At 31.8% G+C, this 72,089-nt stretch overlaps 7 protein-coding genes and 2 long non-coding RNA genes across 12 annotated transcripts; 2 read left to right on the forward strand and 7 right to left on the reverse strand.

The window, feature by feature from the left end:
* Window positions 1-13,481: 13,481 nt before the first annotated feature.
* LOC107959402 (uncharacterized) lies at window positions 13,482-14,260 on the reverse strand. The gene is made up of 2 exons (XM_016895459.2): window positions 13,904-14,260; window positions 13,482-13,810 (listed from the first exon to the last, which is right to left on the reverse strand). Exons 1-2 carry the CDS (start codon window positions 13,968-13,970, stop codon window positions 13,659-13,661), a joined length of 219 nt encoding a protein of 72 aa, XP_016750948.1. The 5' UTR covers window positions 13,971-14,260; the 3' UTR covers window positions 13,482-13,658.
* Window positions 14,261-16,540: 2,280 nt separating this feature from the next.
* Window positions 16,541-18,030, reverse strand: LOC121216248 (uncharacterized). Its single transcript, XR_005912345.1, has 3 exons — window positions 17,985-18,030; window positions 17,470-17,545; window positions 16,541-16,713 (listed from the first exon to the last, which is right to left on the reverse strand). It is a non-coding gene; the product is annotated as an uncharacterized lncRNA (long non-coding RNA).
* A 4,887-nt stretch (window positions 18,031-22,917) lies between these two features.
* On the forward strand, window positions 22,918-25,589 carry LOC107959403 (putative 4-hydroxy-4-methyl-2-oxoglutarate aldolase 2). 3 transcript variants are annotated; one of them, XM_041091714.1, is made up of 3 exons: window positions 22,926-23,173; window positions 24,144-24,258; window positions 24,817-25,589. In XM_041091714.1, the coding sequence occupies exon 3, from the start codon at window positions 24,832-24,834 to the stop codon at window positions 25,330-25,332; it is 501 nt and encodes a 166-aa protein (XP_040947648.1). In that variant the 5' UTR covers window positions 22,926-23,173; window positions 24,144-24,258; window positions 24,817-24,831; the 3' UTR covers window positions 25,333-25,589. The 3 variants fall into 3 exon arrangements, with proteins under 3 accessions (XP_016750949.1, XP_040947648.1, XP_016750950.1); XM_016895461.2 differs by having other exon boundaries at window positions 24,144-24,187; XM_016895460.2 differs by lacking the exon at window positions 24,144-24,258 and having other exon boundaries at window positions 22,918-23,173.
* Window positions 25,590-32,896: 7,307 nt separating this feature from the next.
* LOC107959404 (26S proteasome non-ATPase regulatory subunit 12 homolog A) lies at window positions 32,897-39,129 on the reverse strand. Of its 2 annotated transcripts, XM_016895463.2 has the most exons (13): window positions 39,005-39,129; window positions 38,686-38,742; window positions 38,376-38,573; window positions 35,892-35,999; window positions 35,696-35,800; window positions 35,551-35,607; window positions 35,252-35,448; window positions 34,134-34,233; window positions 33,952-34,064; window positions 33,687-33,840; window positions 33,514-33,591; window positions 33,176-33,419; window positions 32,897-33,086 (listed from the first exon to the last, which is right to left on the reverse strand). In XM_016895463.2, the coding sequence occupies exons 2-12, from the start codon at window positions 38,686-38,688 to the stop codon at window positions 33,201-33,203; spliced, it is 1,332 nt and encodes a 443-aa protein (XP_016750952.1). In that variant the 5' UTR covers window positions 38,689-38,742; window positions 39,005-39,129; the 3' UTR covers window positions 32,897-33,086; window positions 33,176-33,200. The 2 variants fall into 2 exon arrangements, with proteins under 2 accessions (XP_016750952.1, XP_016750951.1); XM_016895462.2 differs by having other exon boundaries at window positions 38,686-39,100.
* Window positions 39,130-41,757: 2,628 nt separating this feature from the next.
* LOC107961394 (NDR1/HIN1-like protein 6) lies at window positions 41,758-42,775 on the forward strand. Its single transcript, XM_016897538.2, has one exon. It carries the CDS (start codon window positions 41,938-41,940, stop codon window positions 42,688-42,690), a length of 753 nt encoding a protein of 250 aa, XP_016753027.2. The 5' UTR covers window positions 41,758-41,937; the 3' UTR covers window positions 42,691-42,775.
* Window positions 42,776-43,864: 1,089 nt separating this feature from the next.
* Window positions 43,865-47,829, reverse strand: LOC107959406 (probable metal-nicotianamine transporter YSL5). The gene is made up of 6 exons (XM_016895464.2): window positions 47,152-47,829; window positions 46,036-46,190; window positions 45,841-45,938; window positions 45,621-45,755; window positions 45,357-45,546; window positions 43,865-45,250 (listed from the first exon to the last, which is right to left on the reverse strand). The coding sequence occupies exons 1-6, from the start codon at window positions 47,543-47,545 to the stop codon at window positions 44,150-44,152; spliced, it is 2,073 nt and encodes a 690-aa protein (XP_016750953.2). The 5' UTR covers window positions 47,546-47,829; the 3' UTR covers window positions 43,865-44,149.
* A 10,608-nt stretch (window positions 47,830-58,437) lies between these two features.
* Window positions 58,438-59,176, reverse strand: LOC107959408 (kunitz trypsin inhibitor 5). The gene has a single exon (XM_016895467.2). It carries the CDS (start codon window positions 59,094-59,096, stop codon window positions 58,500-58,502), a length of 597 nt encoding a protein of 198 aa, XP_016750956.2. The 5' UTR covers window positions 59,097-59,176; the 3' UTR covers window positions 58,438-58,499.
* A 1,671-nt stretch (window positions 59,177-60,847) lies between these two features.
* Window positions 60,848-61,646, reverse strand: LOC107959407 (kunitz trypsin inhibitor 5). The gene has a single exon (XM_016895465.2). The coding sequence runs from the start codon at window positions 61,612-61,614 to the stop codon at window positions 61,018-61,020; it is 597 nt and encodes a 198-aa protein (XP_016750954.1). The 5' UTR covers window positions 61,615-61,646; the 3' UTR covers window positions 60,848-61,017.
* A 9,244-nt stretch (window positions 61,647-70,890) lies between these two features.
* On the reverse strand, window positions 70,891-71,731 carry LOC121216250 (uncharacterized). Its single transcript, XR_005912346.1, has 2 exons — window positions 71,489-71,731; window positions 70,891-71,412 (listed from the first exon to the last, which is right to left on the reverse strand). It is a non-coding gene; the product is annotated as an uncharacterized lncRNA (long non-coding RNA).
* Window positions 71,732-72,089: the final 358 nt, after the last annotated feature.

Genomic DNA, 72,089 nt, shown 5'->3' on the forward strand with positions numbered 1-72,089 from the left:
AGCTTATTTTTCTCAATTAGGTATTTATCATTGTCCCGTTTTTGATGATTTCTATGTTTCCAAGATCGTAATAACTTAATCTAGCTAGCTCGGGGATTAATTTGCAAAATCGTTAAAGTATTAAGGTTTTGCCATTGATGAATATGCTTGAATTATGAAGTTTTATGATAGAAAATGAAAGGTTGTTATTAGATAAACAACTTTTATAAAGAGAATTTTGATAAAATTATCAATTAGGGATTAAATTGAAAAGATGATAAATTTATGGTAAAATTGTGAATTTTATGAAATATATGGGCTGCTATTAATATGTATAAAAATTGACTAGGTTTGAGTAAGGATTAAATTGTATGAAAGTTATTTTCCGAGCCTAAGGACTAAATTGTAATTAATTAAAAGTATAGGGGCAAAATAGTAATTTTGTAAAAAATTTGTGCTGGACTAAATTAAATATGAATTATATTGAATTGAGTTAAATTCATTCGTATAAATCCTAATAGACCTAGTACGGAGTTAGATCGAGGCAAAGGAAAAATATCGGATTAGTCGCATTCGTATCTACATACATTTGTCGAGGTAAGTTCGTGTAATTAATTGTACATTTATATGTGTTAAATTGATTTATTGTTTGTGAATTGTACAATTTCCATAAATAAATACTGATTGCATATCCAACAATTACCGAGTCCTGTTTGAACCTTATGAATTCGTAAGATACAAATGACATGTCATTAGGGTTATCGATTTGGTTCAGATCCTGCATGTGTTGCGGACACACCACCGCTCTTATGAGCTTCCCGATATTTAACTCACATGAGATTTCTAATATTTAGCTCACATAAGCTTCCCGATATTTAGCTCATATAAGCTTTTCGATACTTAGCTCGCATGAGTTTCCCGTTATACAACTTGCTTGAGCTTCCCGTTATTTAGCTCGGAGGAGCTTTCTGTTTACAGCTCGTATGAGCATACATGTACATGAATTGACGGATTACAATTCAGTACACTTCGTGTGTACTACCTATCTATCCAACGATATTCTAAATGGTTCAACGGGCACAGTTCTGTTATGAAATTATAAATGAATTCGATATGAACTATTATCGGTATATACATGAAATTCATGAAATGTGATTACTTGATGAATTCATCCATCTGTGTTGGATCCTTTATGTAATTTACATGGCTAACATGTTGAGGATATGTGTTTAGGCTTTTGGCCAAATTGGTTTGGATATGTTTGTATGCTTACCTTAAATGTGAATAAATAATAAGTTAAATTTCGAATTATACAAACTTACTAAGCTTAAATGCTTACTCTGTGTTATTTTCCGTGTCTTATAGTAATTCGGAAGCTCGTACGGTTTGAAAGCTGGTCAAAGCTATTTCATACTATCCATTGGCTCTTTTGGTATTTTTAGCAAATTAATTTCAGTTATAATGGCATGTATAGGTTAATTTGGCAAATGTTGGCATATAAGGATTTTGTTGAGACTAGTCATTTGAATGACTTGTGTTTGATATATTTTGATGTGTATACATATGTGGCCTTATCATATTCAATGTGTGTTTGGTATGGTTGAATGATGGAAATCTTATAGGTATATTGATAATTGGTTTTAAATAGTATAGTTGATACAATTATGCATATATGCATTTGAATATCAATGTAAATTTGGATATTTGGTTGACATGTTATTAAGTTGTCATTTGAAGTGCTTAAGAACATATTGGTTGTATGTTGTGATAATACATGTTTAAGATTTGATTTTGGCTTGATTTAAATGCCTTGTTATGGCTTGTTGAGATGCAAATTGTTGTGTTTAGGTTGGTACCAAATTGGGTGAGAAATGTGACTTAGAAATGACATATCTTTGTCCACACGGGCAGAAACACGGGCGTGTGTCTCAGCTGTGTGTGGTACACGACCAGGTGACATGGTCGTGTGTCCCTTGTATCTTTAAAATTGTGCAAGTTAGTATGCTTAACACGGCCAAGTCACACGCCCAAGTCCGGGAGTTACACGAGCACGGGCACAGGCTGAGACAAGGTCATGTGTCCCTATTTCGAATGCCCCCATAGCCTGAGACACGGACGTGTCTCATAACTGTGTGTCACACGGCCGTGTGTCCCCTGCAACTTTAAAAATTTTCAATGTTTTTAAAAAATTCTTTGAGTATCCAAACTAGTCCTGACTTGTTTCTAACATGTATTTTGGGCTTCGAGGGCTCATATAAGAGATAATATTTTGATTGGTTTCTGATATTAATATTATATGATATGAAATGTCTATTTATTTGATCTCTAAACTCCGGTAACGCTCCATATGTAACACCCCTTACCCGTATTCAACTCCGGAATAGGGTATGAGGCATTACTAGAACACTTACACATGTAAACGTATTAAACCGAGTTACAAAATTTCATTCAAATTTAAACTCTTCAAATTTTTAACATGCTTTTATAATTCTTTACAACATATCCTCAAAATATTATATTCATAACAAATGGGGCCTACGAGACCCAATACTTACTCACGTAATTCAAAGCTCCATTTCCATTTTATTCAATTCACAATCTTTCATGTTCACAATTCAAATCAATTTCTTAATCCAATATATATATATTTCAATACCACACTCTCATACTATGAAACTTTATTTTCCCATATGAGCTTAAACCATGATCATCACATATCAAAGACAAATGTTCTTGACATTTCCATCACATAGACCGAATTAATCAATGCAACTCAATGATATAATCACCCATATATCATTATTATCACAGATATATATATGTCATGACTAAATTTCTTAAACATTTGATCAATTGCTTTTCAATACCGCAATGGTTCTTTCAGCACCAATACGTATTTACCATTCAATTTAACATTTACCGATTATAATCGGGCATATGACCATTATACACAATTCTTTCATACATTTTATTGTCCTCCTCCTCCTCTCCATTCCACATCCTTTATGTATAAAACATGCTTAAATAGCATTATATATAATTTCACTATTCACTTATATTTAAATTCAAAACTGCCTATTTGAGTCAAAGTCACTAAATCATTTTTATCCAAAGCTCCAAATTAGGATCCGTTAATTTTCCTTGAAACTATACTCACATGTCTTCTTACCATAAAATTTTCAGAATTTTTGACTTGGCCAATTAGTACAATTTATTCTTTAAAGTCACCCCTTTTTCACTGCTCAACATATCTGACCTCTCTTCACTAAAAATGAATTATCTCATTGTACAGAACTCGGATGATATTTACGTTTGTTCCCTTTGAAAATAGGCTCATTAAGGATTCTAAGCATATAAATTATAACTCATAATAATTTTTGTACAATTTTTAATTATTTTTCAAAGTCAAAACAGGGGATTCCGAAATCAATCCGACCTTGCCTCACTAAAATTAAAATATCTCAAAATGTATAACTCTTTTGCTTTCTCTGTTTCTTTTATGTAAAAATAGACTTCTTAAGGTTTCATTTCATATCTTATTCACTCTCTAATTCAATTTCCACAATTTTTAGTGATTTTTCAAAGTCACACTATTGTTACTGTCTAAAACTGTTTTGTTGCTAATTCTACTTTTTCATAATTTCACTTTTTCATTTTTAATTACTATTCAATTCAAAATTCACTTTTCCATTTTCAAGTCAATATTCAATTCAATTCCACACATATATTCATTATTCAATTACACTTAATCGTTACATGATCTCATGTATTTTCACTTAGTCAATTTCCCCGTTGAACACTCGAAATATACACGGATACGTAGAGAATTAGCACATAAGTGCCACACTAATATGTAGCCGAAGCTACCTGATACGGGGTTGCGCGCGGACCAAGATCGAGTTGCCAAGTCACGAGAAACTCCTATGAAAACCTTAAACAATTAGATCTGAAACGAAACAGAAAATTAAAAGATTAAATTTTTGAATTTTCAGATCTGAAATAAAATCCCCAAAACAGTAAAGAATCAAATAGAGAATAGAAATAAGTGTTAATAAGGAATCTTGAAACCCTAGAAGAGATTGCGATTCTGCCCAATTGAACACCAAGATAGTTTTCCCCAAATTTCGGCAATCTAATTTCTCCCAAAAAGAGTATGGATGAATCGGCAAGAACCCTAGAAATTGGGGATTTTTGGGCTGATTCCTTAAGATAGAAAAAGGCTGAAAACACAATAAGAACAGAAAATAGATTAGATAATGATTCAGCACAAGTAGAAATAAAGAAAGAATTGACAGTAAGAAATTAAAAGATAAGTCCTAAGAAGCCTTGAAATCTCGAAAGATCTCACAACTCCCTTCAAACGGCTCTAATCTCCCCTCCAAAGAATATCAATGGCAAGAAGAAGGTTGAAGATGGCTCCCACAATCACAAGATTGTTAAAACAACTTCTAAAGAAAACTCAAGAGAAAAATCTTGGAGAAAACTCAAAGAAAATTCTGCTCTCAACAAATCTGAAATTTTAATAATAATGATAAGTGTTTAACAAGGTGGACAGCCATGCCTTTAAATAGGCCTTATAACTAGTCCTAATCTAATTAGAAAACTAAAATAAAAAAACTCCTAATTATTTTAATATGGAAATTCGGTCAAATGTCATTTTATCTAGGACTCTTGAACTGAATATTGACATAAAATTTAAACTAAGTAAATAAATAAATAAATAAATAAAAATAAAACTTTACAACTTGGGCCACTTTGACAATTTGGCCTGATTTTCAACTAAGTATGGATGGATTTCTTGATTGGGCTGGGAATTTGCTTATTGGGCCTCGCCTTCAAGAATTTGGGCTTTTGTGACTCGTATCATTCCCCCCTTCCTCAAAAAGATTCGTCCTCGAATCTGAAAAATCAAATGAACTCGACTTTCCTCTATCGAACGGGACTAATGGCAATTGAGTCCACTGAGAAGAATAGCCATGAGATAGTAAATAGCAACGGAAATAAGCTTGTAGTCCAATCATAAGCATAATAGAACAGGTATAACGCATGTGAATGGACAGATTCAGATTACCATGCAAACAATCTAATTTACTCACCACTGCCTCATCAAATATTTGAAACAAAGATGGACATGTTTTAAGGCATTCAGTCGTCTCACATTGTTCCCACAAACCATGAATAAATTGCGAGTAATAAATCAAATGGTAAACATAATCGTCACAAGTAGGTATTTGAAAAGATTCACATGGTTCACAGAGTTGCATAATCATACCATGCATTAATCGACGGTCTATAGATTCACTCACACATGCATTATCAAAAACAAGAATCTTTTTATCAACCATCAAAACAGATAGATTATCAATAAATAAAATAGGACAGTCAAGCACGTTTCGATCTAAGTGTTCATCAACACGATCTTTATCACTATCCGAGGAGTACAAAAGTGTTTCAAAGGTTTCAAGCATCTTACCTCGATAAGCAGAAGAATAAGGGTCGATTTTACCTTTTTCATTTAAAACAAACCTTCGCTCATCGGGGGCATAGTGTAGTCGAATCTCCGTTGTTGAGTTAACCTTTGTCAAATGGAACTCAAACTTCATGTACAACCACATAAACTGTTTAAGGCACGAATATAAATTGAAAACAAATTTGGAAAATTTCGTTACCTTATTCTCCAAAATAGATTTGGACAAATTCGAGGATTTTACACAAGGTAAATCAAGAGAATAACAAATCACGCTTCTTTTCGTAATGACTTTATCAACCACAATCGAAGAGTAACAATTAATCGGATCAAAATGAGGGGATCTTTTAAGAACTAAGTCACCAAAAGTTTTATCAATAATTTTCAAATCTGCAATGGACTCGGTTTCTAAAATTTCCTTACCTTGCTTACCTTCGGGATCATGTAGTGTGATTTCATCTTTGCCTAAGTTGATCGTATGAAAGCGTCTTTCATTTGAGAGGTATTGAAGTTGAAAGTTATCTTTCGATCTTTCAGGAACCTGAAAAGTAGCAACACAAGAAAAATTCATATCTTGGTTAGTGGAAACATTCCTCACTAGCCTTTCCTCGTCTTTTTCTTTTGTTTCTTTTTCTAACTCATTTTCTCTTCTTTCTTCAACTTCTTTTTCAAATTTCTTTTCTGTTTCACATTCCTTTTCACTCTCAATCTCTTTTTGCTCTTTTTCATTCTCTTTTTCTTTTTCCTCACTTGTTTTAACAGAATTTCTCAGTTTGATTTGGTCCTCATGGACTTGTTCCGGAGTGAGCGGCACTAAGGTAAGTTTCTTTCCTTGATGCTTGAAAAAATACCTATTGGTACGACCATCATGAGTGACTTTTCGATCCAGTTGCCATGGTTCTCCTAGCAATAAATGGCAGGCTTGAATAGGTACTACGTCGCACACGACTTCGTCTTGATATTTACCGATAGAAAAGGCGATGCGCACTTGTTGAGTGACCTTAAATTGGCTTTCGTTGCTAAGCCCTTATAGTTGATAAGGTCGTGGATGCTTGGTAGTGGTTAAGCAAAGCTTTTCCACCATCGTCGTGCTGGCTACGTTCGAGCAACTTTCACCATCAATAATAACTCTACAAAGCTTACCTTGTACATGGCAGCGAGTATGAAAGAGATGTTCTCGTTGCTGCTCGCTCTTTGGTTTTGCTAAAGAGGGTTGTCCACGATCATGAAGATCATAATCAGTTCTAGGGACACGCCGAGGAGCGCGCCTATGAGCAGGAGGCTGGTTATCCACATCGTCTTTAATTTGATCTCGATATTGAGGCTCTTGATTCAACCGCACCTTATTGATAGTAGCAGTCAACGCTCGAAGTGCAGCAGCCTGTTCGTCCAACTGTTGTTGGAATTTTTTAAATATGTCACTAGTATTATCACCTGTAGACATTTTTTTTAAAACCTGCAAAACACTCAACACTCAAAAATAAAAGTTATCAAACCTCACTGTTAATCACTCAAAAAGAAAAAATCAAATTCTCAATGAGGTCGAATTCAATCTTGTGAGTTCTTTATCAAAGTTTATATCAACCAATTAGAGAGTGGATGAACCGATCTACCAAAGAATCCTAATGTGCACTAGGATGCCAAAAACTGACGAGACACCAATTGATTCGTGTTGCACCGAGGAAGAATTGGGCACACGTTTAAATCCTACTAACACAAAAAACAAGAAGGTGTTAGATATTGTAAAGGGAGAATAAAAAGCAAACAAATGAAAACCTACAGCTAAGAATCAATAAAAATTGTTGAAAACAGAAAACCCGAAAAACTGCGGAGTAACTTGACAACTTCGTTTGAGGTGTTCCCGATATCAAAAAATCACAAAATTAAATCTGGAATGTCTTCAAATATTGAATTTTTGATCTGGAAAATTTGGGCACCAAATTCAACCCGCTGAATATTTTTTTAATTTTTTATTGGATTTCGTCTTTTTTCAATTTTTTGACTTTTTCGACTTATTTTTTTGCGGGAAATATTTTTTTATATTCAATAACAGTGCCAAAAATATGTATGTAAAATTTCAGATCAATCAGAAAACATTTACCCACTCAAATGAATTTTTTTCGAAAATTTTTCTGGGTAACACTGCTGTTTGTAATTTAAAAAATAGAGATCAGTTTAGAAATCAACCAAGAACACCCAAAACGCCCAAAATCTGATACCAAATGATACGGGGTTGCGCGCGGACTAAGATCGAGTTGCCAAGTCACGAGAAATTCCTACGAAAACCTTAAACAATTAGATCTGAAACGAAACAGAAAATTAAAAGATTAAATTTTTGAATTTTCAGATCTGAAATAAAATCCCCAAAACAGTAAATAATCAAATAGAGAATAGAAATAAGTGTTAATAAGGAATCTTGAAACCCTAGAAGAGATTGCGATTCTGCCCAATTGAACACCAAGATAGTTTTCCCCAAATTTCGGCAATCTAATTTCTCCCAAAAAGAGTATGGATGAATCGGCAAGAACCCTAGAAATTGGGGATTTTTGGGCTGATTCCTTAAGATAGAAAAAGGCTGAAAACACAATAAGAACAGAAAATAGATTAGATAATGATTCAGCACAAGTAGAAATAAAGAAAGAATTGACAGTAAGAAATTAAAAGATAAGTCCTAAGAAGCCTTGAAATCTCGAAAGATCTCACAACTCCCTTCAAACGGCTCTAATCTCCCCTCCAAAGAATATCAATGGCAAGAAGAAGGTTGAAGATGGCTCCCACAATCACAAGATTGTTAAAACAACTTCTAAAGAAAACTCAAGAGAAAAATCTTGGAGAAAACTCAAAGAAAATTCTGCTCTCAACAAATCTGAAATTTTAATAATAATGATAAGTGTTTAACAAGGTGGACAGCCATGCCTTTAAATAGGCCTTATAACTAGTCCTAATCTAATTAGAAAACTAAAATAAAAAAACTCCTAATTATTTTAATATGGAAATTCGGTCAAAAGTCATTTTATCTAGGACTCTTGGACTGAATATTGACATAAAAATTTAAACTAAGTAAATAAATAAATAAATAAAAAAAAATAAAAATAAAACTTTACAACTTGGGCCACTTTGACAATTTGGCCTGATTTTCAACTAAGTATGGATGGATTTCTTGATTGGGCTGGGAATTTGCTTATTGGGCCTCGCCTTCAAGAATTTGGGCTTTTGTGACTCGTATCACTACCACTGATCAATAACACTGGAAATGTCCACGGGCATGCTCACACAAGCTGTCAGGTGTCTGCAACACATGCTAGATCACCCAGCACCCGGGACTCACTGTAACATTGTAACACTGATCTCTAGTGACATGTCACTTGTATCCACTTCTATTCCTAAGTTCAACCGGGAATTTACACTTAACACTTTATTTTCAACACTTTATCACTTGAATAATTCATGAACAATTTTCCGTCCACATTCAATATTGATTCACATATCAAATAAAATTCACAATTTATAAAAGTATATTACTATTATTTACACATAACTTACTTTGATGCAACAATATAAAAATTTAGCAATTTAGTCTTGAATCTTTTCTTTTCTCCGGTCAATTTCGATTCCATTTCTTTCTTGATCTATAATAACACATTTGACTTATTTAGTACTCACATTTATCAAAACAGTCCTTGACTCAAACTTTGGAAAAATTACAATTTTGCCCATAAACTTTTGCATATTTACACTTTTTCCCCAAAGCTCGTAAATTAAACTTCATCCCTTATTCTTATGTATTATGACATGCTGAACATTTTTCCCTTCTATGGCAACATCAAATTCCCACTCTAACACTTACTTATGAACATTTAGTATTTTTATCGATTATGTCGTTTTACTCGTTTTTACTCAAAATCGCTTAGCAAAAGTTGCTTAACATAATTTCTAGCTTCATATTCTACCATAAAACATCAAAATAAACACATTTCACATATGGGTATTTTTCCAAATATAAACCCTAGATTAAATTATTGCTAGAATAAGCAAAATCAAGTTACCGGGACTCTAAAAACGTAAAGAACATTAAAAACGGGGCTTAGAATCACTTACTATGGAGCTTATAACCTTGAAAACCCTAACAATGGCTTCCCCCCTTGCTGATTTCTTCCAAATGAAGAAGATAAGCACAATTTGCCATCTTTTTCCCTTTTAATTCATTTTAATTACTAGATTACCAAATTGCCCCTAACTTAAAATTTTCCTATTTCACTTATCTCATGCCCATTTTTGTCTACCAACTTAACCAATGGTCTAATTACCATATAAGTACCTCCAATTTAAAGTTTCATAACAATTGAACACCTCTAACATGTAGAACTCAACTTTTGCACTTTTTACAATTTAGTCCTTTTCACTAAATTGAGTGCCCAAACGTCGAAATTTTTGAATGAAATTTTCACAAAATTATTCCGTGAAATCGTAGACCATAAAAATATAAGAAAAATAAATTTTTCCTTGTCGGATTTGTGATCCTGAAACTACTGTTCCGACTAGGCCTAAAATCGGGCTGTTACACCATAACCCTATTCCAACGATGGATTTGGGTTAGGGGTGTTACACAAGGATTCGTTTGGCCAAAATCACATGTACTATGTCAGTAAATAGTTTATTACTATAAATATTACAAATCGCTTAGTTTTTAATTTTTTTTATTTTCTACTGCACAAAATAACCGTTTTTGAGCCGGGTTTTTTAAGAATTGGTATCAAAATTAGGTTGTGCTATGTTTATAGTATATAAATCGATACCGAAAATTTTCTCTCTTCTTCATGTGAATAATTTTGATAAGATGTGACATTCTTGTAATTATCATCATGTTTAGGGATATGTATGTTAATGAATGTATGATGTTACTTTATTATATATGATAAAGTATTTTTGCGAAAATTGTGTTTCCTAGAAAAATAAATGTAATTATTATTAATTTTTAGGTATGTATAATTAAATCATGGACTATCATCTCCATGCAAGACTTATTTTATTATTTTAAAATAAATTATACGAGCCGAAAACGGACATAAGACTTATATAAACCTATAATTTTTTGTGAAACCCAGAGAACTGAGATGCATCGAGACTGATCGTGGTGACGCAAACCCGACCTAGCCAAACTAGTGAAAGATCGATGATGGTCTGGAAATAGGAGGCTACCAGTGGTTTGACGGTGATGATCGGTAAGGGCTGACGATGACGACTTAGCGGTGGCCGACAATGATATTGGTTGGCAATGGCGATGGCGGTTTGATAATGATGGCGACAGCATGACAACTACGACGAAAAAATCGACATGAACCAGTACCGTAGTGTAAGTTCATGGTGACAAAATAAAATACCCAAAATAAGCTTTAGGGTGAATTTTACAATTGTATTATTTTTCTAGGGAATCATGAAAGCTTTGATTAGGGTTATTTAAATTTTATCCTTTTATATGTGATAGCATGATGATATTTATTTGACTGCGAATGTATGTTCATGCATATGTATTATAAGCATGCCATATAGTTTAGGGAAAGAATGTCACATGTACTTGTCATGCATATATTAATCATTCATGATTAAAACCAGATATTAAAAATCTTGCATGTTCTTAAAAGATTGTGTGAGAGAAGGTCCTTAAACAAGACCTACGACTTTCATCAAAGATCTCTTATGATGATATGACAATTTAATTACTCATTTATGATACATGATGTGATAGGTGTTAAGTTGATGGTTATACATTTAAGATCTTCTAGTACGTATGAATGCCTAAGAAATTAGGTTCATGTACTAATTGTAGGAATTATCATTGTAATCGCTTACAAATGTTTTTAAGGTTTAATATAATACGCATACATCATAATGCATATCGTAAAGTTGTAAAATGTTTTCAAATATTTGTTTAATACAAAAATATTAATGAATTAATGTTTTATTTTTAATTCAAAAATGACACCTACTCCCTTATTAAATATACTCATTGAGAATAAACTGAACTGAAACATCTACAAAAAGTGGAACAAGAATCTCATAATTGTCCTAAGCTGTAATAAACTAAAAATAATCCTTGATAATAAATGTCCTTCGGCACCTCAAGTTAAGGGCTAGAAAACACTGGGAGGGGTTTGATGAGATAGCTTGTTGCTATATACTGACAAGCGTGACCAACACCCTTTATAAGAAACTGGAAAGTTGTAAGACTGTCAAAGCGATTCTAGACAAACTAGAAGGCATGTTTGAAGGTCAAGTTGCCTTCACTAGACAGTCTGCTATTATTAGTTTGATGAATGCCCAGCAATAGCTTGATACTCCGTTTAAAAACCATATGATCACTCTTATGGAATATTTTGCCAAAGCCGTGAATAATAAGGCCAATTTGAATCAAAACATGCAAATTGAGATGGTGTTCAAAAGTTTTTCCAAGAATTTTGTAGGCTTTTAGGTTGCATATAACCTTAAGAACAAGAATATGATGCTTTAACAATTCATGAAAAAATTACAATCCTATGAGTTGATGTTGAATCGCGATCATCCGATTCAAAAAGCAAAAGCAAACTTAGCGGTTACTTCTTCCTCTAAAGATAAAGGAAAGCACGCTAAGAGAAACAATGCTAAGTTTTCTAGGCCACCTTAAGTGGAAATGAAGAAAACCAAGAAGCCTAAAGACTTATCTAAGTGTTTATTTTGCAGTAAGAAAAGGCACATCAAGGCAAACAATAAAGAGTGAAAGGATTAAATGACCACTAAAGGCAAATGTATGAAACTCTTTATGACAAAAACTTATTTAGTGAAAGATTCAATAGACCATTAGGTCATTAATTCTGGCACCACTAATAATGTGTGTTTTTATCTATAGGGGTCTGAGAAAACGAAAGATCTTAAAGATAAAAGTCTATTGCTACGAACCAAAAATAGGACAAGTGTGACAACTGAAGCAATGGGAGACGTACATATTTATTTTGGTAATTTTAAGAAAATTATTTCAAAAGACGTTTTTTGTGTACCAAGTTTAAAAAAAAAACTTAATTTCTATTGCATGTTTATTTAAAGACGGCTTAACCATGACTTTTAATAATATTATTACAATATTTAGAAATCGTAAACTTATCTATAATGGATGGACGTCAAAAAATCTTTATTTTATCAAATCAAATATCTACACATTGCTTGAAATTGAAATTTTGAATAAAAGACTTAAAACTTCTTATTCTAATGAGGTCTACCTTTGACGTTTGAGACTTAGTCATATTTATTAAGAAAGAATCACTAGACTTGTGAAAGAATCACTAGACTTGTGAAAGATGACGCTTTAAGTTTGCTTAAGAAATTTGATCTTCCACAATATGAATCTTGCTGTAAAGGTAAGATGAAAAAGCGCTCTTTTAATTCAAAAAATAATAATTAACGTCTTCAATGCCAAGGTACTAATTGACATCTAACACTAAGACCTTAAAAGCATAAGAATGCACCACAATCAAGTTCCTTGAGACATTAGTAACCCATTTCTATGTAACAGAAGAATCAACTTTTTTTTACCTTAAAAATATATCAACATTTTTTGGAACAATAAGATAAGCCTTTGACCGATCACTATATTGTGGCCAAATTATCAATAGAGCTTGGGTTATTTGATAATGGTTACCTTAAATTGTCTGTTTTTATTTTTCTTGTTTATCTCCTAATATTTTACAAGCTCATACAAAGATGATGATGCAAAATACAAAGCTATAGAAAGGAGTAAATTTGCAAGGAAATGCAGGTAACCTCATAACTGCTAATTTTATTTCTGAAGTAGACTTCAGATACTCTAACATCTGTGAAGCCTGTTATTTCATATATAAATTTCCTCAATGTCATTTATTAACAAATATTGAGATTTTGAACTAAACATTTCGGTGATAGAAATATCTAACACCACCGAAATTTAGCTTGATTTATTTCCTAAAATCTCCACAAAGCAACTTGAAACTAGGAAAACCGATTCAGAGGTAGCCAGTAACTCAATTAATAGACAAAATAATTCGGTTAGGCATTTCAGCAAACACATGGCACACCCTCACAAAGTTCAACAATGCAGAATTTAAAAGAGAAAAAAAAACCCACGAATCCAGTCCCAATTCAGAACTTATATCACAAAATCAATTCAAAACAGAAGAAATAGAAATGAAAATGAAAATCAAACCTATCATTTAACTTCTCTAACAATTCCCTCATTAGACTCTGGTGAGGTGTCAAGTATGACTGAATCAGGAGTAACACCTTCTTGTTGCTGTTGTTGAGCGCTCATTACTTTCTCCATGTCTCTCAGTCTAGTCCTCATTACATTTGTAACCAAAACTGCAAGACAAAAGGGGTTACATTCGTGCAAAGTTTACAAATATTTGAAGAGATAAAGATAGTAATTTTAAGAGAAAGAGAGAGAGAAATAACTGGCAGCGGTGCCGATGGTCCAGACCCAGAGGATCTTTAAACCAGGGCTTGTTTTCTCTCTCGCCATTTTTCACTTTCTGTTTCTGATTTCTCAAATGCTTGAGTTCACTGCCTCCCCAAAAGAAAACAATGTCAAACCACGCTTAATTTGATCGGATTGCAAAATGGTTAATTGACTAATAATTTCTTTGTAAGGGGAAATTGTTCAAATATTGTCATACTATCAAATTTAATCTTAATTTTAACTCTAACAACCATAAGAAAATTTGTTCAATATTTAAAAAATCAAATAAAAGATACATAAAATCTATTATAGAAATTCTAAAAACCCAACTCTCCCTTCTAAGAAAAAAAACCAGATTATTTTCTCACCTATCATATATGGGTAATAAAATTCGATTCGACTTAATAAAATTAAAAAAATTAAATTTAAAATCATTCGAATTAAATTAATCGAGTTAACTCGATTTTATTTTCAAATTTTGGGTTCGAATGAATTAAATTTTCAAATTCGAATAGCTTAAATAATTTGAATAAATTAAATATTAAACTCTTTTACTTCTCTTTCCCAATACCTCAAACATTTTTATTTCTCCCTCAAAATTTTACTTCTCCAAAACCCTAAAATTTTTTTCCTTTCATTCTTATTCAAAACTTTTATTTCCTCCCAAATATTTTACCTCCCAAACCTTCAAAACATTTTTTTTCTTTACTTCCTCCTCAAAACTTTTATTTCTTCAAACCTCTCAAAAACTTTTCCTTTTGCTTTTCCCCAAAATTTTTACCTTCCCTACAATCCCATTTTTTTTTCAAATTTATGTTTACTATTTATACTATTAAATTGTTTAATTATACTGAATCTTTATCAATTTCTGTTAAAATTGAATTATTGATGATACCGTAAAATATTTATATTAATTTTATGTTTATATCAATTTCACATTTTATCTTTAAAATAACTTTTATTAAAAAATTCACTTTTTTACATTTAATATTTTTTTAATTTCAAAATATATGGTGAAAAGAATTTGAAAATAATTGAAACAACTAAGCAAGCAAAGAAGCTATCTCGTATATAAAATATTAATAAATAAATTATGAATGGATGAAAATTAATAGGAAACTTGATTACGGTAGGCAAATTTGATTACGGTGGGTGACAGTGGTTACAATGACCCAAAGTCGTTTTCTTAATTTAACTCGAACAAATACATTAGATTCGATTCGAATTTTATCTCGCTCGACTTGATTCGAGAGAATTTCAAATCGAGTTAGGATGATAAAATAAGAATCATTAACTCTATTAACTCGAAATTTTTTCATTCGAGCGGTATAAGTGAATAAATACGTTTATATTTTATAAATTAAAAATAAATTATATATAATATATTTAATGTAAGTAATATTTAAAAATAATAATATTTTATACATAAAAAATTAAAAATAATATAGAAGAACTATATTACAAATTAAATTATAATATTAAAATAAAATAAAAAAGGTAAAACAACATGCATTGATTATAATAATTCATGATAACTACGAGAGATGTTTACATTAAATTGATTAAACATGTAAGATAGTTACATTAAATTAAAAAACACGGTTAATAATAATGATTAAAAAATACTTTTTTAAAAATAATGATGATGATGTAAAAAAAAGCATAAAAGAGTAATTGTTTTGCACCGAATAAACAATTTACAATTTTTTTAAAAACAACATAATATTATATAATGTCAAATCATTTATAATGATCTTACATATCTCTTTAGTGTTTTTCGGTGCTATTGTCGTTCAAATATTTCCTTTTTAGATACTTTTAATTTATTAATGTTAAAAATTTTCATTCTTTTTACTAATGTTTTTTCTTAAATGTTACTGATGGGTGTCATTTATACATCTAAACTTAAATTTTAATTGATATATACTCTAACACTAATTAAGTGATAATTAAATGATAAAATCAATCTCTATTTATATACTTAGAGTTCGATTCAAGTTATAACTTTATTTTATGAGAAATTATTTGGTCCACACAGGAGTTTTTAGACTCCACAAGTAATGTTAGGGGTTAACAAATGTCTTATAGGATATAGTAAAATATTCAAAAAAAAAACTCATATCAATTTTTTAATACTACGCGTGGAATAAAAAAAGTACACTATCAGTGTACCAAATACTCACCTTATTTTATTACGTAAATAAATATGAAAATAAAAAAAAGTGTAACACCCCTAACCTCAAACCGTCGCAGGAACAGGATTACAAGGCATTACCAGACATATCAAACAATTTACAAATAATTCATAAATAAATAACCAACATATTAAAATAATTCATAAATACATATAAATTTCACTAATTGACTCCATTCATTTTTTTTTTATAAAAATTTCGGTAGCATTTATGCTTATTTTTACATAAAACCCCCTGCAAAATTTCAAAACATGAGCAACCCAATTCCAGTATTTCAACCAAGGCATTTATATAGTTAAATCTTACTTGACATATTGACATAACAACTTAATTAATAAAAATCCTATTATTATTTTTAATTAACACATAAAACTAATTAAGCCATTTCAATTTGATACCAATGCCATAAAGGACTTCTATCATTTCACTAATATAATCATCAAAACACATAATATCTTACTTTACAACAAAACTATATAATATACCAAAATAACCATCATAATTATGATGTACATGCCACTTTCATTTAAGGAAGAAAACATCACCAAAATCTCTATGCAGGAGTCGGGATTGTCCCGGATGCTGAACCGAGACTCTGACCCATTTTCAACCTGCGCACGGAAACAACCGTACACTGAGTATTGTATACTCAGTGGTATTACCATAATTCAAATTATAATAGAAATAAAGAATTATAATTACCAAGCATGTAACTCTCCAATTTCTTAAATATCAATTTATTCATAAACTTTCATTATTTGACAATAACAATACAATATTAAGCTATTCTTCAATCTCAATCACCTATCATAAATTTTAAATTTTCTCATATTCAATACGGCTATCGATCAAATTCATTTGATTTTCTCATTTCAATTATTCACCCTATTAACAATCTGGACTTTGACGGATACATGGATTCCAACCCAAACACACCAGTACGGCACATTGTGCCTAAAACGGTACATAGTACCTGATCAGTATATGACACATAAGTGCCTGTAACGACACACGAGGTGCCTGATACGACACATAAAGTGCCTGATCGGCAAAGCCGATAAATCCCGTACTCTTCTAAATCCTATGGCATGCTAATTATATCCGACTCAGCCCGACTAGTTAATAGGGTATATAAATTTCACAATCTAATTTTCACTTTTATTTTCAAGAATTCATTTTCAATATCAATTATACTTTTTCCATTCACTAATTAAAACACAGTTCAATACCAACACATATTTTCCTTATTCAATTTAATTTTTCCAAATTCAATTCAATAAAGTTACTTACCTTATTATATGCTTACCATACACATAATTTAAATTTAACATCAAATAATAAATAATTTGAATTATAGTAATACAAACCGGAATTCTCTTCGGATTTAATTCTCGACGATTTTTTCTTTTCCTTTTTGGGCCGATGCTTCAGGCTCGATATTAGCTACGGGCAATTAAAATAATTTCACAATCATTAGCACAAAACAATTTAATTGCTGAAATTTTTATCTAACTTTTACTTTAATTCTAATTCAATCCTAACTAACCTATATATTTTTCTTTCTCAATCCATACCTTTTTACTACTTAATTTCCTACCAAACTCACATTTAACTATCTAATTTTTATCATATTTTCATAATTTAGAATTTATTTCAATTTAATCCCTAAAATTCAAAACTTATAGTTTAGTTCACAATTTAATCCTTTTATCAACTCTAACTAGAAACTCTATCAAATAAACCATCAATTCCATCATTTATTCAACATAAACCCTACTCAAAAATCTATTAACTTTCAAATTTTCAACTTAAATCCAAGAGTATTTCACTCTAGGATTCTAAAAACATCAAATTTATGAGAAAATGACTTGATTTAGCTTACCTATTAAACTTCAAGCTTCAAATCCCTAGTTTCCCTTTTATTTTTCTTTACCCTTTCCTTTCTTTCTTTTTTGTCTGTTGTCTGTTTCTTTTTAGCTATTCTGTTTCTCTTTTTCTATTCTTTTATTTCCTTTGTTTTCTTTTTATGCATTAGTTAATAATAAAAATATTTTATTATAATCATATAATAATATTTTATTCACAAATATCTTTTACTTAAATTATAAGAAAATATTTTATTTTATTACAAGTGTTTTTTTATATATTTTACACATGTATTATTTTATCACCACACAACTGTCTTTATCTTATTTGTATCCTATAATATATTATCTTAATTTTAATTAATATAATTTATAATATTTTAATTTAATAATATTTTTATAGTATAAATCAAGAAAAAATCTAAGATTTTTCCATCTATTGCCGCCTAAACTTAAGCATTGGCTTATTTACTTATTTAGTCCCTCTTATTTTATTTTAATCTATAATTAAACTTTCACTTCTATTGTAATTTAATCCTTTTTACTAATTACTCTTAATTAAGCTAAATTCACCTATCTAAAACCTAATTAAACACACAACTAGTCTAGTAAATATTTCTAATAATTATTTTCAAACTTAATTTACTAAGACGAGGCCCAATAATGTATTTTTCCGATGCCCGTGAATTTTTGGGTCGTTACATTTTACTTATAAAAAATAAAAAATAATTCAGAATTTTTTAAAATAATATTTTAACCTTACTTATTAATTATTTTGACTTATTGGTAGTAAGTATGCTTAGACTTCTATTCTAGTTATAACTCAATTTTAGAGTCAATAAAATTATCTCAACTTATTTTTAAATAAAGTTATAACTAATAATTTTAAATTAAATTATAAATGTTTTTAAATGTTAATTTAGTAATATGGTAGAAAATGAAGGACATTCTCATCGGTTCAAATTTTTTTTCAAACTCGTGCTTTTATATATATTATAAATTAAAATATATATTTATAAAAAAAAATTTAAAACAAACCTTTCAGGTGTTGGATCGTCGGTACGCCCCATGGCACAACGAAAAAATATTCCATTGATCATCAACCATGGATTCATATACGATGAACGAATCAAGTTGAAATAATGGTCGAAAATATACCTTTTCAAAACTGAATGAGCGATAAACATCGTTGTTGATAGGGTTTTTTTTAGAGATGTCGAATCCAAGCCGCAACAAAAACATCTCAACCTCTAAGTAATCCACCCAGTCAAAGAACAAACAGTAACAAACTCTTGAACTTTTTCAGAAAGTATGTTAAAATCGACTGTTAGACCTTTTGTTTTATTTTTTTTCTTGGTAACCCTAACACATCAGGAATTCATATTTTTTTATTTTCTTTCTTTGATATCACATATCAAGAAATAAATGAGATTATTCCATTATTTTTAGATAAACAAATGGAAAGTCAAAATAGAATTATATTATTCCCAAAAGAATATAAATTTCAATGTCCTTTTATATTTTGACCGAAATTATTATAATTATTTATATTAATAATTTTGGTAAACTATATTCAATTAATATTTTGTATGAGTCAAATTCATATATTTATTTTATCTATGTTACTTATTTTTGTACAATAAGTTTGTACATATAATGTGTTCAATATTTAACTATCAAATTAAATTAATTCAATAATTAATTTAATTCATTTGACAACTAAATACAATACCAAATGTATTTGAATTCTACTCGCTTCAACTATAGGGTGTGACCCTGTAGGCTCTTGCAACGTTAGTAGTAATATTAGAACATTTCTAATATTACAAGAGATGAGTGGTATCTAGCGATGCATTATTGCTACCCAAATTACAAGAAATCGTGATTCGACATAATCTTTCTGTGATAATCTTTTTCATGTATTATATCATTTTATCCTTAATATCTAGATTGGACACAAGTCATGGAATTGTCACACTTGTCTAGTCCAATCTCATATTTCTTAATATTTTGAGTAGACTACATAAATAAATAAGTGTGCTATCTCATATCAACTTATTCGAGCATGATCATGCATTTTTAGTATCACTCAATCAATAGGCCTAAGATATTACTCTCATTATATAGGAGGGACAAATCCTATCTTAATCAACAATATCCCTCTACATAGATTGCGACATACCCAATATCAGTCTTTATAGTATAACCTGTTATGGTAAACATTTGACTATGTCAAAATATACAACCCACTATGTTGGGACAATGATGATCTCAAGTCTGAGGATCATATACATAGTTATCACTATAAGTAATGTTGTGACTATTACATAATAATCCAAGAAACATACTCATAGCGAGTCAGTCCAATATATTTTCTCTAACACATACTTATGTATAGATTTTGGCATCTTTAAGTCAATGACAACACTTTTTCATCAATTAACTACACATTAGTCTCAATGCATTATCATTGTCTAATCCCATAATAATACTTAACTAATGACCTTTTAAGAATAATCATATTATTCTCAGGACTTCATTATTAACCAATTTATTTATACACAAAGAAAAAGAAACTGAAATAACAATGACAATGCCTTATATTAACAAATAAGTAAAACAAGTATGTGATTACAATCATCTCATGATTGGTCTTTGGACATACTCTAACATCAGGCCCTATCTTCTTATCCACCATCTTCACATTCACTAGCTCCAAAATGTTGATTTTATTTGCTCTCATTTAAAGTCCAGGTTCATAATCAGGGGCAAATCAGAAGGGGCAACCATAAGCTTTGGCCCCATAAGAATGAAAAAAGAAATTACTTAGTCTTTCTAGAAATGATGATATTATAAATTATTGTATGGTAAATTTTAATTTTGGCCCCTAAAATAAAAATAATTCAATTCAGTCCATTTAAAAATGGTGAGATCATATATTAATATAGGAAAAAAAATTACATTTTAACTTCTTAAAATTAAATTTCATCCCCACCTAAAAGATATTCGAATTCATTCCTTCCATAATATTGTTCTCAGACCCAACTCACCAATTGGTTTCTGTCCTCATGACTAATAGGGTAGTGGACCAAGATCGAATTCAAGTTGTTTAGAACGAAGGGATTTAGACATAACTTGGAAATAAGAAACAAAATAGAATTAGAAAATAAGGAAAATGAAAGCAAAAATAAAGAGAAACAGAGAAGAATGGTTCGATTTAGGAGAGGAGAGAGGACTCAACTTGAACTAGGGTTTCTTGAAACAAACAAACCTTCTTGAACAGCAAGGGTGGTTGAACCTATTAGCTAAAACAGAACAATGAAAATAGATTGGTTAATATTCAAGAATGAAGCAAAACAAAGCAACAAAAACAATTGAAACAATCGGTTTGAAGAAAAAATGAAGATCTAATCAAATCTATGCGTTCTTGATGAATATTTTGAGAAGAATCGTGTTGCTTTTAGAGCTCTTGAACTAAAAATCAAACAAATAACAACTAATTAGAAAGGGCCATGTTTTACCTTATTTTTGCTCAATTTGACTCAAAAGGACTTGAACAACCTTCAATCACAATCAAATTGTAGGGAATGCCTGGAACTGACCCGAGATACCTTACCAAAGTTTAAAATGATAAATTATAAAGTGTTTAAATGAAATGTGAATTAAATTGACTTGAGTCCAAATGTAGAATCACTTACTTGAGTTATTGAATTAATTCGAGTAAGGGGGTGTTACAAACTTCACTTGCTTATTTTAAAAAAATTTAAATAATATAATTTTATATTTTTAAAAAAATTATTTGCTAATTAAATGAGAGCTGATCGAATTTATAATAAAAGTCTGTTAGTTTTGAAAATTAATTGAGAAGACAAAATAACATTTTAAAGTAATGGAAATAAAAGAGTGGGAAGCAACCGATAGTAAAATATTAAGTTATTAGATAAAATAAGTTGTCATTTGAATATAAATAAAAATGTCACCTACAAAGAACCATTATTTTAATACTTTATTACCTTTGACATAATGTTTCACAACATAATGGTAAACAATATTCACAATTTTGTAAATATTATTAAAATCAAATAATGTGATGGAAACAAAAAAGAAGAAGAAGCTAAAATGTGATTTTTACATTAATTCTTTATTTGTTATTTTGAATAAAAATGTCTTACTAATGCATATATTTATAGTGCTAAATATTAATTTTAACTAATATATAACTGTAACACTAATTAGGTGATAATTAATCTAAAGTAATAAGTTTATTTTAATATAGATCCAAAGTCTAATTAAATGATAATAATTATTTAATTGATAATGAAAACATTATAAATAAATTTATTTTATTTTATATTATCTATTTTGCAAATTTAAAAAATATGAGAAACATAGTTAATACAAAAAAACAAATAGATATGAGACGTACTATTTCTCGAGTTAAATTTTGTGTTGGATTGAAATATTTTAAATTTATACATTTTAATTCTGATCACATCTATTCTTTTTGACACAATGTCTAAAATTAGACATAACTCTTCCCAACTCATAATAATAAGATAATGCATTTCAACGTACTTGAACCCACGTCTTCTTGTATTGGTAACAATATCTATACCAATCGAGCTAAGACTCAATCGACATATATTTTATTGTTTTTTAAGTAGAACTTTTAAAAGATATCACCAAATTAATTAATTTCACATTAATATATTATCATATTAATTAATATTGTCTTTTTAATATCACATAATAATATTAATAAATTATTATTTTAATGTTAATTTAGTAATATAATTAACAATAAAATGTATTCTAATCAATTTAAAAAAAATTCAAATTCCTGTTTATATATATATATTATTGATTAATTAATATTTTTAAAATTTAAAATTTTATAGAAATTAAAATTTCTGGTCTATTAATTGGAGAAAAAATTGTGGTGTGCTTATTAGCAGAACAATAATGTCTGTCGGGTCACCATCTCCTATCTTGACATTGGCAAGTGGAAATGGAAAATAATAATAATAAACAGGAAAAATGAAACCTTTTTAATAAAATATTATAGGAAAAGAAAACAATCACGCGATCTAGCAGCCATCCTCAGATTCTCTTTCCTACCTTAAAACCATAAACTCTCTTTGTCTCTCTGTTTCTACTTTCACTTTGCATTTTTCTTGATTCCTTCCTTCACGACCTCAATCTCTAGGTACAATGATTTTTTCCCAGTTTTTATTCAATTTTATATCCTTTTTCTTTGTTTCTGTATTCTATTGATTCGATCTTGTTATACAAAACTAATCAATCTTTCGGATTGGGTTACCTGATCTGCTTATCTAGATTAACTGTTTCACTTTTCTTTTTTAGTACGAATAAATTTTGTTCCATAATTGTTTACGAAAAAGCAAAAGATTATGAAAACAAACACTGCAGCTTAAACTAAAGAGGTAGAGATTATAAAGGTTTGATTAAGAATTTGAAGAATCAGGCTATTAAATTGTAATGGGATTTCATATATTTGAGGAATTCGAATTGCTTTCTTATATTTTTTTGATCCAAATATATTGGTTCTTAAGATCTTCCTTTTTGCTGCTTCAGCTTTTTCCCTGCATTCATTGATGAATTTGCTGTGTTTTTTTCTCTGATTCAGTTTTGTGAAAATGTGGGTCGTTTGTTTTTGATTTGTTGGATTTCAATGTTGGAACTTTTGCAATAATCTTTTTACTTGTTATTTTTGGCCAAGATCTTTGAGAACTTTCTGATTGCAATGATAATAGAAGTTGATGTTTAATCAGATTTTGTGTTTCATCCTTTTGTGTACGGCTAATTCTTGGTTGTTCAAAAGTGACTGTATCCTAGGGATAGGGTAAGGAGATTCCAATCCTAGTTCTTCTAAATGTTACCTTTTAAGATAAATCCCCGGGGTCACCCTTAAATGTTTATAGTTTATCTTTGTGATTTTACCTTTCCGAGGTTCCCAATCTAAATTGATTGATTTGATGAAGCTTGAAAGTGATGTTAGGAAAGTTTTCTTTTCCTTTTTTCTTTTCAGATGTGTTGTAGGTGCAACATAGTTTCTAGGCTTTTATCATTTTTTATTTTTTATTTTCTAGCTATTTTTTTCCAGATTCTGGATAAATTGTTGCTTTTATTGATACTACTAGTTTAAATTCTTGTAGTTTTTAGCTAACAATGATGACAAGATCCTGAATTTTGAGAAAATGTGAGTGTAATCTTCATCTCTGAGCCTGAATATTTTTCAATTGTTGTTTTGCCTTGAAGGAGTGCCTACAGGTAAAATCACCATGGAAGCCTTTGTACTAGGAGTCAAATTGCATTTTGCCTCATTTTTTCAAAAAAAAGAAGAGCAAATTATCATTGTACAATAGATCAAAGTGTTGGTCCGTTCTGTTAAAAATTTCATCCATTTCTACTTTTAAAAACTAGTGTAACTAACAGAATAACCAGACAGTTACACTTGGTATGCCATATTTACCTCATGCTAACATAGAGGGATCAGTTTTTAGCAGTAGAAATGGATAAAATTTTTAACAGAAGGACCAATTTACTCTTTAATCTAACATATAAGGACTAATTTGCCCATTTTTTGGTAAAGGGGGCAAAATGCAATCTAATTCTAGTATGGGGGCTTCCATAATACTTCTACCATTTTTTATTTTCTAGCTTTTCTTTCCATAATTTGGATAAATTGTTGCTTTTATTTATAAACTAGTTTTAAATTCTTGTAGTTTTTAGCTAACGATGATGACAGGATCATGAATTTTGAGAAAATGTGATAGTAATCTTTATCTTTGAGCCTGAATAGTTTTGAAATGTTGTTTTTCCTTGAAGGAGTGTTTGTAATAAATGGCTTTGGTGACAACTGCTGAAGTCTGTGATGCAAATCCACAGCTAATTGTGAGCGGTGAACTTCGAGCCCTTCAACCAATATTCCAAATATATGGTCGTCGCCCAGTATTCTCCGGACCTATAGTCACACTTAAAGTGTTTGAGGACAATGTATTGATCCGAGAGTTCCTTGAGGAGAAAGGTAACGGCAGAGTTCTGGTTGTAGATGGGGGTGGTAGTTTAAGGTGTGCCATACTTGGAGGCAACCCTGTAGTTCAAGCTCAAAACAATGGGTGGGCTGGAATAGTGGTTAATGGCTGCGTAAGGGATGTTGATGAGATAAACGGTTGTGACATTGGGGTGAGAGCGCTTCATTCTCATCCAATGAAGGCCAATAAGAAGGGAATTGGGGAGAAACATGTCCCTTTAACCATTGCCGGGACTAGAATCTGTGATGGGGAGTGGCTTTATGCGGACACTGATGGTATCCTCGTCTCCAAAACTGAGTTATCTGTTTGAGTTCCCTTTTCTACCTAAAGACTGAAATCTGCAGGATGCATGGTAAGTTACGTATGCGTTTCAGTCATTCCGTGCCTGAGTTGAGATTTTGAACTTTGGACATAATGTGATGTACTCTATTAATGTGTGACGATGAATGTATGCTGCTGATCTCTTTGTCATATTAGAGTAATGTTATTTTGGTGTCTTTATGAGAAGGAAAAGCTACAGTCTGTAATAATATTTTTGGCAAATGAGAATGGTTAATAATTTGTTTCCATGAGAAGCTATCTGGTTCAAGAACATAGTATTAGGAAACCATATATTGTGTAGCTTTTCAATATAGGCTTAATTGAACAGGAAGTCTTTAAAGGTACCTAAACTATTTTTTTGTCAAACTTCTATCACTGAAGTTGGTCTATGCCGTTAGAGCCGTTAAAAAAAAATTTCAGTCAATCGGATAGCATCATACCACCACTCCATTAAAATATAATTAAAATTTTATTTTATATTAATATTAGATAAAATAATATTATTAATATTATTAATTGTTGTGCTCCTCTACTAAGCATTGTCGGTCTTCCCTGACCTTTTCCATCTTGACTTTCAGTCCTTTCGCTTCACCCTCACTTTCAAATGCTTCTTCGTCTTTTTTGGGTTCCATGCCACATGATTGATACTTCTGGGAGCCATGGGAGTTAATATTAATATAAACAGGCTAAATACTCAAATTAAACACAACCTTTTAGGAGTTGCTCACATCAAGGTCAAACCTATCAAAATGCTAATATAAAGGCCTAACCTTTATAAAAATGTTCAAATAAGGACCTTTAACGCACTTCAACCCAAGCTGAGTAAAAATTAGGTGAAGTCTAACGTATTTTGAATTAAATACATGAAAACTGAATCAAATATTGCTTGAAAATTAAAGAAAATAATGAAAACATAATTTGAGACATGATATACAATATTTGAGGTGCTCGATTTGACAAAAAATAGTTTAGGTACCTAACTCAAACAAAAGCAATAGTGTAAGGGCCCTTTGTTTAATTAAGCCTTGAATATACAAAATAACAAGGCACTAGCTTTAGTAAAATAAGTGAAATACAATATCAAAATACGAAGGTAAATGGTAGGTGCTCACTTTGAAGTGTAAAAGTGTTGCTACTTTAAGTTGCTTGTTTGCTTAAAACTACAAATGCAATGGAAGTGTTAGTGTCACGGACTACACAAAAGAAGCTTGTGACCAAGGCGCACTTTGATCCCTCTCGTTCATTGGGGATCATTTAGCTTGACAGGACTGACCCATTACTTAGAAAAGACTTAAGGCCCATTTAGTTGAATCCTAGTTAAATTGTAAATTGTATTTTTACAGGATAATTATTGTAAATCCTAAAAGATAAATATGTATAGAGTTTAAATCCCTTTGGACTCTCTTATTGTAGATGAGAACTAATCTCAGTCATTGATGTAATTTGATCTGTACCGTTGGATCTAAGGGAGCTCAATATAAATAGAGTCCTCCTTTTCATTTGTATTCATTCTATTCTGGAGTTAAAGAATACTTTTGAGAGCATTTACTCAAGCACTTTGTGTGTTATTCTTTTCTTGTGGTTTTTCTGTTCGTTCGTGACTTTTTTCTCTTTTAAGTTTACTTCTGCTTTGCTTCAGTGCCTTCGAGAATTTCTGCTAGAATTCTCATTTTTTTAGAGTAAGACTGACTTTGGTGGATTTGAACCCAAGAAATTGCCTAAGGTCATGCAGTTTGCCAAACTAAAGTTTTAGTCTCGTGACACTAAATTGTAGTGGCCACTATTAATTGGCACTACAAAAAACTGTGTAAACAAAATAGAGATAACACCAAGGTTTGTTTATGCAGTACGATTTTCCTACATCTACGGAGCCTAGCTCAATGAGTAAATACACTATCTTTAATCCACAATACAACAAATAAACATACTTTATCACTCTCCAAGCATAGAGATCTCACCTTTGTACTTAAAAACTAGAGCATTCACCTTCAAATATTTTCCCTAAGAACTTAGGCAGTAAACACTTTAACAATGTTTATAATAACAGTTTGCACTCTCTCATAAAACAACTCCTCAATGAACAAATTAAAATGCATTCAATAAGCTCTCATTACATAACCTAGACAAGCCTTCAACATATATCATATTTTGCTTTCTAACATAGAATCTAAGGGAAATACAAAGTAACTCATTAAAAATTGCTATTACAATCTCAATAATCAGAGTACAATCAATCGAATATTTTATTTCCAAAATAGCTTCATAGTCTTCATCGATCCTTCATGTTTCAATGGTTGATTTGATTAACTTGAATCCAATCCAATCTCTAAATGAAAAGGATTGTTATTCCATAAATGAACCAAAGCTTCATTAAATTACCAAACCAAATAAGGCAAGTTTTTAACCATCTCAGTGGCAATCTGCAATTGACATTATCGAGTGCCATTAAGGAATTCTTAGCTTATTTTGCCTCAATAATCCCCCGTTTTGGAAATTTGATAAACAAAATCAAACAATATAGGAAGCTAACTACCACAGTCAACAATAACTCCCCTTTAGCACAAATCTCACTCTACTTAGCTCAGCTTAGTACATAATATAGTAATTTTAACTATCAATGCTATGTCTAGAAATTCACACAAATAATCAAATACTAAATTATAACTAAGTAAGCAATAGATAAGGTAAGACAACATATCATCACAGTTCCAAATCAACGCAGCAATCCCACAGCATCCACAATATTAGAATCAGGAAATAAATATCATTATCTCAGTTATGCAGACCAAACCAAATAAGTTCAAAAGAAAAAGAAATCACCAGCACAAGGTTAGACGCATCTCCAATGTCAACAACATCTTCTTCTGGAAACGTAAGCAACTTAATCAATTAGCAAAAAATGTAAGCAGCTTCATCAATCAGCAAAATGACTTATACTTCTCATATAACATGACAATAGCAATAACACAAAACTAGTAGCTTTCATATATCTACTTCTACTCCCAATTATCTATACTCTACCCCATTTTTGTTCAACAAACTTTCCAATCAGAATGCTAAAAATCCTTACTCTAATGGTTAGACCAAGGCAAACCTATGCTTTATGTAAGACAGATCCTTGATGTTCTCGACTTTCAATTAAACAGTTTTCTTCGCTATTCTCATACCAAAAATCACTTCGAGTGTGGGCTCAAACAATCATGAATCAAACACAGAACCAAAATTAATTTTCTTACTTTTAATAGGAAAGTAAATTTCTTTCTCTATATAGAAATCGGTGTTGGATCTAGTGCCCTAAGTGTAGTATATTCGTTTGTATACTTGTAATTTTTTCGAACAGATTGGTTAATAAAATTATTTATAAATTACATTAATATCCTTTGTATACTGTCCTCATGTGGTTTTTGCATGTAAATCAAAATAGAAGCAAATATTAACTCACTAGTTGTCTAATGTTTAATTAATACTAAGCAATATTACGTGGTCGGATTGTAATACGGAATGACATCTTATATTAGTAGACAAACCTAAACATGTCCTTAGTCTAATCGAAAATGAGCAACCTAATTGAAAGACTAATATGTTGTCTATCAAGCCCAATTAGGGAAATACTCAATACAAAACATCTGACCGAAAGGAGATTTTATCGGGAACCAATTCAATTATCCTATTTAGATCCATTAGATCGAAAGATAAGTGGACTAAATTGCAATATTGGTGAATTATAGGCCGAAAGGTATTAATTGAACTAGTTAAAAATTAATTAGTAAACATTACTAAGTCTAGATTAATTACAACCATGGAAATTGATCAACTCCTATTTGTCATTTCTGATTCATTTATTTGCCAATTTATTATTTTTGCAATTAAATCACTTTCAGTAGTAGTTAATTTTATACTCTTAATTTATGTTTAGTTGTACTATACTAAATAGGGTAGTAGCTATTTAGACTTAGTTTTGTATGTTCTTTATTACTATTTAATTCAATTTTAGTCATACCTCATTTGGGTATGATCCTCAGAATACTTTTGTATTTCATTGTAAATCTAAAACTATATTACAATTTGACCTGTATACTTGTATTACACTGTAATTCCATATTTGTTATTTGAATTGTTTCTTGATGCACACACATCGTGGTGCGGACAGCTTCCACTAAGGATTTCAATGGATCATTCTCAATCTGATTTCTTCCATATGAATCTTCATCATCGATCACCATATTAATGGAATCCATCACCTTTTGTGTCTTATTGTTGTAGATTCTATAGGCTTTACTATTTGTGGCAAACCTTAGAAACACACCTTCATCAGACTCAGAATCAAACTTCCATTGATGCTCTCGATCCTTCAAGATAAAACAGGTACTTCCAAAAACATGAAAGTATTTCACACTTGGTTTTCTACCTATTATATGTAACAGCACAATTGAATCCCAATAATAAAATTGGCCACTTTATCGATAAAATTTCTTAACAAAATTTGCACACCATCACCCAAACATATCATAGACTCTAAAATAATTATAAATTAAATATTTCTACTTCGAGTTTTTTTTTTTGGTCTTGAAACTACTGTTCCGACTAGGCCCTATTTTGGGCTGTTACATTATACCCCCATCTACGTCAAGACATGTGGCAAGCCAGAAAATCGCCTAAATAGTAAGCCTTCCACCAGCAAGCCGGGAGGTCAACTAGAAGCTCACCATTCTAGGATGACCATTTAGACATTGGATGGCCTAATCTTCATCGGGAACATGAAGTTTTTGGTTACCAAACATCACATGGGGTCAACTACTTCATCTCATCAAGTCAAAATAAATGATTAGATCTGTCCTGTCACAAACATCCTCGTCCCATTAAAGTCATCCCCTCACACACTTTATAATGATGGCTAGATGGCAAGTCCAACACGTTAATGACATCTTAAACAGGAACCCTACCTATAAATACCTCCAAGAATAATAAGGAGGGGGTCGAGTCTTTAAGAATACTATGCCTACACTCTGTCAATCGCTCTTAGCCTCTACATTCTCTTCACCTTACTCTTCATAACCTCTGGCTCTTTACCCCGACTAGGTGAACCGACCTTCATAAGAACCACTCTACTCTCCTTTATACACAACCCTTATTGTACATTGTATCAATAATTGGTACGGTGAGCATGAAGAACATGGCCTTACAGTCTCAAAGTGGTATCTCCATTGATCAAACCAACTAGATCAACAGCCCAACCAGCCAAATCAACTCCTCCGCCCTACCCAGCAAACCTATCCCACTTGTTTCAGGATTCTCAATTGGCCTGAACACCACTCAGATACCTCTCTCTTCTACCATTGCAGGAACTTTGTTACAGTATATGAGTATTCTCCTCCCACCCTAGAGTAATTAATGAAGGCTCTAAAAGATTATCTAACCAACTTTGTCACTCCTACTGCACCAACAGAAACTACTCTCCTAGTTACCTTGACTTTCCCAGCGACTGCAACACCTCAATCACAGCCTGGTGTACCCATTCCTGGGCCTTTTGACCATATAACCCATTGCCTGCAGGAAGATGTAACCTGCTTCATAGCCACACAATCCCTATCAGTCGTGAATCCGATTCCAGTGGACCAAGGTTCCCACCAGCAAACATCAAGTCCTCAGCCCTATGACTCAGAAACCTAAGAGAAACTGCAACGTTTGGAAGAGTAGTTTACTCAACAAGAGTGCCTCTTTAAAGAGCAACAAAAGCAATAACGTATCCTAGAACAAAGGAATTCCTAAAATAAACAACTCATTATTGAGCAAAGGGCTACACGAAAGGTTCCAGATGAGAGAGTTCGGTTTGCCAAAAAGATGAAGTTCAGTCCACCCTCCGCGGGGAGCAAGAGCACAACAATCTGGAAGACCTTTGTAGGAATAACACTGGCCTCCTGAAAATATCCCAGCATTCCCAAGGTAATCACAATATCTTCATGAAAGAACAACTCAAAACAAAAAATATTTTGAAGGAAGAAATATTTTTTAAATAATTTTAATAATTATTTTATAATTTTCTATATTTTTGAAATTTTTTATTTTTATTTTTGAATTTTTTTACAATTTTTAAGTAATCTTAATATTTTTTTTATAATTTTATAATTTTATAAAATTAAAAAAAAATAAAGTTAATTGCAACATGGCATATATGTGAACTGTGAAATCCGCATCTACCATAAATGCCAACAAAGTTATCATTAACTTTTCCATCTATTTCTAAACAATTTGACAAAAATAGAAAGTTCAAGGGTCAAATGAAGCTAAAAAAGAGGATAGAGACTAAAATGACTTTTTATATAGTTTAAGGACTAAAAAAATAATTATATCAATTTTTAATAGAACTTTAAACATAATATACCAATAATGTTGATTAAAGTGGTAATGACTTGTTGGAAGGGCTTACCTTCTAACACTTCTGACAACAACCTGAGTTTACCCTAAGAAAATAAAGATCTCTTTAATGGTAGTAGAATCTCCTATTTATTTTTAGACTTATCCAAGGCCATATATCTAATTAGTCTTGAACTAGAGTTTTTCAAATTCAATTCAATTTAGCTTGAATTACTATTTAATAATAAAAATATTTTTTTATATTCAATAATAAAGTATAAATTTATTTTTAATAGTTTGTTATTAAAATATAAAAATAATTTTTAATAGTTTAGTATTAAAACAAATTTAAGTCTATCTTTGGCAAGTGTTGATGACTTTAATCAAATAAACTCCTTTAATTTGTTATAAGAGTTTTTTTAAATTTAATTTTTATAATAAATTTGATATGGTTTCTTAGACATTATATAAATGAAAATAGAGATGGATACTTAATTGGATCATGATAAATCACATTATAATTGTTTTACATAATTAATCTCGCACCATAAAGAAAAGAGACTACCCACAAATCTAGATCTCAGCCTGCTTTGCCCAAAAGAAGCCCCAAAATGATAAGCCAAGAGAGGGCTTGCCTAAGAGGAACCTTGCTCGACTTAGAGACCAAGTGACCAATCCAAAATTTTGAGGAAATCTATCTAATACAGATTTAAGTTAAGCATAGTCGGGTCAAGTCCAATCATATCACATCCAACCACTTCCTATCAAGGTTCTCCATGACCTTTATAAAAGGTTTAATATCTTCTTTTTTTTGCCTGAAATTCTCGCTTTGCTCATTTTACTATTTTTTCCATTCGAAAAATGGTATTAAGCGGTTATAAAATCCTATTCCTCTTCTTTTCTTTCAGTAGCGTAGATAGCACCAAAAGATTATCTAAGAAACCTGCCCTTACTTTGATGGCTCATGCTTCTCCCAGGCCATGTATTGTGGAATTCAATAAATTGGTAGGGACTGTTTTGGGAATGAAAGATCATGCGATTGTTGTTTCTGTCCGTAAACAAATGGAATTGTTAGGAATATCCCGTGATGCTTATACTCTCAACTTTGATTGCTCAACTTTGCATCAAAGGTAAATAAAGGCTACCTAAATCCATGTGTGTTTGGACTTTGGACCAATAACTGAAATGAGATGCTCGGGTATGTAATATAATTATTGTATTCTTCAGCTAAATGTTTCCCACCCAGAATTTGAATTGAACTCCACTGGGAAAATACAAGCAAATGCACAACTCCAAAAATGATTGAGCAATACAAATAACCCAACCCAACTTCATTGTTTTCCTCCTGCTAGGTTTTCTATAGTTTCAGTTACAAACACATTCAACCACCTGCATTCACAAACACAGTTCAAAACAAAATGCAATCATTTAAAAGAACTTGTGGCATTTAAAGACATCTAGTATACAGAAATGTGTACCTGCAATCACTGAATATCATCATTTTCACACTTTCAGAGCAGCTTTGTGAACCATGGTTTCTTTGTGTATTTGGTGGCAACTCTTCTCAACAAGATCAAGAAGTTTTTCCAAGTTCACAGCCCATGAGTTGAGAATTTCATTGCTATCCTTTGCTACCTGGAAGCACACTATTCCCATTGGCCGGTCAATCTTCGCTACCAGTGCCTTTGACACAACCATTTCAGATAGATGCTTCTCAGCTTCCTGGATTGAAGTCAGGATGGAAACAGCATTAGTCTCTTTCATTCTGTATTTCAAACAAAAGCCTAGGTAACTACTGAGAAGGAAGCATGCAAACCTCGACAGTGAGACACAACAACTCTGCCAGTCTCTTCAATGTAATCCTTGAGTAGTACCTTGAAACAACAAGGATATTCTGAAAAAGAGCACCAATTTGGTTGCTGGTGAGAAATAGATAAGAAATTAGCTAGTGGACAAAACCATATAACAGGAAGGAGGGTGCCAAATTACATGCTCAATAATTCGCTGTTTCAAATCTTCTGCAGCTTTGTCACCCAAAGAACCTCCAAGCATGTTCTTCTCATTCTCAAATTCATCCTCATAAGAATTCCAAAGGGATGTCCACTGGATGACCTCCATTGTAACCAACTGTTTCAACAGCAACCTACCACGCAAGATTCAACAATTTGTGGTTGAGCATTCGGATTGAAGATCATTTTACAGACCTACATAGAGCTTGGTATTTTCACAAGTACTAAATTCACCAAGGACATACCTAAATTTTGGAATCTCAGAAAGATTCTTATCCTCCAATGTGGAATTAAGAAGGCTTGACTGCATTGGATCATGTGGAGCCAGGATTAAGTACCAACAGATTTTTCTCAAGACCTGCAAGGAATAACATATATGAGAACAGCTCAACAACATGGAAAGGGGATATATTGAGATGTGCTTTACCGGTATCCATTGAGACGGGTTTTCCCTGATGGAAGGAATCTCGTATATTGCCTTATAGCAACGACAAATTTCAAGATAGTCATTGTTATGGAAGTAATACCTGCAGAGAAAAGGAAAACATATTGTAAGATAAATACAACCACATAGCAGCAGAGGAAGTTATTCACAAATTCATTTCACCTCCAACCACTTTGCACTTTGATGGGCTCTACGGTGAAATGAAGACACTGTGATTCTCATTCTTGCACCAAATACAGACAAACTTATATCCTATTACAGTTTGTAAATTTTAAGGATCTATTTTTCAAATAACAATAGGCTTTTTTCCTTGAATTATCTCCAGGTTTAAGTTTCCATGAAAGATAAAAGATTTCTAGCCCAAAAAAAGTAGAAAGAAAATTTTTCATCATCTTGAAAATAAGGATCAACCCTTGCACCAATAAGACATCAGAAATAACAAGCAACAGAAGCAAAACATTCACTATGGTCTTTTGCAGATTTCATCATAGACAGAAATGCCACATTAAGCAATCTAACTTGTGGTCCTTTCTATTATCAGCTCACATCAGTTTTTTTTTTTTTGGGGGGGGGAGGGGGGATTAGATTTTCTCTTCGTGATTCTTACAAGCTTTGGACAAAAGGTGCATGTAACTTAATTGAGCCCCAAGAAAACATTCAATTTATATAAACATAAAATTTTCATTACAATCGAACCACATCCCAATTATTCCAATCACTTGAATGTGTATTTGATAAGACAACTACACAGACTAACCAACTTGAGAACATATTTCCACATAGCATTCTTTTTTCCCAAATCAATATTGGGTTTTGACAACCTTTACCCATCTACCCCCCCCCCCCCCAAAAAAAAAAAGAAGAAAAAGAGTGGAAAAGGAAAAGATACACATCAACAATTAAGTTCTGAGGTTAAGCTCAGAAAGCATAAATATTTGTGTGACTAGGTATTTACATAAAATCTATACCATTCTAACAAGATACAAAAAGTAATCAAGAAACTTTAAACCTTTCAATAATGATTATCAAAATTCAACCAAATTGTTTACAAGAAAATTGACCATGAAAAGTTGATTGTTTGTGAGCAAAGAGGGAAATACCGTATCATCAGTTCATAGTAGATACGCTTCAATTCCAATAGTGAAGGTATATCAGCTGGAGGCTCCTCTACAACATTGTCACCTTCTTTCGGTTTCTTCTTTTCCTTTGAGCTGTCAATATCAAAAACTCTAGGGCTAATCTTCCTTGAAAGAATTTGAGCACGAACATAATCCTGACGATCTAAGCAGAGGCGAACCTGCAAATTTAATTATAAACCATTTGACAGAATTATCATTGCATCTATAAGATAAGATAAGATTAACAAAAAGGGGTGATGATCAAAATAAGATGCCCATACTTGTTCAAGGATGAAGGCGATTTTCTCAGTTTTGGCCATGGCACCAAAAGTTTCCACCTACAGTTCAGACCAATCAAATAGTAAGAAAGGGGGGGATAAATGCAAAGATCCAGGAAGCTATCATCTTACTATAGTGGAAACTTACAGCAACTTCTTGCATTAAATCTGCAGCTTCAGCAATAAGGCCCTGTTCTTCTTTAATCTTTGCAAGTTTCTTGATCAATCTTGCTCTCTCAATTTCAACATAAATCTAGAGAAGGAAAAAGTTTGTTTAGACAAAAAATTACACCAATAGACAGCTTGTATCAGATAACCCAAAAGAACATAACATCAGAACTCACTTTTCCAGCAGACACACTGTTCAGGGTCTTGATTAGCTCTATACGAGTTTCGAGATCTGGTGTTTCATCAATGTACTGCATTGCTTGTTGAACCATTGCAGTTACTGCCTGGATAGTGCAGATAAACAAAGAGCTCATTAACAATAGTAATGCTAATCGATATAACCTCCCAGATGTTGCTCTAATAGTAGGTAGAAAATTTTAGAAGACATTGGAAAACACTTAATCAAATCGAATGAATGTAGCAATATGTCAACATTTCTGGCAAAACTAATTTACAATACTAACAAGGGGCAGGAATTTAAAATGCAGTCACGTGCATTTTTGGTCGAGTTACACTTATCGTGCTTGAAAATGTAACGGGTGCTATTGTGGTAGTAAACTTTTAATTTTGCACAATTTATTTGTATAACAAAATAATTATAACTATAATCATATAATCTTATTTTAGATCATTTTTAAAACAATTTATTGCATTCTATAATTTTTTATTCATAAGGAAAATTAAAATTGTTTATATTAATTATAAAATATTATAGTGAAATATTCATACTCATAATATCAAAATAAATATAATCATAAATATATATTATGATATTTATTTCATTATTAAAAGTAAAATCTAGTTAATATTTATTTATTTTTTAATCTTAAGAAAGGTAAATTATGAAACGTAAAACTCTTTAAATAATTTAACCTTTAGCACATTAATTCATTTGACATTTTTACATAAATTAATATTAATTTAAAATATAATGGTGTCATTTTTAATTATTGTTTAATGTTACAAGGTTGGTCACGCTTCTTGGGCCTTCTTAATCGCTTAACACTTGCCAAGGCTTCAATTGACGCTATATACTTTTTAATATCTTCCCTCGTCTGTTTAACTGAGAATTGTAGCTTCTTTAGATTATTCTTTGCGGCTTTGGGGACAAGATTAATATTAATCACTGCAGGCTGAACAGTGGATGCTTGGGGTGGTTGAGTAGCTTAAGAAGAGCAAAGGGGAAATAGCCTCTGCAACAAGTAGCCACTAGCATTTCATAAAGTGGGGAAATATTGAAGCTTCATAAAGAGGGATGTGGCCTTTATAAGAGAAATCGAGGTTGGTAGCTCAAGAACTGCAAAGGTGAAGAAATGATAATGGTGAAGGCCAAAGAAATAAGTAATTTAGGGAAGCGTAGCCATTAGCAAGCTGGGCAATGTTGACTTATTGAAGAGTGAGCCAAGCCAACAGAAGGATGAATAGTGAGAAGGGCAGGATGTAAAGGCAACATAGATTTCTGGAAACCAGAAAAAATTTAGCTCCATGGTAAGCTGGCAAGATGTGTTGTCTATTAATAGCAACTGAAACTTGAACTGGTCAGCAACTAAATGTTTTTTAGGGCATACAACAATAGTACACTTGTGACAGAGGTAGCATTTATAGTTTGTTGAAACCGATCTTCATTTATTATTCAAATTTACTAACAAATATAACTAGATTGCATGAAAAGTTAGCATCAATTAACTGGAATCTACGGTGGTATTATACTAATATGAACTAATAAGGCTTGAGAATATGAAAATACAAATGGACTAAAAACATCAGAGCTAGTCTATAAGATTCCTTATTAATATTTATCAAAACAAAAGCTTCCTACTACATAACTGTGCAAATAAATAAGCATAAATAAACATTTCATGTCAATAGGTAGAAAATAAAAGAGCACAATCAAGCAAGGAAAGCTAGGAGAAACAAAGAGAGACCAATTAAGAATTAGTAGTCCAATTTACTATTTTCTTTTTATTAACTCTTACTCCTTTCATATCAGTATAGCAGCAGTTGCACATTCAAGCAACAACAGGCTAGGAGGTAAACAAAGAGAGAGAGGTGAGAATGGAACTGTTTCACTAGTTAGGATTATCAGAAACTGATAAACAATTTAGCATTCGATTCACTATCTTCCTTCTTATTAACTCTTTCCCTTTCATCTCAGTATATCACCAGACACGATTCTCATCTTGAATCTATCTGAACTGAGACTTTGAACTTTTTTTCTTTGTTCAATCTTTCTTGAACTTAAACTATACTAGCAAAAATAAGTAAAATTTTACTAGAGTTAATAGGCGAGTTATCTACTCTAAAGAAGGTTCACAAATATGGTTCACAAATATATATAAACGGCCTTCTCTTCATATAATGTATGAATATCAAGTTCCATGCCTAGCTGCTATTCATTATAATAGAAAAGCAACAAAACTATTGTTTAAACACAAAAAACAACAATTTATTTCAGCTAAATATAAGTATGAAATGTGAAGCATTTCAATACACCCGCATCTCAAATAACAATTAGAACCATTAAATGATCATTTAAAGCAACAAAATCACCAAAAATTCAGAAAAGAAAAGAAAAGAAAAAAAGAACCCTAAAAGTTCCCTGAAATAGCCGCCTCCACATAATCAATTTTGGTCAAGAGAAAACGTCAAAAATTAATTACCTGCTTAAGTTGACCTCGTTTCTTGGACAAATTAACGATTTGTTCGTTGAGAGACTTCCAATCTTTAGCTTCAAAGCAAAGCAGCAAAATGTCAGTAACCGCTTTCTTGGTTCCAGCGACATCGCCGGCGAAGCGCATCTGCTTCTCAACATTAAGCAACTGGTCGATCGCCGCCTCCAAATTTCCGTTTTTAACCTCCTGTAAGATCTCCCAAATGAAAAAGGAAAATTGGTGAGAATTTGGAGTAGAAAAAAATGGAGATTTCAGATCTGAAGAGAAAAGAAGGGACGATTAATAACGGAAGGTTTACCATAGCTTCAGGCTTCAGATGACAAAACCCAGCGGCAAGAAAATGAAAATCCAAACTCTGTTTTTGCTTTAGTTGAGGAAATAACAAGAAAAGCAGATTTTAAATCCGAACCGGACAACCATGTCAAAACGGGTTCTAATTTTTTCTATTTGGTACATATGGAATACAAGGTTTTTTCGCTAATTTTTATAACTATGCTGAAAAAAAGAGAAGAAAATAGGCAGAAATTTTTAAAATTTATCTATTTATATTAATTTTGAAGAGAGAATAAAAATCGACAATTATTCCAACTATAATTTTTCCAACCGTTAAAAGATACTAATAATCAACCTCAATGTGCGCACGAATATGAAGACGATGAGGAGTCACCAACCCAAATAGTGCGACGGAATTTAGGCGTGCTCGACGCTCACCCGATTGTGGCATACATTCGGGACACCAATGATTATGTTATTTTTAATTTTCCCAAGTTGTATAAATTATTTTTCATCCCAAATGTACACTTATTTACAATATACAAAATAAATTATTAACTTAGTTTGTTTTGTAATAATATACAAAAATTTTTGTACTTAAATAACACTATAATAATTACAACTTAGCAAGTAAATACCTCTAAAATAGTAACAAAATTAATAATAAAATAAGAGTTATATATCCAAATAAAAAAATAGTAGCAATATAATAACAACAAAATGGCAGCAAACAACAGTGAAGAATTTTAAGCAAATTCGGGTCGGATAGGGCCCAAAAGATCTTACCCGAGCCCCGACTCGTTTAGAAAACGAGCATTATTTTTTGTTCAAACCCATTTTTCACATCTATATTTTTGCTCAAACCCTCTCACATTAGGTCTACTCCCATTAAAAGCTCTAACATAAGTCTGACATGATTTATTTTTGACAAGTGAACCAATCATTAAATACCACATAACATAATTTACCACATCATAAATGTTGTATATTACTTCAAATGATTAAAATATAATTTGCCCAATACTAATTTTTAACTAAAATAAAAGAAAAATAATAATTAAATAGTTGAAAAAATACATAAATCTGAACTCATCTCTTTCCTCAAATTTTAACTTAGAATTAAAAAAAAACATAAAAAAACTTTGATAGAAGAAGAAACCCCATTTAGAGAAATCGATAAACTGTCTAAAAAGAAAATATTTAATCTTTTTGAGTCTTAAATTTGACCTATTGAAGAGGGAAGTTCTGAAAGTCGCACAGAAAGAAGTTAGAGAAATCTTTATAGTTATGAAATATTTGAAGATTCATGCTTTGAATTGATTGTTTGAAGGGAAAATGGAAACCCCATCAAAGATCTCACTTAAAGAATGGATCTCAAAGTCAATTCCACTCATCAAAGATCTCACTCTACTTTCCCTCGATGTTCATGCTTCTCGAGGAACGTGACAAAGCTTGTTGCTTAGAAGAAAGGTTCAACTTTATTTTGGTACTCCTCTCCTTTGTGAAGAGAGAGTAGAAACAATGACACCGTTAATGGTGACAACATCAACAGAGGAGATGTAAGAGGAGGAGGAGCTCTCAAAAGAAGAGGGAACGTTGAGCCAATTGCCATCAATTTCCTTCAAAGAGGAGGTGGTTGATGTCTCAATTTTTAGGGTTAAACATTTTTTTTAAGAAAATGGTTAAATTCATTGGGGGATTAAAATGATAATTTTTTTTATTTTACTTAAATTTAAAAATTTAGAAATAATTCTATGTTAGATTTCCTTATATTTCCATTTGAGTTTTTAATAGAATAATTGTTAGAGTAACTTCTATGTTGTTCTATATCTCCATGAATCTAGGAACTTTTGATTGCATTGTATTATTTGGTCTACGTACCAGAATTGATAACATTCGAGATTATGTAATATTATACGCAAAAGATTTTTTTTTGGTTCTCTTGGCTTTATGTCTCTTATCTTTAAGAGGTCTTCCTCCATTAACAAATCTTTTCAAAAAACTCTAATTATTCTGGTGTGGATGGCAAATAGACTTATATTTATTGGTTCCATAGTACTCCTTACAAGCATTGTTTCTACCTATTATTATCTAAAAACAATCAAATTATTAATGACTAGACGAAACCAAGAAATAACCTCTCACGTGCGAGATTATAGAAGATTCCTTTTAAGATCAAATAATTCTATCGAAATGAATATAATTATATATATATATATGATAGTCTCTACTATAATAAACTATGTAAAGTAAATACCTATTTAAAATAACTTTTTTATGGTTAAATGATTATCGGTGTAGTTTACCGGCAATAATTCATCAAATACAAATCGGACAAATGATAGGGATGAAGTTTTTTTTTTTCTATATGTTTATGATCTACCATGATTGGATCCCCATCAAATGTGGGGCCTCAACTACCAACATATAAATGGCTTGTAATGCAACTTTTGACTTTTGTACAGTTTGAAAAGAGGGCATTGAAGAAAATAAAGGTAAAAATATCTCACACATCCCTCCCAATTTTAATATTAAGCAAATTGTTTTTTTTTAACTTGAAATAATTTAATCCCGTCAATTTTGAAAGTAAGTAACTAAAGACATTTAATTATGACATCAATATTTTCTGCTAATTTTATATCATTTTGATTGGTATAATAACAAATTCAATTCTCGATGTTTATATATTTGTGTAAATATTGACAGAATATGTAATGTTAGGTGCTACATTTGCTAAATCAAGACTAAGTTGATAGAATTTATAAATATTGCGAGTTAAATTTACTAAATCAAGACTAAATTGACAGAATGTGTAAACTTTAAAGGCAAAATTTGTTAAAAAAACATAACAAAAAACATTAATATTGTAATTAATTGTCCTTAGTTGCTCACTTTTAAAATTCAGAGGGATTAAATTGCTCTGATTTTTCAGAGGGACTAATTTGCTCCATAGCAAAATTGAGAGGGAGCAGAGAGTTATTTTTTCCTAAAATAAATGTTTTGGAAAAGTAATGGGTGCTTTCTCTGAACTTAGCTGAACGAACCTCGTATGAGTTCCTTTGTAACATGTTATTAGGTTAAGCAGGTTACCCTCCTCCATTGACGGACAAATTATCATATGACAAGACAAGTACTTGTCTAGATTGAAAGGGAAGTCAACTAAGGAACCTAACTCAAGCTGTAGCTAATATATTATGATGCATGGATTTACCATATTAATAGAGTTGAAACCTGATTGAAGAAGGAAGCAGGAAATTAGAAATCTAATAGTTATATTATGACAGATCACCAGCAGAGGATTCATCCTGTGGTGGACGTCGAAGCACCAGCTCCGTCGACGCCTTTGGTGCCTCATGGATCGGCTACATCGGAGAAAGGCAGCCCGATTCAACAGCGTCCACTACAACGAACCATTCCGGTGAGGCCGCCACCACCACCACCAAGGAAGCGAAGCTGTTGTTGCAAGTGCATATGTTGGACAGTTAGTCTCATTGTCGTCCTCCTCATAATCCTGGGTGCCACTATCGGCATTCTCTACCTTGTCTTCCGCCCCCAACTCCCCAAATACTCCATTGATAGCCTGAGAATAAGTGATTTGAGGCTCAACTTCGATATGACCTTGTATGCGAAATTCGACGTTAAGATCACGGCCAATAACCCCAACAAGAAAATCGGGATATACTACGAGAAAGGAGGGCGATTAAGCGTGTGGTATACAAACTCAAAGCTCTGTGAAGGGTCATTGCCAAAGTTCTACCAAGGTCACCAAAACATAACAAAGTTGGACGTGGTGTTAACCGGACAAACCCAGTCAGGAAGCACTTTGATGTCGGCCTTGCAAGAGCAGCAGCAAACAGGACAGATACCGTTGGATCTTAAGGTTCATGCACCTGTCGCAGTTAAACTAGGCAAGTTAAAGATGAGAAAGGTCAAGATCTTGGGAGAATGCAAATTGGTTGTTGATAGTTTATCTGCTAACAACATCATTAGCATTAAAGCCAGTAACTGCAAATTCAGATTGAAGCTTTAAATTATTCTCTTTATTTTTATTTTATTATTTTTTTTAAAGTTTACTTTGTATGTACTTACTGTTATGGAGCTTCCCAGTTTTCTGATGAGGTCTTTGTGCATGCCCTCCCTTTTTTTTTTTCTTAGTTTGTTTAATTTGGGTCAAAAATTGATTTTGCACTATCTTGATATACCATTCAAGTTGTTATCTGAAATTCATCTCTTCATGGATGTTTTTATGAAATAAATTTCTTGTGAGAATCATCATCATCATCATCATCATCCAGTTAGAGCTATGCATAAAAGAAAATTAACTTAAAGGAAAAATTTAAGTGGTAAAGCAGATTGCTTTTCTATTTTAGTGTAGTAGGTCAACAACTTGATTTCCCATTGAAAAACCAGCAGCAGAAATCGATTGGTGACGTGATGCAAGTCTGCCTATTAAAGTATATTTATTATACATTTTGTTGTTATAAAAGAAGAGTTCATTCTAACATATATACCAGCCATATCTGCTTTTACAATCTGAAGCATAAAGCTCAACATCTGAAAATAAACAACAAACTCTAGAGTTGAAATTATTAAGCAAACTATGATGGCTGCCCTATCTTGCTAGTGCATCTACGCAAAAGTTTCCTTCTCTAAAAACCTGGATTAGTCGACTACTTCGGAAGTTCTCCAATAAAATCCTCCCATCAATTACCAAGGTATGGAGAGATACGTTTGAACAATCACAATTTTCAATGAGACTTATGACAGAATTTGTAGAAAAACCAGCCATCTTCCTTCCGAGTCCCGATTAATAGCACCAGCACCAGTGTAAAAAAGAGTACACCACCGGTGTATCAAATATTCACCCAAATTTCTTTTACTTTTAAATTTTGTATTGTTGATTATGTCACAGTTGGCTAACTAGCAAGGTACTTTCATTCTTTGGGTAGATTTGTTGTTTATGACCATTCACTAATCTCTCAAAATTTCGTCATCTTGAATACACACCTCTCTAGACTTGAAATCAAAACAGCAACTTTGGTTTTATTTGATGTAGCATACACTATTTTAAAACATTGAACTGAAGATATGTATCAAATTTGATATTAATTATATATATTAATGTAATTAAGTTTTTGTTTGGGTATTATTCTCATATAAAAAATACTTATAAGGTGTAGTTAAGAAGAGAAAGAAACACGAAATTGAAAGAAGTTAATTTAAGGAACAAGTAGAGAAGGTCTAAAACAAAGATAAACCAACAACTAGAATGATGCTAAAAAAGAACAATAAACAACTAGAGGAACTTTGATTCTCTATTCAACGCCTCACCTATAATCATTTGATAGTGATCAAACGTCATTTCGTCTTCATCTTGCTATCTCAACCTCTACCGCTCGCTCTCACTCCCTTGCGTGTTGTCGACACCAATGAGAAGAAGAAGGAAGCTATACTTCCTTGATTGACGAATGAGTTTCTTCAAACTTGATTTATGATCCTAAGAAGGTATCAACCTTTGCATTTGTAGCCCTTGAAAGAAATTTCATGCAAATAGGTGGTTTAACCCCTGCAAGAGCAAGTATTGAACTCGGCAATGTCCATATACCGTCCCCACAGATGAGACCAGAGGCGACTGCCGGTGCGAATGCATCTGCCTTTGCCTTGTTTAGCTTTTCCCACACGAATAAGATCAAACTTCCTATGCACATATCAATGGCAAAGTATGGTCCGATATAGAAAGGTATTGCCATTGCCATTGGAAGTGGAATGAAGGATCCCCATTTCTTACCCATCATATCCTTCATTAAGTTTATCAAGATGGCTGCACCAAAGAACCCATAACAAAGTAGGAGACAGTTTTTTGGTAGAGCAGAGAAGCCCTGAACCCCCAATATCGCCATGTTGCGATAAACGATGGCGAAAGGAGCAGGATATTGACTGTCAGGGACACCAAAGTCATCGAATGCCTTGTAGAATAGCCAGAAGACACAAGGTGAAACGATGCAGCCCATGGCAGTGCCAATCACTTGGCTAACGAACATGGCTCTAGGAGAAGCCAGGGTGAGGTAACCAGTCTTAAAATCCTGCATTAGGTCGGAGGCTGTTGAAACAATGTTCATCATCACACCACACGCCGCGAGGCCTGCAAGGACTCCTCCATGTGAACCTGCCCAAGCTCCAATCGTAAAGATTGCTAGCTTACCGTAGGTGGAAGCGAGGGACCAATCAGTGAGTCCACATCCATATGCATTACAGAAAGCCAGTGTCGGTGCAAACACGTAGATGACCAATATGTAATACCATTTGAGATCGTGAAAGACGTGTGGAAGAGCGATGGTAGAGATGATAGCAATTGTGACATAACCTGCAATAGAAAACCATACAGGAATCTGATCTTTTAGAAATATTTCGGTCCGGCGCTGGTCATCATAGGATATCTTCTTTGAGGTATCAGAAGTACTAGGCCGGTTTGCAACGGGGAGAGATTGCTTGCATCGGACTTGCCGAAACAAGCCTGTAAGGGTTCTGCTAAACACCTTGAAGAAGTTGTACAGCCCATCACCTAGAATCATGGCAATTGCAATAAATACCTATATTCAGCCAAAAAAACCAAAAAGTCATCGAGTGTCAAATGTTAATGGGGAGGACAATGGTGGCAGAAAACTACATATATTGATGAACTTACAGGAAACCAACCTTGTAACCTTGTAGGCCATGCATATTGCTGGCGGGAATACCTGCAGGATACCAATCACCTTTTCTTGTTTCAATGAGAGGCCACATTAGACCCCATGAAAGTATTCCTCCTAGAAGCACCGATATGTTAATTATGTAGGGACAGATCATCCCTACTCCAACATACGTTGTTGAGAAATCAAAGTAAAACCTGATGAACATTAGCAAAGGAAGGCTTAGCACTCTTTACCAAACTATCAGTATAAATTAACTGATCTTACTCACTTGTTCTTATATGCTTTAATCCCAAATGTAGGGAAGTTAACAAATCCACAATCTTCCCCTGCAGTGAAAAACCATTGAAAGAAACCCCACAAGAAGCTGAAAGAAAAGAACTTGCCCAATGCTCTTACTTGCTTCCTACAAGTTTGAAAAGCATGAGACAGTTTAGGTTAGCTACAATTAGTTTATAAATTTAATTAGGAAAACAAAGAGAGTGAATTACTTTGCTAGCTTGGCCCCTTGAGGAGTGTGGAAGCTATTGATAAGATGTGCAGTTGCAGTACCACTTGGATATGTCAACTTGAAGTCTATGACCATTATCTGAGAAATGGAGGAGAATAGAACAATCCTGATTTATGTTGAAATTTGTCTATATGTATGTGTATAGTAGGGAGGGATAGAGCAAAGCAGAGTGTACCTTCCGAAGAGGGAGCACAGAGAAAAGACCAAGAAAGCTAACAACAAAGAGGAAGCCAATAATCCATCCAAGTGATGGATTCTTGAAACTACCGTTGTCATCTGATTGCTTGGCTATGCGTTCACTCATTCCAAACAGGTAACTCCCGAATCCTCCTGTTCGTATTTTCACCACATCAGTCTATTTTACCTAATATCAATTACTCCTAAACATACTATAAAATTATTATTATATTTTTCATTAGTTTTAAATTATCTATTATTCAAACTATTATTTATCATAAATATCAATTATTTACTAATTCTTAGATAATTTAAAATTTTTATTGTATAAAAAATTTATCATTATCTACTTTTACTACAATATTCTTCTTAATTAGTATCTAAATAAATTTCACAATAAATTTTAATTTCACTACTAAAGTTGGGTTTTCAGGTGATTCAACTCTATAGAATGATATTTTCTTCTGTTCAGGTTTTTATTAGAAAAAAATTAATTTCGATCCATGCAATTTTTAGAATAATTTGTCGTGTCTCTAAATATTTAGTAAAATATCCATTTTCTGACTTATAAACAGTGACAGATCTTGAGACTAAGTTTTTGAGGGGCCTAGTAAAATTTTAAAATATTTTAGGAGTTTAATGATAATTTTTTTAAGAAAATTAGGGTCTGATTGAAATTTTTGTGAGATTAATGAGAATTTTCAAAAACAAATAGGAGAGCTTAATTAAAATTTCAAAAGAATTCAAAGGTATAATAAGAATTTTCAAAAATTTGAGGGTTCTAATTAAAATTTTCTAAATTTTTTTCTAAAAAAAAATCTAGATTTCCCAAAATTTTGGGTGCCAAGTCCCCAACCCAAAAGGATCCGCTCTTGCTTATAAGTATATATATATAGAGAGAGAGAGAGAGAGTTAGGCTGCTTTCATTCATTGTTTGCAAGATAATTTTGATTCTATCCTATTAGACTTAAAAAGTTGTAAATTGTCCTCTGCCTAACCTATACAACAGCTAAAATAATAGTAAAAGAAAATTTATTTCTTAGTTGGGAGGAGGAGTTACGTTCTACAAAATCCTAAACACAACATATTTACTACATAGAAAATATATACGCACCGCTGAAGGCGATACCGGAGGAGGCAACCACACAGGTCTGAATAACAGTGTTTTCCTGCCTGGTGAAAGGCTGTTTGAGAAGACCAGATTTTTGGAGTATCTTGGTCCATGTCTTGACAAAGAAGAACCCCAACAAGCCAGCCGAGACATTGAGGGAAGGGATAATCCCGGTCGTTAAGTTGAGCTTCATCACTATGAAACTGAACATTATGCTTAACAAAAAGCTGACACCAAAGGCCCTAATCGTCAGCTGGTTCTTCCACAATGGCACTTCCTGGCTCTGAAAGATCTCTTCCACCGACTTCTCACCACCTCCCTTCACCTCCTTCTTACCATTCTTCTCATATTCTCCTTCTTCTGCGTTGATTCCATTATTTACCCTTTCTTCATCCATTTCCTCTACTTCAGGATCCAAAACCAATCTCTACCCTCTTCTTAAATGGAGACAGAGTTTTATAGGCAAAAATAGGGTTGGACGTAGGAATATACTAGTGAAAATGGAGGCGGTTGCTTTCACTTTATCACATACAGAGCGTGAAGCTTATTATTCAAACTGGAAATTTTGGTTGGTTTTGGACTCAAAGTTTCAACATTTTGGCTCCCACAGCCAATAGTTGTATATATTTGTTTTTTGGGAGTTAATGTGGTGACTTTGCTTATAGTCTTACGCATTTGATTGGTAGGAGTTTCATAGTCACCAAAATCTTTATTAATGAGGTTGTCAAACATGTGAGTGTGAAAGGGTAATCAACTAACTCTACACTTGGTTTGCCCGCAATTTGAGTAACACTACAAGTTGGTCTAACTTAAGTGTCCGACGGCGTGTAAGTAGGGTTTAAAGGAATCAATTGACTTCTCATATGAGTTGGGATCATTATCTTTTTTTTTTTTTACATATATATTTTCCAATATAAAGTTGTGATTATTTTATATCATTCACAAACTTCTATAAAATGCACATTTACGGTTCATTTTGTTTTGGCAAATTGAGTCTTTTTACAATAATTTGATCATTTCTAATGTGTATTTTTAGTCTATATGCTAACTCTTTTTTCTATTTACTATTTCAAATAATTTGACCCACCTTATTTTTAAAACATGTGATGACATGATATATACGTCTTGGCATTTCTTTGTCCAACAGTGAAGTAGTTTTTATATTCTACAAGTAGGATTAAGGGGTTGACAAGTGTGTCATATTAGTGTACTAAATGCTCTCCCATTTCACAAACATTTTATATTACCCTGTTTCTTTTTAAAACATTGATGGTCTGAACTAACTATTGTAATGTTAGTTTGGAGAGTGAATGTGGCAATGTACATATTTTAAGTTGGTAATTTTGATTTACAAAATTATGTTATATGTAATTATATTTTGAATTTAGGCATCGAATTTCTGTAAACATAAAACTAGATAAATAATGGGAAGAGTCATGTTTTGAGGGACACTTTCCAAATGGACTATGCATGAGGATTACCATTAGACTAATTGGTTAAGGAGTTTTTGAATGAGCTTGATTTGTAAATCAACCCTAGATGTATAAAATTTGAAATACAGTAGGATAATGTAGATAAATTAATGAAGATTGAAGTTGCCTTCCTATGCCTGTATAAAGGGGAGGGTACTTCTTTTGTTGATCACTGATTTTGAAAGCTAAACTTGTTTGATTGGGGAATATTTTGTTGGCCAATTCACTCTGTTGTTGGAGTGATTGTTCTCTTATTAAGTGAGGATGTTGGTGGGAGAGTGAGTGTAAATAATTGTATAATAATAAAGCTATAAACTTATTTTTTTGAGAGTTTAGATAGATTTAACTTAAACAGCTTGTTATATTGGGAAATTTTTTTATGAACCTTTTTTTATGAGCAACACTCTTCAAACGTAAGATTATATTTGAACTACATAAATAATCGTGGTCTCGTTCTTGTGCTTTTACTTTATTGTTCAACTCTGTAACTTTTAACTATCTAAACAATTGTTCCAACTTCTATTTCAACAACTAACTTGAATAAGTAGTCTACAATTATTTTTGTGAGAGTTTTGGTAGATTGGACTTAAATAATTTGTAGAATTGGGGAACTTTTTATATCTAAACTACGTAAATAATCTTGGTCTCATTCTTGTGTACTTTTGTTTCGGCAACTAACTTAAACTACTACAAACTAGTGTGTTTTCAATTAATATCATATCCTAACTCCAAACATACTTTGTGGGATCTTGAGCATAAGGTTTGCATTAATGGAGGCCATGAAGAAATCTTAGTCTGGTAACCACTTATGTTTATCAGTTTGCCGAATTATGTTGAAAAAGTTAATTTTTTTTCAAATTTGTTGATGTTGCATACACGTGAATTATAAAAGAATATGTATTTTTTAATATTTTTAAAATTTAAAAAATTAACTAAATGCTGACGTGTCATCTACATGTCAATCCACTTGTATGCCACATCAACAAGTTAACAAATGTTAACTTTTCCATCCATTTTGGAATGGTTTGACAAAAAATACAAGTTTAAAGGTTAAAAGAGATGAAAAATTAAATAAAAGGTTAATTTTTTTTAAATTAGAGGACCAAAAAAATCATTATGCCTTAAAATAAATTAAACCCAGTATTATTTAAATTAATTCAACATAATTCTTAGATTTAAATGTAAGTAATTATTCAATTATTATGACAAAAAGTTATCAATATAAAATTGATATAATTTCATACATTAAAATATTAAAACAACATTAAACATAAATTAACTGTGTTACCATAATTCTACAAATAATTAATAAAATTATTGTTATTATTTAATAATGTTGCTTCCACTATTACATATGTCCTAATATTAACTAAATCATTTTTGTTACTACTTTACCTTTTAATAATTTTCACTGTTCTTGAACATAATTTACCTTCTTTTTTCTTTACTTTTAATTATAAATTACACATACTTAATATAATAAAATATAGAATAATTACATTAATTTTTAAAATTCAATACAACATATTCCTCACCCTAAATTGGACCTATAAAATAAAATTGTTATTAATTAGAAAAATTAAGAATACATATTTATTAAAATTAATAAAATTATTTTAAAATTAAAATTAAAATCGATACAAATCTATCATAATAAAAAATACGATGATTTCAAAAAATTATATTATTTATACTTTTTGAACCAAAATGTTTTCTTAAAATATAACAGATTTTGTAGTAAGCTTTTGAGGGTAAACTACAAAAATAGTCACTTTTGTTTGCCTCAGATTACATTTTAGTCACTTATGTTTGAAATGTTATAACAGATTTTGTAGTAAACTTTTAAGGGTAAACTACAAAAATAGTTACTTTTGTTTGCCTCAGATTACATTTTAGTCACTTATGTTTGAAATGTTAGGTTTTAGTCACTTACGTTATCGTTTCGTTACGAAGTGGTCACTCTATCGTTAAGCTCCGTTACCTTCCTAACAGCAGTTCTACGTGGCAGTCCAAATGTGTTTTAAATGCCAACTTGGATGTCTAGTTGGGATGAAAATAGGTTTTTAATTAAATAAATTTAATTTGGATTACCACGTAGGACATCCAAGTTGGCATTTAAAACCCATTTGGATTGCCACATAGGACTGTCGTTAGTGAGGTAACAGAGCTTAATGGTAGAGTGACCACTTCGTAACAAAACGGTAACGTAAGTGATTAAAACGTAACATTTCAAACATAAATGACTAAAATATAATTTAAGGTAAACAAAAATAATTATTTTTATAGTTTATCCAATTTTTAATAAATAAATTTAATATATTTTAATTAATATATATAATACAAATAAATCCATGAATTGGGATAAAAGATTAGATATAATCAAAACAAATATTTTATATTTTTTTATTGGATTCATTTTTGTTATTTTACTTTTATCATTTTTGGATGTAGTCATTAGTTGACTAACATATTAGAATTTTTTAATCAGATTGAATCCCATAATTGTAATATATGGCTGACCCATTAATCCAGTCTGTACGCACACATGTCTTCGTCCAACTATCACACACGCATAGAGACTTGGCTGCTTGATTTTCCAAACCCTCGGCTTACGTTCTAATTAGTATTGAAAATATATACTTTAATAATTCTTTTTGGTAGAAGTGAGATAGGAGAAGCCTAAATATAAGAAAAATTAGTTATTACTTGATCCAAATAAGAATATTCAAACGGCTATTATTTTTTAGGAAAATTTTGATTTCAGGCGGTGGTTCTTCAAATATCACTAAATGATCAATATCATTACTAATCATCTTGACTAGGCAATCCGTCACTCTATTATTTGTTCAATGGATATTTCTGAAATTTACTCTCCAATCTTTAAGACACAAGTTATTAATCATCTGAACTTCAACAACATTGTTAACCGCTACAAGTCTGATTTGAATAATCTCCATAATCAAAATATTGTCGCTTTTCGACACTTTAATAAATTTTGAAATTTAATATTGAATGCATACCCATATTTTAATTAGTGTGTATTTCCACCGGAAGAACCGGCGGGGAATTTTGAGACTAAATCTTAAAAGTTATGTGAATGTGATAAATGTAAAATAATAGAGTTGACCCATTAATCCAATCTGAAAGCAACATTCACAACGTTGAATTCAATTTGATTTTAAAATTAAAGATAGTTAATAATTTTAAAATCGATATTTTTATATAAATATATTTAAATAACATTTAAAAAATGCACGAAGAAAGATATAAGAGCCCGTAACACTTAAATAAGCATAGTTTTAAATTTTGATAATTAAAATTTCAAAATCTAATATCTAATTATATCCTCATAAGCAATTTTTTAAATAAAAGCATTTACTTTCCAAGTGAATCAATTTTACAAAACTAAATCAATAAAGTTGGATTTTTAATTTTGTAAAATCGAGAAATTTTTAATTTGACAATTCACATGTATGCTACGTCAGTAAAGTTAGTAGACGTTAATTTTTTTCATCTATTTTGAATGATTTGACAACAACACAAGTTTAAAGGCTAAAAAAATAAAAAAATTAAATAAATACCTAAAATAATTTTTTTAATAATATTAAAGGGCAAAACAAATTATTATGCCTTCTATAAATATGGTCACGTTATTAATATGAGAAATTAACCACAATTGAATTACACTAGATTTAAAATATATATATAATATCTTAAGGTTTAGGGTTTATATATTTTTATTTGCTATAATGTGTATATAAAGGTTTAAGGCTTTGTTTGGTATGAAGCAGAGAAAATTGAAAAGATGAAAAACTGAAGGGGTGGAAAAGTAGAAGGATTGAAAATACAAATTTTCTTTCTATAGGTGTATTTGGTAGGAAAGAAAAAAAAATAGAAAGAAAAAGTAATTTTTTGGTAACAAATAAAATGAAAAATCAATTACAAGCTAACAATAGTAGCAGGGTTAGATATAAAAAATCGTCTGTCTAACCGTATCTGATAATCAACCAATGAAGGAGACACATGAAAAATTCAAGTACCAATAGGAGAGTCTTTCATTAGGTCAGCCAAATTATTAGCAGCACAATTCACTTCTCTTGGTATTTGCTTGAAGACCACTCTTCAATCGCGTCTGCATATTTCTTGAATTCGCATCACCAAGTCTCCTTTCAAATGCCCTCTGATATCATCATGGATATCTTTGATAGCTAAAGCACAATCAGTCTCAACAATAACATTTTCCCAATTCTCTAGATCCATCTACCATGCTCATCACGTGCTACTATTGCCAAACAGGCAAGTCTCAAACTCGGATCAAATAACAACAATAGTTTAATAGATACTAGTGTAGTTCCTAACCTTCCATTACACCAAAACAGGCTTTTAGTGGCATTTTCAGTGGCGTTTGGATAAAAAACGCCACTAAAGATCGACCATGAGCGGTGCTTTACGGAAAACGCCGCTGAAAATAATCATTAGCGGCGTTTTTGAGAAAGCGCCGCAAAAAACCTAAGCCCAACGACATCGTTTCCCGAGCTTTCGGGGAATTAGCGGCGTTTCTGAGAAAGCGCCACAAAAAAACCATAAGCCCAACGACGCCGTTTTGTGAGCTTTCGGGGATTTAGCGGCGTTTTTAAGAAAGCGCCGCAAAAAAACCTAAGCCCAACGACGCCGTTTTGTGAGCTTTTAGGGATTTAGCGGCGTTTTTAAGGAAGCGCCGCAAAAAAACCTAAGGCCAACGACGCCGTTTTGTGAGCTTTCAGGGATTTAGCGGCGTTTTTAAGAAAGCGCCGCTAATGCTTTGGGCTTTAGCGGCGTTTTTGGGAAAGCGCCGCAAAAAAACCTAAGCCCAACGACGCCGTTTTCTGAGCTTTCGGGGATTTAACGACGTTTTTAAGAAAGCGCCGCTAATGTTCAGGGCTTTAGCGGCGTTTTTGAGAAAGCGCTGCAAAAATTATAAGCCCAACGACGCCGTTTTCTGAGCTTTCGGGGATTTAGCGGCCAAAAATGCTGGGGGCTTTGGCGGCGTTTTTGGAAAAGCGCCGCTAAAAATATTTTACCTTAATTGGTTTATTCATATTAAATAAAATTCAATTTATTTCTAATTGAATATTTAAAATCTTCAGAAAAAAATAATGACACGTAGAAATAATTTGAAATAAAACACATGGAAAAATTAAAATACTATTATTTAAAATAATTGTAAAAGAGATAATAATAATAATAAATTTGTTTAGGGTTTTTGGTTTAGGGTATATGATTTATTTAAGATTTAAGGCCGATTTAGGAGTTCATATTTTAAGGTTTAGGGAAGTATGGGTTTAGGGATTATGGATTAGGGATTATGGATTAGAGGTTGGGATTTAAGGTTTAGGGGTTAGAGGGTTAGGGGTTTAGGGGTTAGACGTGTTAGGGGTTAAAAGTTAGGGATTCAGGGGTCGAGTTAGGGTTTTGGGTTTAGATTAATTATTTTTTAATTTATATTTTAAATATGTTCTTATATAATTGTAAAAGAGATAATAATAAATTTGTTTAGGGTTTTTAGTTTAGGGTATATGATTAATTTAAGATTTAAGGCCGGTTTAGGAGTTCATATTTTAAGGTTTAGGGAGTATGGATTTAGGAATTATGAATTAGGGATTATGGTTTAAGGGTTGGGATTTAATGTTTAGGGGTTAGGAGTTTAGGGGTTAGATGTTAGGGGTTAAGAGTTAGGGATTTAAGGTTTAGGGATTCAGGGGTCGAGTTAAGGTTTTGAGTTTAGATTAATTATTTTTTAATTTATATTTTAAATATGTTCTTATATAATTGTAAAATAGGTAATAATAAATCAAATATATTGATTTATAAAAAACGCCACAAAAAATTAATCAATTTATAAAAAAATAAAATAAAAATTTTTAGCATAGCAAAACGGCGTCATTTTGTTGAAAATTAAATAGCGGCATTTTTATAAAAAACGCCGCAAAAAATAAATCAATTTATAAAAAAATAAATTAAAAAAATTTTAGCAGAGCAAAACAACGTCATTTTGTTCAAAATGAAAAAAAATTTGCGGCGTTTTTATGAAAAACGCCGCTAAAGGTAAGCAATAGCGGCGTTTTTTTATAAAAACGCCGTAAAAAATAAATCAATTTATAAAACAAATAAAATAAAAAAAATTTAGCATAACAAAACGGCGTCATTTTGCTGAAAATGAAATTGCGGCGTTTTTTATAAAAACGCCGCAAAAAATAAATCAATTTATAAAATAAATAAAAAAATTTTAGCAGAGCAAAACGACGTCATTTTGTTCAAAATGAAAAAATTTTTGCGGCGTTTTTATGGTAAGCAATAGCGGCGTTTTTATAAAAAACACCGCAAAAAATAAATCAATTTATAAAACAAATAAAATAAAAATTTTTTAGCATAGCAAAACAGCGTCATTTTGTTGAAAATGAAATAGCGGCGTTTTTATAAAAAAACGCCGCAAAAAATAAATCAATTTATAAAAAAATAAAATATAAAATTTTTAAATATAAAATTATAAAAAAATCAATCATTAGCGGCGTTTATGAGAAAAACGCCGCAAAAGGTAAGCAATAGCGGTGTTTGGACAAAAAACGCCACAAATATGTATTGAATTTTTTCAAAACGTGCCGTTTCACTACAAAAATTTAATTTTTTTAGCGGCGTTTTTAGAAAAAGCGCCGCAAAATCCATAATCAATTGTAAAGAAAAGAGGGGAAAGATATTTCAATAAAAATAATTAAAATTAAAACAACCAAAGAAATCCCTAGAAGCCTAAAGAAAAGGGGGGGGAAAGAAATCCCTAGAAGCCGATGGAATTCGTGACGGACCCAGACGACCAAGGTTCAGCCATGGAAGTCGACGATGTTGACACACCGGAGATCTTCGGCGAAGGCGTCATCGTTCCTTTGACGTTTAAAATCAATGCTTAGAATTCAACCTTTCTTTCCTGCTTCGAATTTGATATTATTAGTAAGGCAAATGAATAAATAAATATAAAACTTTTGCTCCTAAATCATCTCTTTTGAATATGTGCTTCGTTTTCGTTGTTTCTCCGTCTGCTTATCCACATCCGAGAAGTGAGCCACCTCTTCTCTTTCTACAAGATTTCATTTCTTTTTTCGTTTTCGTTTTCGTTGTTTCCCCGTCTGCTTTTTCACATAAACGCCGCAAAAGTTAGCGACATTATCAATAGCGGCATTTTTTGCGGCGCTAGTGAAAGCGCCGCAAATACTTTTAACGGCGCTTAAAAGCTCCGCTAAAGGCCTAAAAAAACGCCGCTAAAAGCCTGTTTTGGTGTAGTGTTCACATCATGTTGGGTTATTATTTTTGGGCTAAATTATAGAGCTAAAATTTAAAAGTTACAATATGCTCCAAGTTTTTGTATTCTCTGCGTTATTGGAATATAGTCCTCATCCTTTTATTTTCAAGAATTTAGTCACTCTATTTTTCAAATTAAAAAATGCAGGTTCAGTTATTAAAACCATTAAAATTCTTTTGTTAAATTCACTGGTGTGACATTCTAAAATTAAAAAAAAATCTCACTTAGTAGTCATGTGACAAAAACTATCATTATAATGATCCTAAATTTATCAGAGAATTTTAACAATGTTAACAATTTTTAAAATTCACGTCAACAATTTAATCAAAATGAAGGATTTAGACTAATTAAAAACATTATAAAAGTTGGGGATAAATCTCCAAACTATATATGAACTTTGATTTTATGTATAATTTTATATAGGAACTTGATTTTGTGCAATATTTTATACTTGAAATTTTGATTAGGTCAAATTCTCACAAACTATTAACACTATTATCGATATAGTGTCATTTTATGTTTACATATTGCATGCACAAATAATTATATTTATTCATTATAAAAATAAATTGATGTATTTTTTTAAATGTATATAATTGAATCAAAATTAAAGTTTTATGTATACATTTGAACTACAATTAAAGTTTCACGTGTATAATAACACCAAATTAAAGTTTATGGAGAAAATTGTACATTCAATCAATGTTCGTGTATAATTTTGATATTTGTCCCTAAACTTTGAGGTATCAAATTATGTAAAAAATTAAAGTATAAAGATTAAATCTAAAATTTGAGGGTAATAGAGGAACCAAAGTTGAAATTTGACCATTTTATGTAATCTAAAAAGTAGAGCCATTTTGTAGCACCTTCTTTCACCACGAGAGCAAAAACAGAGGAAAGGTAATGGGAATGGAAATGGTAACGTAGAGCAAAGAAGAGTATCTCCAGTTCGGTCGCCCTGGGTAATATGAGAAGAACTGGATGAGAACAGATGACGAATAGATTACCCGGAAACAGGAAACCAACGACTGAGATTTATGATAAAGAAGAGAAGGTATTTATTCCAGCGGAGGATCAACCATCTACTGTTTCAGAGAGTAGCATTAGCCCTTCTTGTCAAACTGATACGGAGGTAAAAAAATCAGCTCAATAACTAAATTACATTGATTATTTAGTTTTGCTTAACGATCCTAGTTCATTTAAACCAGTAATTTATTGTTATGAATCATTGGGTGTTACAGAGGTTGAATGTGGAGGACTACAAGGATGGGGGGACCCTTTTGGAAAGATGTGATAAGCTGCTTCACAGCATTGCGGAGATGGCGGATGCTACGACTGAGTTGCAGCCGAGCCCGGTCCCCGTACTCGATTCGTTGTTCTACAAAGTGGAATCATCTCCTTCCCCGTACTAGATTTTTCATTTGACTATGTTGACATATGTACTGCTGTACCTTAGCTCTAGGCCTGGCTTTGCTGATTTGTCAAACAGAGTCTCCTTGATTAGTTTAATCGATTAACCGGCGGGAAATAGAATCTAAATGGGTTTGGCGGTAAATTCACGTGGGATTGTTCACTTTGATATTTGATGGTGATGGAGGGAAAAGGGCATGGGTTAAAGAACGTCGCCAACATTGTGGGTCTAACTCAAAAACAATAATTTTTACAACATTGTTGAGTAGCGACTAGGGTTTGCGAAAGGAAAATAAGAGAAGAACAAGAAGACAGGAGGAAGGGGAAGAGAAAATGAAAAAAAAAAGTAATTTTTAAAAGGACTAAAAGAACAATTTTTCATTTGTAATATAAAATGCTAATATGTAGTGGCGGAGCCGGGATGTTAATCTTGGAGGGCCAAGTTAAAATTAAACGTGCTATATAACAATTGACTTAAACATATAAACAATTAGTATTTCAACATACCAATCGATTTAAACATATAAACTATTGATTCAAAAAAAAAGAAACAATATTCTACTATAACAATCGATTTAAACATATAAACAATCGATTTTGGGGAGGGGTATAGTATATATACAAAGGGAAAAATTGGAAAAATCTTAGACCTTGGGGGTCTACTTATATTTTGAAAGGGTCATAGTATATCTACAAAGGGTTAAATTGTAAAATTTTTAAACCTTAGAGGGCCATAGTTCCCGTGGGCCTTTACTAGGCTCCACCATTGCTAATGTGGTAGGTCCAATCAGCTTCTCGCTAATGAGGTAGCGATCATTTTAAGAATTTATTTTGACGATAATAATTAAATTAATAAAAAGAATTTTAAGTGACCAAAATAGAAATAATTTAGTAAAAAATCTATTAGTTTTAGGGTAAAAGTTTTAAAATTTTAAGTTTAAAAGCTAATCAGAATAAATATAAAAGAGTTAAAATTTAGATTTAATTTTTATCTTCATAAATAATTTTCCATTAATATCAAAATAATAATTTTATAATACTAATTTGCACATAAAATAAACTTAAAATCTTAATATAGATTTTATTAATTTAATTTATTTTGAAGTTTAGAATTAGAAATTAAGATCGGATTTCAGGTTTCAAGCCCTCTTAAACATAATCTTGAAGGGCACATCACTGAGAGCCAGTCGCCTTACACCGGCATCGTCAATAAAAACACCCACGTCCCTACACATAACTTTGCAGAAATCACACACAGTTGGGCAGAAAACCAGCTTGTAATCATCTTCATGCTTCTCAATCTTAAACCAATTGTCGATAGTTTGACGACCAGGATTGCCTTCAACACCACCACTTGTCAGAAACCATTGCCGTGTTGAATCATCGAAATTGGCAAGCTTCCAGACGGTAGATTGGACACATATTGTAGCAGCAGAGAACTTGATGTTGTGGTCGGTGGAGACACGAATGACACCTTTCTTGATGTTAAAAGGTGAAAAGGTTACTGGGAGACCGTTTGACACCTCCAGCTGCTCTTGAACAACATGGAGCGGGCAGGTCTCGTTTCCGGTGCTGGCGAGAGTCAGGCCACCTCCTCGACCACGGAAGACCGGAAGGATGTAATAGTCGTTGCCGGTGCGGAGCATTTTACCGGAGATGTCCAGCACTGGGTCAGGTGCGGCACTGCCGCTAGCGCATAGAATGAAAGAAAGTGCTAGGAAGAGTCCAGTCTTCATTGTTGTCGGTTTCTTTAAGATGTAGCGAGTGGATGTATATCCTAATATATATTAAGATGAGTGGAATGGAAATCATTGAGGAGACGTGGGGCAGAATACATGGAGCTGGCTTTGTTTGACCAACCAACCCATGAAGCCGAACCATCAATGTGGAATTGGGGATCAACCCTTTGGTATTAGATCCAACTTGCACAATGTACATACAGATTTACAGCTTTGAATTTATGCATGGTGAGACGGCCCACGCTATCTTACAACCATTTCTTCATTATTGTATGATATGAGCAGGCAAAGATCCTTATAACTAGAAATCTCTTACATTTATTTTTTTTATTTTAAAAACATATACAAGTTTGATTTGATCATGTAGTCATAATTTGTGCAACCATGGTGTCATCTAATCCTGCTTTCTAAATTATTAGATAAGACTGCAAAGTCATGCTAATAAAAATCTAACAAAATCAATTCATGATATAATTTTATATCTAGAGATTTGGTCAAAAACTTTACTCTAAGTTGAATTCATATTAGTTTTGAATTATCTATTCTTTTCTGTATATTTAAAGAGAAAATTGTAAGCTTCCTATAACCTAATACATTAAGATAATTTCCAATGCCTTGGGTAATAAACATTTTTAGTGGCGGAGCTAGAAAATTTCCGATTTATATTATATTCACATTATTTTATTGAAAAATATATTTGATTATTTAATTTGATTGATTTAAGATTCACATTCAACTAATTAACAAAATTTCAAGTAAAAAATAAATTTTTAATAACATTTAATTCAACCTTTTTATTATCTTTATCCATACTATTTAATTCAAAATATTATTTAAGCATTTTATTAGGTTGATGTCACCCTTAATTAGGTCACCAACTCAGTTATGAAAATAAAAAAAATCATTTAAAAAAATTATAATTAATGTTATTATGACACTTTTGTCTTTTGATACTTCTATATGATCTTTAAATAAACAATTATAAATTATAAATTTAAGGGTCAAACACGTGCTCAATAGTATAAAAATACAAGTTATGTGACACTTCACTTATATTCATTATTGAACAATTCCAAAAGAAAATATGTTTAACATAAAATATTCTCTTCACCCACATCGTGGATGTGACAAAATCTAGTTATTTTATGTGATTAATTGAGTTGATATAATTAATCAACCAGACCCCTCAACTCAGTAGGAAAATTACCGAAAATTCATTCATTTTATAAAGTAATAAATAGTACTACGAGTATGCTTGTCTTTTCTCTCTCTCTCTCTTTTTTTATATAGGGTAAATTTCCCTGTTATTCACTCTAAATATTTGACATTTCTATTTTGGTCGCACCAAATTTATTTTTATTAATTTTATCACCCAAAATGAAAAATTGATCACTCTACTATTAAATGGTAATGAAAGATTAATGGTTGATTTTCACGTTGGTCACTCCAAAATTTTTCTTACAAATACACCGTTAGTCTTTTCTTACCATTTTACAGTTAAGTGATAATTTCTTTTTGAGTGATCAAAATAGAAAAGACCCCTATTTAAAGTGACTAAAAGTATAATTTACCCTTTTTTATAAAATCTAAAAATATAAGTATACATAGATTATTTAAACCTATAATTTTAATATATTAACTTTTTCTTTTCAACCACAACCTTATTTCCATTTTTCCACCAAATTTTTATAAATATATTTATCATTTTATAAATAAATTTGTAATATAATTTTTTTTTCACTGTCAAATTTGCTGCATTTCATAAGCAGTACCTAACAAGTAGTATGTTTATATATATATATATTTCCTACAATGTTTCCCAAGATTTACATTATTGCGATATGTATTACATAGTATATAAAAGTGAGAATGTGTGTGGGGTAAATCAAGGAAAATAAGGTCGATGGGCGCAACAGCTTCAAGCCCTCTTAAACATGACCTTTAATGGCTCATCACTAATAGCCAGGCGCCTAGTTCCACCATCCATAAAAACACCCAATGCCCCACACACAGGTCTGCAGAAATTGCACACCGTCGGGCAGTAAACAAGCCTGTAGTCGTCTTCAAATTTTTGGATTTTAAACCAGTTGCTCAGAGTTTCACGCCCTGGGTTACCTTCAACTCCACCGGTTGTTACTACATACTTTTGTACCGATTCATCGAAGTGCAGTGTCCAGAGAGTGGTTTGGACACAAATTGAAGCAGCAGAGAACTTGATGTTTAGATCAGTGGATACACGTACAACGCCTTGCGTGACATTCACAGGTGAAAATGTTAATGGGAGACCGTTTGACACCTCCTGCTGCTCTTGAACAACATCAAGTGGGCAGGTCTCGTTGCCAGTGCTGGCAAGAGTGAGGCCACCACCTCTACCGCGGATTACCGGCAAAATGTAGTAGTCAATGCCCGTTCGGAGCTCTTGACCTGAGATGTCAAGCACAGGGTCAAATTCATCACTGGCTATTGTTGAGCCTAAAACAAGGGAAGTAATTGCTAAAAATAAGGCAGTCTTCATTGTGTTTCTGTTAATTTATGCCTTGATATCCATTATGGCAACGTATTTATAGAGCTAGTGGCAGTAGTTCAGAGGAGTAATCAAAGATATTTAACAAGTTCGGCCAGAACGAGGTGCCTTTTTTGACCGGACTCCTTTTTTTTTCAATGTCAATATAAGATTGGATGATAGATATCTCTCAGAAATTAGGTCAACTGAAAACCCTTCCTTATTTTCTTTTGATACAGATATATGAATATGCTCATTACGTGAAGATAATTCGTTGCTTGCACCAAAGATCTGGAAACCAAACTCTCTAAAAAGTCATGGATATTGGCCATGTTCAAGTCTGATAGCCACCGATTAATGGCTGTAATTTTTCTCATTTATCAACTTGTCTATGAAGAAAGATTACGAATTGCTTTGTGAAGTTTTCAAAGTCATAGCTTCTTATCCTATAGGAATATATATGTTAAATGTATTCTTATGAAAAGTGCACGCCAACAAAATATTAAATTTTGACTTTAGGAGAAAATGGTAAATTTCCTATAATTAATCTCTTATCTACCACGAGAAATGATTATATGAAACTGTGATTTCACGTCATTCTTATCCCTTTTCAATAAGAGAATGACAAATAAGATTTTTTCTTCTGATTTTTAGTATTGTTAGTTGGATTTAAATTTTTTTTCAAAAGGAAAAAACTGTAAATCAGTAAGAAAAATCTGATTTGTCATTATCAAAAAGGGATAAAAATATAGACAATCACAGTTTCATATAATCGTTTTTCATCTACCATAATTGATTTAAGAAGTGTTAAAACTTGTGGTACACGTAAGACAAATTAAGACATAGAATAAAACAACTTTTACAGAGTTATTTAAACTTGATAATTTATATTTATTTAATATTTAAATAATTTTTTGACCTAATTAATATTTAAATTTAGAAACTGTATCAACTTGATATTTTTTTTAAGTATATGACTAAAATTGTTAAAATACATTGAAATAATTTTAATGTGACACTGTAACCAATAGCATGGTAATACTTTTTTCAGTGTTTGTGTCAGGTGTCGAGATAATGATGGTGTCTGGGAGAAAAAGTAATAGCACAAACTCGCTGGAATGCGTTACACTTTTTGTGAACAATTTATCGAAGAAGATGCTTTGGAAAGGGCTTTTTGCATTCTTTAGTTATCATGGAAGAATGTTGGATGTTTTTATCTCGTCTAAACCTAGCGAAGAAGGCCATAGGTTTGATTTTGTGAGATTTTTATACCGTGTCTTCTGGGTATTAGAGAATCGATTAAGAGTGGCGTTGGCAAAATTCAATGTTCGGAAAGGTTTCTACAGAAGAAAGAGGCCGTGAGTGCTGAAGGGTTGGATAGGAAGGTCTCAAATGTGGAGCCCAGAGCTAGGGTCGATGGTCAGAGGCCTCATCCTGTTAATGAATAAAGGAGTTATAATTACACTACACTGGGGAAAGATAATGGTAACTCGGCTGTGGTTAAAGGTATATTAGATGAAGACAAGTTGGATATTCTTCCTAACTACATTGTAGGTCAGTGTAAAGAATTCTTCAAAATTGCAGGGTTGGCAAAACAAATGAATGAAACTGGCCTCAAAGGCTTCTCTATATGAGGTTATCTAGTTTGAATATCTTGATGATTTGTGAAGATAAGGAAAAGCTGGAGTTCATGATGAAGAATCATTGGAATATGTTGGATTGGTAATTTTTGAAAAAGGAGAGGTGGTTGACTTCATTTGCTGGGATTAGTCGTAGGCCATCTCTTGCTATGGCATTCCCATCCATGCCTGGTGTTTGGGAAAATTTCAGAATATTGCTAGCAAAAGGGGAGTGTTTATCAGCATAAATGAAGATACTGATACACCTAAATCATTTTGGAAAGCAAACATTCAAATTGTAACCTCACATGTTCATTAGATTGAGGAGACGTTTGCACTAAAATTGGATACAGCTATCTATGGCCAAGGTGGAAAAAGGGCAGGAATCGATGAAAATGGTCTAGAAGGAGTAGTCGAGGAGACACGATCCAAGAAAGTTGATTCAACGGTCGGTAAAGACTCCGGTGATAATGGTGCTGATAGCGCTGGGATTCATGTTGACGTGGCTGTCGAATCAAACCTAGCAGCTGGGATGGTGAACGTGAATGTTAATGAGGATGAGGGTGATTCTGGCAAAAATGCCCCCCCCAGTGCAAGGAAAAGGATCATTAACACCAAAAAAATAATAAAAAAGTTATTAACCCCCAAAAATAGAAAATTTTTTTTCTCAAAACATCAACCATCAAAACTTAAAACATTTAAACAGAAAAAGTCAATAATTTTGTTATTATTATTCTCTCTACGTAATTTATGGATTTAGAATTAAAAAAAATTAATTTCATCAATTTTAATTTTGTATTTCTATTATAATTTTAATCCCTATACTTTTTAAATTTTTAAATTTCAATCCTAACTCAAACAGTAACAATTAAATTTTGTAGTTTGTCTTATACTATGTGTAAGCCGTAGATTTAGTCTAAACTTTTCAATTTGATCATTTTTAATCTATAGACTTTTGAATTTTGAAATTTTAGTCTTGACTCAAACGACAATCATTAAATCTACTAACTGACTTTTTTTTTGTGAGTATTGTGTAAAAATAACAAGTTGGTCTTAAACATGTGATAATTTGTTTGCCATAGAAGATTTTGGAAATAGCATAATTTAATGAGTTTAACAGCTACCATTTGGTCAAGAACAAAATTCTAAAATTAAAAAAGTATATAGATTAAAATGACCAAATTAAAACATATGGACTAAATTTACAACTTACTCATGGTCCAAAGACTAATAGTAGAATTTAATATTTATCTTATTAAAACATCACTGGGCATAGTAAGGTCACATTCTACAATAAATGTGCAGTCGATCCTTGTACTTTAAAAAAATTAAGATTTATTCTGTGTACTTTAAAAGTTAAAAATTCAATCCTCCTACTTTTTCAATTTAAAAATCCTAATCTAATCGTTATCAATGTTGGTACTTTTTGTTAAAAAAATTCAACTTTATATGTTTATTTTTCCTCAATCATATGTTAGGCCACATGAGAGAAACCTAATCAACATGTCAAATTGATAAATTTTGCTGAAAAATACTTTAATGATTGGGCATCTCTTAATTCTTCCTCAAGTTTCTCCACTCTTTTTGATTGCTCATCAAGCTCAATCATCTTTCCATCTACTTGTCTGACTAGCATGGAGACTTCCTTCTTAAGAAAATCATTCTCAATAGAAAGCTTCGAATTAACATCACATAGAAGATTCCATTTTTCCAACATGAGATTGTAGGATTTCAACAATTTATCATGTGCCTCTTCTTCATTGCATTTGACTGATTCACAATCAAAAGCATCTGATTCATTCAAAGCAACAAAGTTACTCACTTATTCATCATTTGACTCAAATTCTGAGTTGGGTTCCTCATCACTCCAAGTCACACATAGAGATTTCCTCTTCTTCTTTTTAACTTGCACATTCTGCTTGAATGTGCCCAAAGCCATGACACTCATGACATTGAATTCCCTGCTTCTTTTCCTTTACAGGTTCATTTGACTCAATGTTATTTTTGAATTTTCCCTTTTGGATAGCCTTGAATAACTCAAAGCATTTATTCCTCTCAAACTGCTTCTTAGCCATCTTGTTGAACCCTTGAGTAAGCAAAGCCAATTGTTCTTGCATCTCCTTGATAACATTGCTTTGTTCAGTGGGCACAGTTTCAGTCATTGCAAAAGTAATGTTCTTCTCAAACTTCATTTTACCCTTTTTAGCCTATTCCTTGTTAATCTCAAAGGTTTGGAGAGATCCAATTAACTCATTAATCCTCATGGCATCAATATCTTTGGCCTCCTAAATGGTTGTTACTTTGATGATGAACCTTTCAGGTAGACCTAAGAACATTTCTTACAAGTTTAGAGTTTGAGTACTCACTTCCTAAGGCAAAAGCCTGATTGGCCAAGTCATAGAGTTTTGCATAAAAACTCTCCATGGTCTTTGATTCCTGAATCCTTAGGGTCTTAAATTTAGTTGTCAACATTTGAAGCTTTGATTAACCACTATATTGGTCTCTTCATGAATTGTCTTTAAAATTTCCCAAGCCTCTTTGGCTTCAGTACACTTAGAAATCCTTCTGAAGTTCTATACATTTACCCCACAAAAAATAGCATAAAGGGTTTTGGAATTAACAATAGCAGTTTTTTCTTCTTCAATAGTCCAAGTTGACATGGGGGATTTTACTCCTTCAATTTCAGTGAAAGGATGAGTCCATCCAGTTAAAACAACCTTTCAAGCTCATTCATCTATTGACTTAATGAACACTTTTGTCTTAGTTTTCTAATATGCATAATTTGCTCCATCGAGCATAGGGGGCGTGATATTGAAGATCCTTTCATCGCAAGCAATTATATCAACTAGGATATCATTATTTATGTTTAGTGGGAGGCTTTGATACCAATTGTAGAAATGATGGGGGTACTTGCTTAACAAACAAAAACTATGGCTGGAATAGTGCTTGGAACCGTGGTCACTGTTTCAGCTACAAAATCAAAAGTGCATAAACGTAAAGATGAACACCGATCTTGCTTACGCAATTCAACTTCAACCTACGTCTATGGGGCCTTTCCCAGAGCAATGGTCCACTATTTTTTCATAGTAAAACTAATGATTTATATCCTAACATTAGGATGACTCTCAACAATTTAGCAACCTCACAATTGTACAAAGCCTAGATCACTCTCTCACTAAGCTTCCCTCTTGAAAGCTTAATTTTGAAATACAAGAGACTCTCTTGATTGCTTACAAAAATAATGCACATATAAAACATTTCTAACTTGAACAAATTTGTGCTTTCTCAATATTTCGGTTTCTCTTTAACTTAGACAAGTTTGTATACTAAAGTTTTTCTTACATAAGAGTCATACTATAATCACTTTTCTAAAAAGTCAAGCTAAAAATCAGCATAGAATAATAAATCTATGAGTCTCAATGTAAATCAATGTTTTCAAATGTAGAAAGTGACTTTACTTGATCCGCAAGTAACTAATCTTCAAGACTTCAATTTGAACTCAATTGGTATTCATGGTTTGGGCTCTAACTCATCTAAATATATTCAAAATAGATAGCCCAATTGTAACACCCCTCACTTGACCCGATCTTCGGGCTTGAGTTACAGGATGCTACTTCTATTACTGGAGTAGTTCACATTTGAATCTTAAGAATAATTCATTCAATCATCAATTTTTAACATAAATGCATGCACAACATATTACACAAGCTTACGAAAGCTCAAAAGTTGGGAGCATGAATGAGGATCAAACTATAAACTTTTCAAAGTGTGAGAATAGGTACCGATACCCAGGACAAGTACTGACACCATCTATAACTTTGATGTTTCTAAAATCAAGTTAAAATTTACAAGTACCAATACTAGAAAGAAGGTACCAATACCCCTATTCGAAAGTATCGATACTAAATTGGGTATCGATACCATTTTGACATTCTATCATTTTCAAAATACTGTTCATTTGGTAAGGTATCTATTCAAAAGGTCAAGAATCACACATTTGGTCTCATGTCATGCCTAAACAAAACTTAAACTCATATAGCACTTTTGAGCACATTATTACCTATAAAAAATTAATTCAAAACATCTAATGTACCACAATTCATTTATTTCTCAATCCATAATTCTAACATGTCATATTTGACATTCAAACATGGCACCTATTCATGTACAGTCTATACCAAATAAACAATATCATTCATTATCTCATACTATCATATTTCATGCCATATTATACTCAAATACCATTTAGATGCCATTCACATACCCCACTATATTATCAATTCAACCATCACATATTTTAACCTTGAACTTATAAGATTTGAACATTTAACAAGACAATCATCCAAGTAACAACAACAACAACTATATACATGCCATAAAACTATGTCTAGAACATTTAAAAGTCTACTGAGTCAGAAGCTGGATAGTGTAAGCTCCGAGGTAATTCGATAAATGCGTTTCACAAAATGACCATTACAGAAACATAAAATGAAATAGAGTAAACATTTCGAATGCTTAGTAAGTTTATAGAGGTTAAAACAATAAACTCACCTCAGTTCACAACTAACATAATGAATTAGCTAACTATATGACTTTCATGTCATCATATTTCACATCAATAAGGTGAGTTCATCAGTTGCAATCTTATAACATTTCAATATGTACTACACATTTCCATTCAGCGTCATTCTATCAGAATCATCGAACATATACGCCATTTAATTATTCCAATCGCATATATCCATTTCCAAATACAATACATATTATCAATAAAATATTTTTTTGTTTTTCACTAACCGATTTAGCCTGATGAACTATAATAAACATATAGAGATACGTGGGTAACTACAAAACACATCAGATTGTTCGACCGAGCTATAACTCTAATACACACTTGAGCACCGAAGTACTAATCCCGTAGGCATTGTATTTCATAAGACATTACATCCCTCTAGAACACACTAGGGTCTCCATAGAGACAATTAGTAATAGTGATTGCCGTAGAGACAAAACTCGATAATTCGCAACAAATGTTGGATTTTGATTTAAACAGTGAATTTCTGTACATCAATATCATTTCATACCGTAAATCATACGGCTCACAAATAACTCTATTGACATGTCAATTGTATCTCATCCTTTCTTACATTCATCCGGGCATATTTAATACATTACTTCAATTATTTACAGTTCAGTCAATTTCTCACCTTTTTTTGTACCATTTTGTAAATAATCAAAACACATTCACAAGATACAAATTCGTAATTAAAACACATACAACAAATTTATATATATAACTAAACCATATGAACTTACTAGACAAAAACAACAAGTGAAATGTCGAGGATTAATCCACAATTTTCCTTTTTATTCGATTATCTATGGATTGGTCCAAATCTTGATCTATATAGTAATTCATTTCAATTGATTAGTTTAAATTACCTTATAACATCTTATTCTATGCACATGAAATTTTAGTTTCACTTTTCATAAATTTCCTAAAGTTTCGCATTTTATTTTATTTAGTCTCTATAACTGAAACAATCATATATTTCACATTTAATCCTCATTTTTTCAATCTGATTTTAGTCACATTCTTTTACAGCCCTTTAATATATATAACTACAAAAATTTCATACTAATTTTGAAATAATTACAATTTAGTCCCTGTATTCAAAACTATCAACTTTCGCTTTACAAATTAGTCTCTTTTCATAACTAAGCTTAAAACCTATCAATTTAACACCAAAAGTTTCAAGACTCAATAATGGAAATATTTAAAAACTTTAATAGTTTCACAAATTAATCGCTAGGCTAGCTAAATCGAGCTACAACGATCTCAGAAACATAAAATTTACGGAAAATAGGCTCAGTTTGAAGTTTTTGTAATGGCTTCCAAGCTTTCTCACTTTGTTTTTGATGGTGAAAGGTTGAAGAAGCAAGAAAAATGATGACTTTGGTTTCATTTTACTATTTTAACATATATTTATTATTTAATTATAATTTAACATATAAATTATAACATATACAAGCACTAACCGTCCAACCTCAATTAAAATGGCCTAACTGCCATACTAACCCTCAGTAAAATATTATTAGACCCTTTTAACTAATAAAAATTGTTAGTTATTAATTTTTATGATTTAGTCCTTATACTTAAATTACTAACCATTCAATAAAATTATCAAACTAAAAATCAATATAACACTATATTAAACTCGTAACTATTAATTAATAATATTTACGGACTCGACCATCGAAAAACGAGATTTCAAAACCACCGTTTCCAGCACCCTAAAAGACGGGTTATTACACCAATATTTTTGTTCTAAAAATTTGCCAACTCTTGAAAATAGGCAAGTATGACAATGAAATAGTGTCTGAAGTTGTGGCTATTGTTTTAGCCATAGAAAAACTACAAAATTTTTCCTTGCCTTCAAATATGTCAACAAATCTTATAACCAACATAGCATGTTAGGGAGGATGTACATAGTTAAGCAAAGATGTACAATTTGTTGGCACTTAAATATTATTCAAAATCTTGGACCATAAACAAACATATCATGGGATATATAAAACATAAATTCGCACTTAAATATGAAAAAAAAACAATGAGCATCATTATTAAGCATCTAAAAATATCTTATTCTACGTTTTTTTTCATTGAGAATATTGAAGTCTCAAAATCTTCCAAGGACACATAGAAAATCACATATATACCTTAAGATTGTTGCTTCAACAAGAATGCTGCACGTCTAGACTACTTGTCCTCCAATGAGATATTGAATACTATTGAGAAAGCTAAAATGAGATATTATAGTAACAATAAAAATAAGAGAATAATAAGAATAAAGACGAGAGAATACAAGACATAAGATGAGATGGTTATCTTTTCTTTCAACTTGGATGTCATAAGCTTATACGTGCCCTCTATTTATAGGGCTTCAACCACTATAGATTACTGTTAAGTATGACTCCTATTTTCCGTCAAATTTGAGAAATAATCTTTTGGTTAAACTTTACTTATTTGTTTCAGTCAAACACAGATTAGTTTAGATTATTTTATTATTATTTGACATATGAATTTAGCCTATAAATAGGCTCTTTTACAACCTTAGTAAAGACACCCATTAAATATTAGAACTCATAACACATTTAGAGAATTTTGTGTTTACGTTTTGAGGGTTCTTTGTTTTCGGGTTTTTGGGGTTTAGTTTTATCTCCATCTTTTGTACTCTTCGTTCTTTTGCCATTATAGTAAAATTATCTTTGCCCGTAGTTTTTTATTCTCTTTGGAAGGGTTTTTCCACGTTAAATTTGTGTGTTCAATTTCTCAATTTATTTTGCTATTTTTGTTACTTGTTGCTTAATCGGGACGATCCTAACAATTACAAATACATAAATAAATAAAAAATTAATACACTCTATAAATTTCATGAGAGGTTTAGGAGTTGAAAGGTCATCTACATAATTGTTTGGGATTATGAAAGTTGAAAGGGCATCCACTTACGGCAAAGTTTTTTTAGGGGGCGAAATTAAATTGTATATTTTTACGATAGTAAAAATGTAATTTCACTATTTTAATAGTTTATATTTTTAAAATAATGTGATAGATAAAATACAAAATTAATAGAGCTTTGAGCAATAATTAGAAGAGTAAAAAAAAGAGTTAATTCAAGAGGATGATATATTAAAACAAAAGTGTATCACATAACATTGCAGTAAGCATGAACATTATCATCACTAAAGAGATGAACTGTCTGATCAGGAACAGTTGTGTAAGGTTGGTGTGGGAAATAGCCATGCACGCTTTCGTTAAATCCATGCCTGTAATAGTTATAAGAAGATGTATATGTAGATTCATCCAAATACTGGGAAGCATAAGGATAGTATTCGGTGTCGTATGGGAACGGCCAAAACTCGGCTTTCCTCCCAGTTCTCCTCACTACTTTCAGCACTTTCGTCTCCTCCACATATCCTCTCACTGTTATCTTCTGCTTATCCATGTCGATTTCCAAGCTGTCTACCCCTGCATTCATTTCATTTTCCTTTACAAACACTAACAGATGAAAATGGATGCTAGAAGTATATTGGAGGAAAAGAATGAAGTCTTGCCATCTATTTTTGAGATTGCTCTTCGTATCCTCTTTTCGCATCCTTCACAATCCATGTGTACCGCAAGCTCAACAATCTATATATGAAAAGAAACACAATGAAAAATCTAGAAATCAATATATACATGTAGGAGCAGTAGAGCATGCACTTACAGACATGGCATTGGAAGCTTTTGTCTTTCCATTGAACCAACCTAACATTTTATCCTAGAAATATCTGTCTTAAAGCTGTAATACATGTGTCTTGTGCTGGCAGATTATTTAAGTAGTGAACATGGCTTCCCTGTGAAGCTAAATACAGCTGCAAAATGTCCTATATTGGTTGATTTTCAGCCCTCTATTTCTTCTTCTTACAATATTATATGGTCTGGTAATATCCAAGCTCACATCTACAGAATACTGGCTCAATTTAGTGGATAAATGAAAGAGAATATCAACAAGGCCATTGGCCTATAACTTGAACTGATCGCAATGGGAATCAATCCTGGGTTTGATTCTTTCATTTTCTAGGATGCTTTTGTTTCCCCCTCAAAAGGAACACATGCTATACTAAAAAGAGCATGCATTCTCAGGTAAAAGATGGAGAATAACATGTTTATTCCCTTTCAAAAATGTAATAAAGCTCAATCAAACAAATGGATGCCATGGTCCCTCGTTATTTCTTCATGCATGAAACAGTATTCAATAGAATTACAATATCCATCCAATTATATAATCCAAACATAGACGAAAGAATGTAAGAATCAGGCACAAA

This window comes from Gossypium hirsutum, chromosome D04 (genome assembly GCF_007990345.1).
Source record: "Gossypium hirsutum isolate 1008001.06 chromosome D04, Gossypium_hirsutum_v2.1, whole genome shotgun sequence".
NCBI classification, from domain to species: Eukaryota; Viridiplantae; Streptophyta; class Magnoliopsida; order Malvales; family Malvaceae; genus Gossypium; species Gossypium hirsutum.

Excerpts from the sequence above, each read along its gene's own strand:
- LOC107959404 (XM_016895463.2), bottom strand. Across the intron at positions 34,065-34,133 it reads ACCCGTCTCAATGGATACCG|GTCTTGAGAAAAATCTGTTG; the intron begins GTAAAGCACATC and ends TATTCCTTGCAG. Across the intron at positions 33,420-33,513 it reads TGTTGTGTCTCACTGTCGAG|GAAGCTGAGAAGCATCTATC; the intron begins GTTTGCATGCTT and ends ACTTCAATCCAG.
- LOC107959402 (XM_016895459.2), bottom strand. The coding sequence starts at position 13,970 with ATGGCGAGAGAGAAAACAAGCCCTGGTTTAAAGATCCTCTGGGTCTGG. Across the intron at positions 13,811-13,903 it reads GACCATCGGCACCGCTGCCA|TTTTGGTTACAAATGTAATG; the intron begins GTTATTTCTCTC and ends TTTGTCTTGCAG.
- LOC107959407 (XM_016895465.2), bottom strand. The coding sequence starts at position 61,614 with ATGAAGACTGCCTTATTTTTAGCAATTACTTCCCTTGTTTTAGGCTCA.
- LOC107959406 (XM_016895464.2), bottom strand. The coding sequence starts at position 47,545 with ATGGATGAAGAAAGGGTAAATAATGGAATCAACGCAGAAGAAGGAGAA. Across the intron at positions 45,756-45,840 it reads CAAGGGGCCAAGCTAGCAAA|GAAGCAAGTAAGAGCATTGG; the intron begins GTAATTCACTCT and ends TCAAACTTGTAG. Across the intron at positions 45,251-45,356 it reads ATGGCCTACAAGGTTACAAG|GTATTTATTGCAATTGCCAT; the intron begins GTTGGTTTCCTG and ends GGCTGAATATAG.
- LOC107959403 (XM_016895460.2), top strand. The coding sequence starts at position 24,832 with ATGGCTTTGGTGACAACTGCTGAAGTCTGTGATGCAAATCCACAGCTA.
- LOC107961394 (XM_016897538.2), top strand. The coding sequence starts at position 41,938 with ATGACAGATCACCAGCAGAGGATTCATCCTGTGGTGGACGTCGAAGCA.
- LOC107959408 (XM_016895467.2), bottom strand. The coding sequence starts at position 59,096 with ATGAAGACTGGACTCTTCCTAGCACTTTCTTTCATTCTATGCGCTAGC.